A 72,089-nucleotide genomic window follows, 5' to 3' on the forward strand; every position below is an offset into this window, starting at 1 on the left:
GCTAAGCTTGTTACCTCATTTTTCAGCTCATGAATTGAGTTTTTCATCTCTGTTTGATTTGTTTTTATAGTTTCAATTTCCTTGGAGATATACTCTTTGTGTTCATCGAGTTGTTTTCTGAGCTCCCTAAGTTGCCTTTCTGTGTTTTCTTGTATATCTCTGAGTATTTTTAGAATTTCTATTTTAAATTCTCTGTCGTTTAACTCCAAGGTTTCCAATATCTTAAATTTTTTCTCCATAGATTTTTCCTCATCTCTCTGTGTTACCTCTCTATCTTTTGTATCCATGATATTAGATTTTCTCTTCTTTAATGGCATCTGAGGGTGGTTTTCTTGATAGTATTAATGAAATTTTATAAGGAATAAAAGGATAAAAAAATAAAAATAAAAATTGCGCGTTTTTTTTTAAAAATTAATCATTAAATAAAGAAAAATAAAATAAGATAAAAATTTGAGGAAAAAAAGGGAATAATTCCTTCCCCTCCTTTTTTCCTCTCCTCTCCTCTCCCCTCTTTTTTGGAAAATCTTGTGATGAACTGTGAATTATATTGTATTAAATAGAACAAACAATACCTGTAGTGGAGGGCCTGAATTGGGGAGAATATAGGGGTAAAGGAAAAAGAAAAACAAAAAGAAAAAAAATAAAAGAAAAAAATATTTATAAATAAAAAAGGGGGGAGCAGTATAGACCCACAAAAAGCAAATTAGGAAAAAATTTGGGTCAAGAATAAAATGTTTTGCTTTTAGGTGTTGTCTGACTCAGAGTTATGATGAGAGGAATAAGAGGGAAACAGGAAAAAGGGGTGGAAAATTAAAAAATTACTATTGTATTTAGTGGAACAAGAACTAGATAAAATGGAGAGCCAGGGATGGGAGCACTGCTAATGTGTTTAAAAGGTGAAGTAAAAACCCTCCAAAATGCCACAAACTTAAGTTTGAGTCCCAGATAAGATAATTTGTTCGTTATTGAAGTTTGAATGAGAGAAGACGTAAAAGAGACAGGAAGAGACTAATATAGAGGGAGAAAAGAGAGAGAGAGAGAGAGAGAGAGAGAGAAAAGATGGAACCACTTAAAGAAGAAAAAAGAAAAAGGAGGAGAGAGAAAGAGAGAGTAGGGGTTTTGGATTGCAACCCTCAAAGAGAGAAAGGAGGAGGAAAGAAAAGATAATGGGAGATATAACACTTATGGGTAGTGTAGTTCAAAGAGAGGCGAGAGTAAGACTGAGAGAGAATTAAATGACCAAATTGGAGTAGAAAAAAAAATCAAGAATGAAGAAAAGAGACACAGATGAATATAATAATATAATAAATATAATAAAATGGGATAGGTTATAAAATCTGCAGATTATTCTTGATTTTGAGAGGTTGTTGTCTTGCTTTTTCTTTTCTGTCTTTCTGGTCGGTGACTTTGTACCCCGGGTTCTGCCCCTGTGGCACGCTCTGGAAGAGGTTTGCAGTTGATAATTCTCTATGGCGATGTCATGTATTGGGCTTCAGTCTCGTTGGCAGTCGAGGTTCATTAGTGTTTATAGGCTCCAACAGTGAGAGGATCTCTCACTGTGAGAGTGTTCCTGGAGCCTCTCTCCTAGTCTTTCCTTCCACAATTAGAAGCCTGATAATCCAGCTATGGGGTTGCTGTTGCCTCTGCCTGGATAGTAAGAGTCTCAAAGAGCTGGCAACTCCCCACTCTATTCCCACTCAGCACAGGGCTCTGAGTAAGGCTCAGTCAGTCAGACCTGCCAGCATAATCAGGCATGGCTTCCTCTCACTCAAAGACCTCTGGCTCTGCCCCTCTGTGGGATAACTCGAGTGCCCACTCCTGAGGTGTTTGGAGGAATCTCTAGCCCACTCTCCGTGCGCACCCACCAGGATGTCAGACCAGACAGGTCACACTTCGAGTGAAATCCCTACCCACACGGAAAAGATCGAGCTTTGGAATTGGCTTTCGCTCTATCCTCGTGCGGCTTTCCCAAGGGGCTAGGGCTGCCTGAGATTCCACTCCTGGCCCGCTCACAGACCTGCTCCTCTGTGGGAAAAACACGGGTGCCCACCCCTGAGGAGTTCGGAGGAATCTCCTGTCCACTCTTCCTGCGTGTGCACTGACCAGATTATGAGGCTCAGGCATCCGGGACGCCTCTCATTCCAAGAAAGCCCTCTGCCCACACGGAAAAGTTACTGGGTTGGAATTGGCTTTCGCTCTGTCCCCGTGCGGCTTTCCCAGGGCGCTGGGGCTTCCGCTCCTGTCCCGCTCACAGGCCTCTGACTCTGCTCCTCTGAGGGAAAACACGGGCGCCCACCCCTGAGGAGTTCGGAGGAATCTCCTGTCCACTCTTCCTGCGTGCACACTGACCAGATTATGAGGCTCAGGCGTCCGGGATGCCTCTCACTCCGAGAAAGCCCTCTCCCCACACGGAAAAGTTACTGGGTTGGAATTGGCTTTTGCTCTGTCCCCGTGCAGCTTTCCCAGGGCACTGGGGCTTCCGCTCCTGGCCCGCTCACGGGCCTCTGACTCTGCTCCTCTGAGGGAAAACACGGGCGCCCACCCCTGAGGAGTTCGGAGGAATCTCTTGCCCACTCTGCGTGCGTGCGCACTGACCAGATTATGAGGCTCACGCGGGACGCCTCTCGCTCCGCGAAAGCCCTCCTCCCGCACAGAAAAGTTCCGCTGTTGGAGTTGGCTCCAGCTCCCTCCCCGTGCCCGGTCCCCTCAGGGCGCTGGGGCTCCTAGGAGATGCTGCTTTTTGCCCACACAGAGGCCTCTGACTTTGCTTCTCTGTGGGTTAGCACGGGCGGCGCCCACCCCTGAAGTGTTCATAGGAATCTCTTGCCCACTAACCACACCAACCAGGAGATGCGGAAAATGGCTGCCCCACTTGTCTTTCTTTGTCTGGGTTTGGCGCACGCGTGTTAGCTTGAATTGCCCAGGTTTTTCCACGGCTTGGATCTCCGTGCCACAGCCTGGTTTGGCTGTTTGTACCGCAGCCTGGAACTATTCAATCTGTATGCCCGCCTTAGTTTCTATATTCTCAGTTCTCAGTGAAAGCCATCCTGTTTGGATTAGAGAGGAAGGCGGAGCATTTCTTACTCCTTATTTCCCCCGGAGTTTGACCATATATTTAGCCAATCTTTCGCTCGATCCTACCTTCGGGTGTGTTGTGAAGCATCTGAAGACTCCAAGGATAGGTTTTTCTGTTTCTGGTTGAAGTACTTGTTGAGTTTATGGGGAGATTTTCAGTATTGCTTCCTACCGCGCCATAAATGTGATGTCATCTCCCAGTCTCACTTCTAACTAGACCTGAGTTCTGAAGCCTGCAGAGAAATGATCATTGGCCACTTCCATGAGGGGATCTTTTATCAGAGGCCACAAAATGTGAATAAGGTATTATTGTTCTTTATGATTTTGCTAAGACAAAGAAACCTCCAAGTCCAAAACAGTTGGCTCAGCGGTAGAGCATCAGCCTGACTGTGGAAGTCCAGGATGTGATTCCCTGCCAGAGCACAGAGAATCACTCATTTGCTTCTTTGTCCTTCCCCAACTCCTTTATCTCTATCTCTCTCTTGCCCTCCCACAGCCAAGGCTCTACTGAAGCAAAGTTGGCCCCAGCACTAAAAATGGCTCCATGGCTTCTGCCTCAGGCACTAGAATGGCTCTGGTTGCAGTGCAGCAACACCCCAGATGGGCAGAACATCACCCCCTGGAGGGCATGCCAGGTGGATCACCCTCGAGCGCATGGGGGAGCTTGTCTGTCTCTTCATTTCTCACTTTGGTGGTGCAGGGAGACCTCCAGTTTTATGTGGGAACTTGGGTGAGGCATCAAATGCTGCCTAAATAAAATGTGAGGAGAATGGAGAAAGGCCTCTCAAGAAAAGATTGCCTTGGGCTGAGTATTGAATGATGTGAACTAATCTAGACACAGAGTTCAACATCAAGTAGCAAGTTATGTGATATAAAACAACCTGAGTTAGTTTGGAAAAGCTAGAGGTCACTGGGGTTTACGACCAATCAGGGTGGAGGTTACATCTGGAATTAGCTTTGGAAAGTGGTATTAGAAAGGATGAGCACCATAAGCAGGACCTGTAGATAGGAAGTCATATGACATTGTGACAGGCTCAGACATTGAACAGAAGGTTCTTTGGGAGCACAGTTGGAGTGGGTGATATAGGAGTTTGAGTGTCAGCTGCAGAGATGGACATTGATCTAAGAGGTAGTAGGAACTCATTGCCTGTGGGTTGCTTCTCTTTCATCTGCCTCAATCCCAGGTATGTGAACTGTGCCCGTGATGATGAAGAGCAGAACCTGGTGGCCATTCAGTATCGCAGGCAGATTTTCTACCGAACCTGTCAGGTCATCAAGCCAGACTGTGAGCTGCTAGTCTGGTACGGTGATGAGTATGGCCAGATGCTGGGCATCAAGTGTGGCAGCAAGCGGAAGAGAGAGCTCGCAGCAGCTAAAGGTGGGCACAACTGTTCTTCAAAATGAAAAAAAAGAGAGAATTCTTCTTAGAAATTTTCATGGTACACTCTAAATAAGATTTCAAATCAGATGCTTCAGATATTCAGGATTCATTTAAAATGCCTTTAATTCTTAGAAAACATCTTTATATTTGTACTTTTGATTTAATTTTTTTCAGTGAGAGGATGGGAGATAGACATTTTCCTTCATGTGCCCCTACTAGGATCCACCCAGCAACCCAAGTCTGGGGTCCATGCTCAGATTAGCCGAGCAATCCTCAGTGCCTGAGGTCAACACTTGAACCAACTGAGCTATTGGGCTGATGCTGGAACCAATCAATCCACTGGCTGTGGGAGGGGAAGAGAGAGAGAAGGAGGAGAGGGAGGAGAACAGAAGCAGATAGTCTCTTTTCATGTGTGCCCTGACCAGGGATCAAACCTGTGTCGTGCACATGCTGGGCCAACACTTTTTCCACTGGGAAAACTGGCATGGGCCTGTTTTCTGAGGGCCACTCCTGAAAGCATATAGGGTAACAGAGGTTCAATAGATGCCCAGAAGCCTGGAATGCAGTGCTGTGATCCAAGCTGAGACACTGGGGACCTTTCTGAGTGAGGTGGGATAATGGTGCTGTTCTCGGCTATAGGGGGGCTTATTCTCTAGTTTTGCTTTGTTAATTTTTGGAGAATACAAAAATTCAGTGGGGAATCCTCTCAGAGATTACTTTATCTCCTAGTGAGAGAGGATTATGGATTAGCTGGATGGGGTGGGAGTCAGCAATGTAAGAAGTATTATTGGTGACCCTGGCTGGTTAGCTCAGTTGGTTAGAATACCATCCTGTAATACCAAGGTTGAGCCAGGTCAGAGCATATATGAGAAATGACCAATGACTGCATGTCTAGGTAGAACAATGAATAAATGCCTTTCTCTCTCTCTCTCTCTCTCTTTCTTCTTCTTTTTTCTCCTCTTCCTCCTCTTCTTCTAACTCTTCCTCTTTTTGTCTCTCTAAAATCAATCAATTTTTAAAAAGTATTGTTAGAAAAATATTGTGAAAAAGATTTCCTATTGTATATGAAATGGGCTGACACTGAATAAAATCAAGAATAAATATTTTATGTGAAGCTTGAGGAAGAACATATTTTTAGTTTGTCATCTGTGGGAAACTTTAAGGGAAGAAATTCTTAGTTGGGGCCAGTGGTCTTTCTAAATAACTGTGTTAAAAGCTACATGTATATAGGAAAGGTCAGCATTGCTCCACCCATACAAGAACTGAAACCGACCCTGGTGTTACTTGACAGTCCTTCATCTGGCAATGCATAAAAAGGACCATTGATGTGGGCTTTCTCGATTTCTAAAGAAGACACAGTACATAAAAATGAAAAGAGAAAACAGACTGTAAAGAAACACTTTGTGGGAGACAGAGATTACACTGTCAACCCCATAAGAATGACTTGTGGGACAGGTCTTAACAAAACATATGACCCAGGCAGCCTTGTCAACATCTGTCCTGACCAAAATTTTCTCTTTCAGCAGAACCACAGCCAGAGATACACCCATGTCTCTTCTGCTCTCTGGCCTTCTCCAGTCAGAAATTACTGAGCCAACATGTGGGACGCAATCACCCCTCTCATATTCTCCCAGGAACATTTGCAAGAAAATACCTCCAATCAGAGGATCCCTGCCCAGAGGATCCAAATCAGCAGCAGCAACATTCTGATACTCACAACTGGGATGACAAAGCTGAAGGTCAAATGGTCAAAGAAACATCCAAATATTTGCTTAAAAGGAACAGGCCAAGGAAGATTTCAAGGGCTTTTTTCAAACCTTCCAAAGGACACCTGGGAAGCTCTAGTGAGCAAGAGAGAATGATACAGGAAAGGCCAAGCAGAGGCCAAGAAGTGAATTCAGTAGACACAGAAAAACTGTCTATGAGAGTAAGAATGTCAAGAATTATAGCTGTCAAGTATGGAGAGTGTGGGCAAGGCTTTGATGATGGGTCACATCTCCTCAGACTCCAGAGGACACACTCAGGGGCAAAAACTTATGTTTGCAAACAGTGTGAGCAAGGCTTTACAAAAAAGTCATATGTCCTCAGACATCAGAGCACACACTCAGGGAAGAAGCCCTATGTTTGCAGAGAGTGTGAGCAATGCTTTTCACTGAAATCATCTCTCCTCACACACCAAAGAACACACTCAGGGGAGAAGCCCTATGTCTGCAGGGAGTGTCAGCGAGGCTTTTCACAGAAGTTACATCTTCTTACACACCACAGAACACACTCAGGGGAGAAGCCCTATGTTTGCAGAGAGTGTGAGCGAGGCTTTTCACAGAAGTCACATCTCCTCAGACACCAGAGAACACACTCAGGGGAGAAGCCCTATGTTTGCAGGGAGTGTGAGCGAGGCTTTTCACAGAAGTTCTATCTCCTCACACACCAGAGAACACACTCAGGGGAGAAACCCTATGTTTGCAGAGAGTGTGAGCGAGGCTTTTCACAGAAGTCAAATCTCCTCACACACCAGAGGATACATTCAGGGGAGAAGCCCTATGTTTGCAATAAGTGTGAGCGAGGCTTTTCACAAAAGTCAACTCTCCTCAGACACCAAAGAACACACTCAAAAAAAGCCCTATGTTTGCAGGGAGTGTGAGCGAGGCTTTTCACAGAAGGCAAATCTCCTCGTACACCAGAGAACACACTCAGGGAAGAAGCCCTATGTTTGCAGAAACTGTGAGCAATGCTTTTCACAGAAGTCAACTCTCCTCAGACACCAGAGAACACACTCAGGGGAGAAGCCCTATGTTTGCAGGGAGTGTGACCAAGGCTTTGCACTGAAGTCAACTCTCCTCACACACCAGAAGATACATTCAGGGGAGAAGCCCTATGTTTGCAATAAGTGTGAGCGAGGCTTTTCACAAAAGTCAACTCTCCTCAGACACCAAAGAACACACTCAAAAAAAGCCCTATGTTTGCAGGGAGTGTGAGCGAGGCTTTTCACAGAAGTCACCTCTCCTCAGACACCAGAGGACACACTCAGGGGAAAAGCCCTATGTTTGCAGGAAGTGGGAGCTAGGATTTACATGAAAATCAGTTCTCCTCAAACACTAGAGGACACACTCAGGGAGAAGCCGTCTTTTCAAGAAGGGTGAGTGAGTCATTGGATTTTACTTGCATCTCCACAGCCATAGCCACCACACAGGTCGTACCCCAGCTTTGAGGGGACATCAGATGACGTATACTGACCACTTACCCTCCTAAGACTGTAATTAGTACAGAAGTAACTAGTTAGTTAAACAAGTTCTACACTTTCATGACAAGAGATGAGCTCGACAAATACATAGTTCCTTAAGTTGTATGAAAATTTCAACACCAATATTCTCTATGGTCACTTGGCCTCCTGTTCTAACAAATCATATCTTTATAAAACTACGACACCCACTTACCTCATTACCCCCCATCCCCATCACTGGAAGCAGAGAATTCCCAGGTGACCACAGAGAACTTACACTGTCAGACACAGAAACTCAACCCTGGAAACATTGAACTCTGTAATCAATCTACTAAGGTTACTGCCCAGTGAGAGGGATTTGAGACAGTCCCACTAGGGAAAGGGATCTTTGATTCCCAAGAAGTGGAGCCTTCTCTCCGAGTAGGCTCATCACCCCCTCCCTTGGCTTTCTTTTGATCATTTCCTGGTTTTCTCTGATCTCTGTAGTCTCATTGGTGAAAATCAGGGAGAAATATGTGCATGTCCCTGTGCCTGGTTCAGTCTGGGCACCTGGTTTCCCTCACTGTCCCTTCAGGGTGAGAATCTCATGGTGTACATCACATGGATTCCAGATAATTCCACAGTGGTTTTCAATCTCAGCTCTGCTCTCACCAGCTGTGTTACCTAAGGCTAGATTCTCAACTTCTCTGTGCCTGTTTTTGGATCTATAAAATGGGAATGGTGTTTGACCAGGCAGTGGTGCAGTGCAAAGAGTATTGGAACGAGATGGAGAGGACTCACGTTTAAAACCCCAAGGTCACTGGCTTGAGCACAGGCTAACCAGCTTCAGTGCGGGGTTGTAGGCTTGAGCATGGAATCATAGACATGACCCCCTGGTCACTGGCTTGAAGCCCAAGGTTGCTGGCTTTAGCAAGGGGTCACTACTGCTGTATCCTCCTGTTCAAGGCACATATGATAGAGCAATGAATGAACAACTAAGGTACCCCAACAAAGAATTGATACTTCTCATTTCACTCCCTTCCTGTCTGTCACTATCTGTCCCTCTGTCTCTCTTACAAAAAAATTGCTTCTCTCTCTCCACACTCTAACTTGAATAAAATAAATAAACAAAAAGACTGGACTCACCTGATCAAGGAATAGGTGGAAGTTGATGCCTCCTGCTTCTCCCCCTTCTCTCATCTCTCTTTCTATCTCCACTCTCTAAAATGAATTTTATAAATAAATAAATAAAATGGAAATTGTTACACTATCAGTCTACAGGATTGGAGATCTTCACTTTAAATGTTTGGAGTCATTTTGGTTCAGATCATCTTAAAACCTCCCAGTTTTAATGTTTCTTATTTCGACAAGACCAAGTACCTAACCTCATAAAAATAAGCTTTTCCTGATATATCATTAGGAAATGGCAAATTTAGACTACTATACTATGGCACTCACACCTGTTAGAACTGCTAAACTCCAAATATGACAATATGAATGTTCTCATGCATTTATTAATCCTTAGATGTCCCCTCACAAGATTGAGCCTATGACATTGTTGTATCAAAATGACACTCTAAGTAACTAAGCTTCCCGGCCAGGGCATAACTATAAGTTTCATCCAACTCTCATTTAGAGATATAAAATACCTTTTTCAGAACCAATACATTACCCAAAAAAAATCAGTAGAGATAAAAAATTTACTTAACATAAGCAGATAAATGTATCAACTAAGGAAAGGGGCAGGCCCCCTCTTCCCTGAGGAGGAAAAAACAAGAAGCACGCGATGGAAGGGAGCCTGCAGGGGTAACTGAGTCAGAGTGTTCCAGATTAACTACTTCCTATAGTCATGATGGCGAACCTATGACACCCGTGTCAGTGCCATCTCTGATGACATGCTACCGTATACAAGAGAAGCATGGGGCCACATGCCAAGAAGGACGTTTTATCCTCGGCTCCTGAACGGCCAGGTGCAGTAGCTGGGTATAAAGCATTTGCTGTAGTGTAGACACTGTGCCGGAGGTCTGTAGGCCAAAACAATAGAACTCTGGCACATAGCGTCCAGTTCTGGGACTTCCAGGTAGGCCATTTTTCTCGAAGTGACACACCACCTGAGTTATGCTCGGTTTTTTGGCAAATTTTGACACACCAAGCTCAAAGGACTGCCCATGACTGTCCTAAAGTTTTCTGAAAGGGTGCCTGGGGCCACTTGTTACACAGAACAAAGAAGATAGAACTTATCTGAAAGCCTCTTCCCCTTTTCTTTTCTCAAAAAGCTTTTAAGAAACAATGTTTACATAACTTAATTAAAAATTCCAACACATATCCTCTGATTTCACCTAAATTCACCCTCCCATCCTGGAGTCATGGGAGTGACATGTACCTCTAGACAAAGGGATCATGAACCCCTTACAGGAAAACCTGTATTCTGCAAAAGGTATATAAGATGCAAGAAATCTAACTTTGGAAAGCATGTGTTTGGTTGCCTCTTTGGGGATCACACTGCTCCACCAGCTAAATAAGTCCTTCTTCCTTCATCTAGTTGTCTGGGCATTTTTGTCCTTTGATTCCTGCAATACAACCACTGACAGATAATGCACTGTACCCACCCCTGTTCCTCCTGACTGCCACCAAGGTGTTGTTCCCAAGATGCACACGACCAAAAAGCAGAGACACAGATGGAGGACACATTTAAAAGGGACCACATTGCACTATAAAGCAAGTGACAACAAACTTCAAAGATTTGAAATTATATAACCCGTTTTCTCCTCTCATGACAGTTGACCTTGAAATCATTAGTAACAGATAAACCAGGAAGTTCTTTAACTTACACTATTGAAATACAATTTTAAATAACCTGTAACATACATTGTAATTGAAATTCTAAAATAATTTTATCAATTGAAAAATAATAATTAAAAAAACCTATGGTGCCCTGACAAGATGACTCAGTGCATGGAGTGTCCTCCCTATGTGCTAAGGTTGTGGGTCTTGTCACAGGTCTCAGCACCTAAGAGAAGGAACCAAGAAATGATTTTGTGCTCCTCACTCTCTCTCTAAAATCAATGCAAAAAATGTAAAAATCTAACGGAAAAAATTGTGAGAGACTTGCAACATGCCTAGTGCATTACTCTCAACAGAAAGGCAGGAAAAAAAGGAAAGAAAAAAATATATAAAACCCAGATATCTCTTCGAACCATGTTTTTATTTTTCACCTAAAAAAGACTACCATTTTTAATTATCAACAATCTAATTCCGCACCTCACACTATATACCACCCATTTCTGCCTCCCAAGGTGCCTCTCTGACACTGGAACCATTTTTCTCTTGCTCCCCCTCTCACCTGGACAGCAGTGCCTTAAGGAACTGCCTTCCAATCCTGAACCAGAGAAATGAGGGAATGATGGACATCTCAGAACCCAACGGATTTCTCTAATGTGTCATAAAGCCTATGAATAGCCTGACCTGTGGTGGCACAGTGGATAAAGCATTGACCTGGAAATGCTGAGGTCGCCAGTTCAAAACCCTGGGCTTGCCTGGTCAAGGCACATATGGGAGTTAATGCTTCCAGCTTCTCCCCCCTTCTCTCCCTCCCTCTCTGTCTCTCTCTCCTCTCTAAAAATCAATAAATAAAAAAAATAAAAAAATTAAAATTAAAAAAAAAATAAAGCCTACGAATATTGCAGCCTTCTATCATATTTGATTAAATGAAAACTTGAGTCTTCTCCATAGAGCATGTATTCCAAGTTATATAGAATAGAATCTCCTATTCACTTGGCGCTCTTTCCCCATCCACATCTACCTTTCTGCCAACATGAACACAACAATCATTACTGAACAGACACCAGAGTCCTTAGACAAATCAGGGCCCCATGGACCAAAGACAACTCAAACTGAGCACTGGATCAACCCCCAAACCAAAAAGGGGACTCAACAATAAACACCAAATGGTAGTCTACAGACCAAACCGAGACTAAGAAACACCAATGTGAAAACTGACATTGCACCTTGGACACCAGAGTCCATACATCATGCCCTAGAACTGAGCTGCTCGTAGGCCCCACACTGTAAATAGGATACGAGGCTACATGCAAAGGGATCCCAGGTGCACAGCAGAATACAGATTTAACAACAAACCCTGGAAACAGACTTTTGATCTGTAACCAAGACTTCATTACTGAACTTCAGACATGAAGCCAAATGACAGATCCCACTTACTGCATGACAGATGTAGGAGCTGAACCTGATACTCACAATGCAAACACAGCCAGGACTCCATAAAGGACATCTCATGACTCCCTAAGTCCAAGCAGCGAGCTTCAAAATATATTTCACTACCAATGTAAATGTAGAATAGAGACACATCACTAGTGGCACTACCACATTCTAACAACCCCTCCCCCAAATAAACCAAGTAACTGACAGAGGAAACAGATATAAAGCTTACCCTTAGTCAACACATGTCCATGATCTCAGCTGCAGGACTTTCCAGGACTTAATGCCCCAGCTATTCATGTCACATGCCTGGCTCATCAACATTGTGGGGGATAAAATAAACATATGTCCTTATACTTTGAAAGTTCTAGCAGTTGGGCAGATAATCAAGTTAAATAATAAGACGAACAAAGGATAGTCAATGTATAATAAAGGCTCAGTGTGAACTGATATTCCCAAGAATACAAGACTGTGTAGTTATATTGGGTATATAGAGCACTTCAAAAACTGAATAACAGAATCTAAGATATTTTGGAAAAAAAAATTGATTGATTTTAGAGAAAAAACAATAGAGATAGAAAGAGAGAAGGAGCAAGAAGCATTACCTCAGAGGACTTGCCTCTCATATATGCCTTGACCCAGTAAGCCTCGAGTTTTAAACAGGCAACCTCAGCATTCCAAATCAATGCTCCATCCACTGCACCACACCACAGGTCAGACCAGAATCTTATATTTACACAGGAAACATGAATAACATGCAGCTAATTTGAGAACATGTGACACATCTGACAGATTATTTTTGTTTAGAAATCCCAAAAACTATTGGACACATGAGGGGTCAACAAGCTGCTCCTTGCAGTCTTCATGTCTCACACTAAGATGCTGGTACTTAAGTTCTCATCTGAAACTGGCATGTGCACAAGTGACAGAGAAGCGCATTCACACATATTTACAGAGACCACAAAGGAACAGAAAGCAACCTTCTACAAGCTTCATAGTTTGGAAGAATATAAAATGTGTGTCTTGCTGTCATGGCCATGAACCTAAAAAATATTAATAAGAGGGACCTACGAGCTCCTTATGTTTTAAGGTATAAATGACATTTTCTAAATAACACCCAAATGCATCACAATTGGAAATATAAAATAACTTTAATTGAATGATAATTAAAATACTACATTAAGAAAAACCCTATGGGGCACTGGCCATGTATCTAAGTGCAGCTATTTCCCAAATGACAAGGTGGCAGGTGTGAGCCCCACTGTGATGTTCGCTCTCATTCTTGTGAAGGTGAGGAGGGTCTCACATGAGAAGGTGGGGTATCCTGTCACTGCAGCTCTTAGTCCTGTGAGAGTAGGGAACGTAGGGGTCCTGTAACATCAGCACTGGACTGATATGTGGTTGACGCATTTTTGGTTCTTAGTGCTGTAATGGTTTGGTTTATTGATCAAATACCTGAACAAAACAATATGAAACATTAAGGTATTTTAACAAAACATAGTCTCTCTGCTTTATAGGAAAAAGATTTTCGTGTCTTATCTGGTGCTGCACAGCACAGGAAAACAAAGCGAAATAGACTAAACTTTGGATTCTGCCCCCCCACACCCCCCCCAGCAGCCTGGGCCCAGCCCCTCCCTCAGGGCACTTTACTTGCTGTCTCTCTTTCTCCTCAGCTCTATGGGACCCCAGGAGATGTGCAACCCGGGAACCATTGGGCAGTGAAAGCTCAACCAGGGCTGACCCCCTAAAACTGTCTCCAAGGTGCCTATTGTCTGACATACCAGTGAACCAGCTGAGTTACATGAACTCACTCTTGACTTTCTGCTTATCTGTCAGACTTCACCCTTACTGGACTATTGCCCCTGAGACAGAGGAATTCTAAAAAGCTGGTCAACCTGCCCCAAGAAGGAGTATTCCAGAAAGCTGAAATCCGAAAGCCGTAAAAGGGAACATACCAGAGCCCTTGCCTCAGTATCCCCTCAGGCTCTCCCGAACACTATAGAATTTTCCCCTACCTGTAACCGGCGCTCTTCTTTCTGGGAGAAGTTCCTGGCAGGGTTCCTTTCTTCCTTTCAACAAAGCCTGTTACTCTGGTCTTTCGAACTCCCATAGATTCCAATATTTGGTGTGGAAACCCGAAACAGGGTGCTAACTGCCTGGACGATCCCTCTTTGCCGTCCAAACTTACAACCAGAGAAGCAATGGGCAGCAGGAGCTCGTCCCAGGCATACTCCCTGACTCTGTTTGGACTTGTGATTGTAGGGCAATTGGCTGGCAGTCCAACCCTGTCCTGAACCCCTGCCGGACCAGAGAAAGGTAAGGAATTTCTCCCTCCCCTTCCCTGGTTGACCTCCAAATTTTTCTCTAAAAACACCCCTTCCTGGTCAGATGGTTTTGACTTTGGACCCCATATCTATGGGTGGTCTGCCTCTACTCCTTTACTAGACTTTTACAAAAGTCTAGGCGCACCTAGCCAGGCCCCTCTTCTACGTCCCAGGATCTCAGCCTTGGGGTCACGATCTCTTGTCTGAGACTCTCTTTCTACAGATATTTTCTCCTCTCAGAACTGTGACTGAAGGCGGGGACGCCCCCTTCTCTCACCAGTCTCCTTTACTGTGGGCTCCTCTCAGTCCAAACCATCCAGTCAGACTCCCATCGGCTGTGTCACCAAAAATCTTGCCAACTTGGCCTATCTGACCTCAAACCAAAAAATCTCATCGTCCTCTGTAATGCAGCCTGGCCTCAATATAAATTAGACAATGACTCCCCTGGCCAGAGAATAAAACCCTTGATTACAATATCCTAAGTAATCATGACAACTTTTGCCACAAGACGGGAGGGCACCAGGGATTCCTTATGTGCAGGCTTTTCTTCTCCCTTCACTCCTGTCCTTAATTTCTGTGCCTCCTGCAGATTCTGACCCTCCTTCTTTCCATCCAGTTATTCACGCTGTCCATCAGTCTGCTTTCTCTCTTCCTCCCCTCTATGCTGGCAACTCCCTGCCACCCTGAAAATCTTAAAAAGCAAAGTTGTCAGGCCCTGGCTGGTTGTCTCAGTGGTAGAGCATTGGCCTGGCATGTGGGAGTAACAGTTTTGATTCCCGGCCAGGGCACACAGGAGAAGTGCCCATCTGCATCTCCACCCCTCCCCCTGTCCTTCCTCTCTGTCTCTCTTCCCCTCCCGCAGCCAAGGCTCCATTGGAGCAAAGTTGGCCAGGGCGCTGAGGATGGCTCTGTGGCCTCTGCCTCAGACACTAGAATGGCTCTGGATGAGCAGAGCAATGCCCCAAATGGGCAGAGTATCGCCCCCTGGGGGGCATGCTAGGTGGATCCCAGTCGGGCACATGCGGGATCTGTCTGACTGTCTCCCCATTTCCAACTACAGAGAAATACAGAAAAAAGCAAAGTTGTCTATTGAGCTGTGTGAGTGAGTACTCTGTTTTGTCACTTTGTCAGAAAAAATATCTCTACTATACATAATTTGAATTGAAACAAGTAAAGCGCGCCTATTTAAATTTCTCAATTCATAATGTTTATCTGAAGTCTTTGTTTAATGTGTAACTGTGTCTATTTCTAATGCCTTAAACCAATAATACTTGCCTCTTAAGCCAGGCTTACTTTTCCCCATGGACCTTCCTTACAAAACTCCCATCCTTCCTGTTCAAAAACTTTCATGAATTTATTGCCTCGTAAAAGACTTACGCCTAATCAATAAAGCATTAGTTCCCCTCTATCCAGTAGTCCCTAAGCTTTACATGTCACTCTCACACATTCACTCAAATACCACTCACTTCAGGGTCCTAAATCTTAAGAATGCCTTCTTTAATATTCCTCTACACCCTGACCATATTTTCTGTTTGCCTTTACCCGAACACTAATGCAGCCCAGCAATTGTCTTACCCCAGGGGATCAAAAACAGCCCACACTTGTTAGGGAAGGCACTAGCTCAAGATTTAGCAGCATGCAATCTCAAAACTAGTACTTTCTTACAATATGTAGATAACCTACTACTCCAAAGCCCCTCCCTGCCTGCCTCAAGGAGACACACAACCGCCACCTTTCTTAACTTCCTCACCATGAAGGGATATTGTGTCTTCTCTGCTAAGGTTCAATTTTACTCTTAGTCAATAGTCTATCTAGGCATCACCTTAACCCCCACCACCTGAGGTCTCACCCTAGTTTGAAATCAGACCCTCGACATTCTCTAACCACCTACCACCACAGATCAAGTCTTTTCTTTCATTGGTCTAATAGGCTTCTTTATACACTGAATTCCCAATTTGCTCTCTTAGTCAAGCCCCTCAGTGGATCTTCTGAGCATGGCTTTTAAGGTCTATAATGGCCAAGGAAGTAACAGAAAAGGCAAATGAGGCCCAAAAGAAGTCAGGAAACACCAGCTTAGAGGCTCCAGCACCATAAAGAGCTTCATAGAATTTCATCAGGGCCCTGCTCCAGAGTGGAAAGAAAGGTCATTAAACTGAAGCCTGCCAGGTTTCCCAACCCCACCGGTTGACACATGTTTGCTCTGGAAAGAGGGACACGAGAAGGTAAACTGCCCCCTTGCTCCATGGAAGGAGGGTTCAGTCTCTTCTAGCCCTGCTCCAGCTACCTGTAACCTGACCAGGTCCAGCATGTTGGGAATTGCCACTGAAGGCCCAAGGACATCGTTCACAAGGCTAAGGTATTTCTTCCAAGCAGCAGATAAACTGATTTCATTTCTTGTGAACATAAGGCCATCTACTACGCCTCGCTTGAATATTTGAGTTTTATGTATTCCTCAAAAATATCTACTTTGGTTATTGACAGTCTGATTTTATTGCTTTATTTAATGTATAGTATCTCCTTTATTCCTCTTGTCTCAATGCCCTGTATCTATTGTCAGCAGGGACCTGCTGCTAATTCCAGCTAGAAGCAGTGGTCACTAGGACTTAAACTCTAGTTGCAAAGTGTAGAAATGTAACCACCCTTTCCCTAAGCACTTGTAGAATTTACAGGTTACTCAGCAAACTGTTCAAAGACTGTCCAGGTGGTGCTTTCAGCATTACGTCACCCAAGGACTGACTCACATGGACAGGTCTACACACCGTGATCCTGACACCTAACACTGCTGCTAAGGACAACTCTTTCTTCCACACTGACCATCTGGAGCTCAGAAACAGAGAAACAATATTGATCCCTCGTCCTCCTATTCTTTATTCACCTCTCAACCTGCCTCACACAATCAGGGGTGAGGGACCAACACTTATATGTGTCTCCCTACTAATTAGACAGAAACCTGTACCCTAATCTACCTCACTCCAAATATTAACCTAATCCCACCCCATGAGCCTCTTCCAGTTTCTAATACACTACCTGTCAATCTGAGGACCAAACAAGCTATACAGGTAATTCCTTTTCTTGTTGCTTAAAACTTTCTATAGAAGTAGGCTTAGGTGCAGGGGAACTGGCCACTGCCCTGTCTTATTCTTTCTCTCTCTGAAGCCCAGCGAATTTGTACACATGGAATCAGTGGTGTCACAAAAGCTGGGAGTCTTGACTATTGCCTCTCATTAGTCCACTCACTCTCCTATATATTTTTCTAACTTTTGAATCCTGCCCCTTATGTTTGTCCACTAGTTTCTTACAGAACCACATGCAGACCTTCACCAGTCAGAATATTTGAAAAATCTACCTAACCCTACACACCAACCCTGAAACCTGCCCATCATGAAGCGAAAAATATGGAACCCTATAAATTCACTCCAACTCTGAACAATGGTAGAAAAATCCCTTGTTCTCCATGATAGTGCCAATTATAGGACCACTATATTTGTACTTAATCTTAATGCTTGCCCCTTTCATTATCAAGATCCTGAAGGCTCAAATGAAAGAAATCTCCAGGATTACCTACAATCAAATGCTTTTACAACCCCTACTCCAACTACCCATGGGAGGGGTTCACAAAGGAAGCCCCTGAGAGGGATAACAGCAGGCTGTAGCTCCAGAAGATGGCCGGTCTGAGACAAACCTTTTTCCTGAACCCCCTACTCTTTCCTTCCTTCCACCTCTTTTTCTTTTCTTATCATACCAGAGTTGAAAATGATAGATTTCTCAACTGCCCTTTGTTCAGTCCACCTGACTGCCTGACCTCACCCTTACATACTAGATAATCGTCTCTGAGAAACAAAAGTTTCAGATAGCTGATCAACCAAGGAGGAGCATTCCAGAAAGCTGAAATTCTAAAGCTGTAAAAGGAAACATACCAGAACTTTTGACTCAGGATCTCCCAAGCCCTATAAAATTCGCTTCCCTAGACAGTATGAGTGCCATTCTTCCCGGAGAAGTGCCCAGCAGGGTTCCTTTTTCCTTTCTTTTCTTAAAAATTTTTATTAATTTTAACAGGGTGACATCAATAAATCAGGGTACATATGTTCAAAAAAATATATATCCAGGTTATCTTGTCATTCAACTATGTTGCATACCCATCATTCAAAGTCAGATTGTCCTCCGTCACCTTCTATCTAATTTTCTTTGGGCCCCTCCTCTCTCCCTCCTTCTCCTCTCCCTCCCCCTCTCCCTCCTTCTCCTCTCCCCGCCCCCCGTAACCACCACACTCCTGTCCATGTCTCTTAGTCTCGTTTTCATGTCCCACCTACATATGGAAGAATGCAGTTCTTAGTTTTTTCTGATTTACTTATTTCACTCTGTATAATGTTATCAAGACCCCACCATGTTGTTTTAAATGATCTGATGTCATCATTTCTTATGGCTGAGTGGCATTCCATTGTGTATATATGCCACCTCTTCTTTATCTAGTCATCTATGGAAGGGCTTTTTGGTTGTTTCCATGTCTTGGCCACTGTAACAATGCTGCAATGAACATGGGGCTGTTACGTATCATGTTTCTTTATGTATCAATGTTTCTGAGTTTTGGGGGTATATATACAGTAGAGGGTTTGCTGGGTCATAAGGTAGTTCTATTTTCAGTTTTTTGAGCAACCACCATACTTTCTTCCATAATGGTTGTACTACTTTACATTCCCACCAACAGTGAATGAGGGTTTATTTTTCTCCACAGCCTCTCCAACATTTGTTATTACCTGTCTTGTTAATAACAGCTAATCTAACAGGTGTGAGGTGGTATCTCACTGCATTTTTTATTTGCATTTCTCTAATAACTAATGAAAATGAGCATCCTTTCAAAGTCACTACCTCAGTGATGCCTTCTTTGAATGTTTTGGGCAGTCAATTGTTCAACTCTCTGTGCTTCTTTAAAATTTTTGGAGTAGCATTTCTTAAAAAAATTATAAATTATATTACAACATTAGTCATACAGGATTATGATTTATCTGGGATCATGCCCTTCTCCTCTAAGAGACTGAATATTCCTTGTAGAAAATCTAACATGCCTCACTGTAGTGTGAGGCATGTCACCATGAACACATAGTACAGAGTAGATGTCCATGGTAGCCATAAGCATTCACTAAATGTGAGGTAAATAACCTGTGTCTGTAAAGTCAAGGTGTACTTTTGACTGGTCACAGGAAAGCAAAAAAGTTGATAGAAATGTGAAATCTGCAACAAACAAAAGGAAAACTCTCCCATTTTCATACCTATTCAGTGCAGTTTGATGTGGGCTCCATTTGTTGCCCTACACATCCAAACAATAGTGAAGTTCTTGCCAGACAAGGGTAAGGATGTCTGGTGTAACAGAGTGAATAATGTCTGTGATTCCCTGTTTTACATAAGTGATTAATGTCATTGATATGTTCAATGTACACATGTTGCTTCACATAACCCCAAAATAAAAGTCTAAGGGCATCAGATCTGAAAATTGAGGTGCCTATGGCTTGACAGAACCCTTGCCTATCCACCGCCGGGAGAATGTTCTATCCAGAAACTCACAACAATGGAGGCATAGTGTGGAGGAGCACTGTCCTATTGAAAGATAACACCTTCTGGAAATTGTGGCACTGCATACAATTTCAATATGTCAAGATAGGACTTTGCCATCACAGACTGCTTCGCAAAAAAAAAAAAAAATAGGCCTATCACCTTATCATGCATCAGTCCACACCACATGTTCACTTTGTGGGTGTTATGTTCGTATTCATGCTCGTAGGGCATGAGGATGTTCAGCAGCCCATATTCGAAAGTTATGGCGATGAACATGTCCAAAGATATGGAAGGTCACATCATCGCTAAACACAATCTTCTGCAAAAATCTTGCATCATTGTCGATCTTATGAAGCATATCTGTAGCAAACAAGCATTGTGTGGGTCTATCCGCCAGTATCATAGCAAGCAAGAGCCACAATTTGTACCCCGTAAAACAGAGACATTTCTTTAACACCTTATGAACTGTAGTCTTGCTTAGGTGTAATTCTCGAGCAGATGCACGTGCAGATTTTTTAGAGCTCCTTAGGGAGCTATCCCGTATAGCCTACAGACTTGTCACTGACTGACAAACTACCAGAACGGGTTTTCTCCACCAAAATGCCAGTTTCCTTCACTTGCTTATCCCACCGAGTAATGTATTCCTATGTGGTGGCACTTCATTATAAACGTGCCAATATTCACATTGCACTTTGGTCATGGATTCGAATTTAGCGAGCCACAGAACACACTGAACTTTCCTCTCTACCGTCCACATCTGGACTGCATGGCTGTGGGCTGCTCCTCTGTATACACGGTGTTACGTCATCATCTGTGCATGTGCACATACTGCCACATCATCCTACAGAAACTGGAAGAATTTTCCTTTTATTTGGTGCAGATTTCACATTTCTATCATCTTTTGTTGCTTTCTTGTGACTGGTCAAAAGTGCACCATGACTTTATGGACACACTATAAATGAGTAAGAATAAAAAAAATGTGACAAGAATGGGAAAGCTGTGCCTATGCCCATCCATAAGAACCAACATGGGAGAGAAGGTGGAGAAAACCATTAAAAATAATTTGGAAGAGGTAAAAGTCATTCACGACAATAAGACCTACAGAGTACCTTGACTGCCGAGCAGGGCGGTAGCAGAGAACCTGGGCTGAAACAAGCCCATAGCTGGGTCTGATCTGGAAGAGAGGTGGCAAATTAGCAACATAATAATTACTGGATAGACAGAAGTGTCAGAGGATGGAAGGGTGGGTTTGAACAACAGTCAGCCCCAGAGGCAGGGAAGAGCTAATAATAGAAGAGCATGAAGAGTCCAGCACACTAAAATATTTGTGATCCACACCAGTGTGTCTTGACAAATTGGCTGGAGTGCAAAACCCCAGAATTCCAATGTCAAGGTCATTAGGGCTTAAATCCAATTGTAATGCAGAGACAGGTGGAAAACCCCACATGCAAACTTACATTCTGCAGACTGAGCTGGAGCTTTTGTCTGTGTGGGAAAAAATCCTGTGTGAGCTCCACAGTCAAGTTGTTGAATATAAAGAGGCTACAGAAAAAGGCCAAAATCTAGGAAAAATGTGCAAAAATAACTTTATCATCAGCATCTTCTCATTGATCAAATAAAAAAAAACACGCCACAGTGAGTTTTCAAAAAAAACAAACAGAAAAGAAACTCCACAGTGTGTTTTCCCAGTATACTGTAGTGTTACAAGCAGTCATGCAAACACAAACATATCTACAGAGGTTAAACATTTACACTGAACTCAGCTCCAGAAAATAAGAACTAATAACAGATTAATTCATGTGGATTCTTTTCAGATAGCATATAAAACCATTCATAATATGGACAGTATGAAGATAGACTGACTTTTCTCTCTAAATTCTCAGGACGAGCACAGAGTAAGTACTCAATAAATATTTGTTCACTAATATTTATTTTTACATTCATTCATCTCATAAACATTTACTGTGCTTCTATTGCATGCCAGGCACTGAGCTCAACACTGGTTGCCTATAATGCATGAGAAAGACTCCGTTTCTGTCTTTTTAAATACTCCTCTGTCATGGGTAGCCAGAAGGGAAGGAAAAATATACATAAATAAAATATTTCTAAGTTGTGATAAGCACTAAAACAAAGAACAGAAATGGGCAGCTACTTTAGCTCAAGCAGTCAAGGAGGTCCTCTGAAAGTGTCATTTAAACTAAGGCTCTGTACCTCTAAGAAGACTGCCATAATGCTAAAGAATCCAAGAAGCCTGAACCCAGTTTTAAGTCAGAAGTGTTTTGAGAGAGTCGCAGAAGAAGACATACAAATGACCAATACAATATTTTTCATGTCCAAAACACTCAACCCCAATAAACATCAAACATACATATATAAATGAAAACAAAATATGCCTTTTATCTACCAAATACAAACATTTTTATAATAATACTCAATGTTGGCAATAGTGAACTATATTGCTCTAATTCTAAGAAAATAAACAGGTGAGCGCAGATACATATTCACACACTCCATACATAGATGAACACATACGTATATAAAAATACAATCTATATGTATAACATACATAAACACATATAAAACTATGTATATACACACATGTACATAAAGCACTATATACTATACACATAGGTGTGTGTGTATATGTGTGTATGTGTACCACACACACAGTAGTATACACAATTTTACTGTTTTTTTCTCAAGCTTTCTCATCTTAGGAAATGCCAACAGAACCCAATCAAGTCATCAAACCAGAATGTAAATAGTCATGCCTGATTTCTCCTTCACTCATGTCTCCATCCAATCCACCAATAACTCCTGTCACTTTTGCTTCCAAATATCTACAATCCAGCCATTTTATTCCATTATTCCTCCACCATTATTACCCTAGGGTACACAACCTCTTCTCTTGACTAAACTTTTGCAGTAGCCTCCTGACTGGTTTCCACAGTCTTGGCCGCTTCCAAGCCATTCTCCCTACAACAAACTCAGCTCATATCATATCCTGCTTAATGCCTCTCAGAGGTTCCCACTGCCCTGAGACCACCTGCAGGTCTACCTGTAGAATGGCAGCAAATGTCACAAATATGCACTGTCATTCACACAAGTCAGTGATTATGGAATGAACAGAATGCTGGAGCTAGAGGAGAGTTTAGGCACCACTGAGTGATCTGATCCCTTTATTTTACAAGTAGGGGACACAAAGCCAAGAAATAAAAAGCAACTAAAACAAGACTTCCGGTTTAAGTCCTACAAGTAGGAAGCTTGGAAGTTCTTATGCCCATCCTCAAAAGAGAAAAGAGCTAAACAAGGTGAAAATGAAATACTCCTCCTGGATCCAAAACAAAGAATTGAAGTCTGAGGAAAAACCAATATCTCAAAAATGTATAGACATTTGAATAATGGGAATCTTTATTATATGCGGCTTAAGTGTCTGTTTGTCGCCGATAGCTTATTGGTTGCTTGCATAACTGTACTAGCCAATGGGGTGAAGTTGCCACGGCTGAACGCAAATTGAGCGGGTCAAGGGGAAGGTGAACATTTGTTTGCATTGGCAATCATCTGCTTTTGAAACAATTTAAGGCTGAACGCAAATTGAGCATGTCAGGGGGAAGGTGAACATTTGTTTGCATTGGCAATAATCTGTTTTACATAAAAACTACATCTTAACATAATTTCTTTTAAGACTGCCTCCTAGAAAATACAGGACTGAAGAGGAGAGAAAAGGAGCTAAAGCTGCACAAAAACGGCTTTCTCGACAAAAAGAAACCACTGAGCAGAGAAAGACAAGGCTTGCTTCAGTCGCAGAGCAAACGCGTCTTTCTTGGCAAAATGAGACTGATGAGCATAGAGAAACAAGGCTTGCCTCAGATGCAAGACAGAAAAGCCTGTCTTGACAAAATGAGTCCCTTGAACAAAGGCAGGAGAGAAATGCAAAAAAAAACGACAGAGTAATGCTGACCGAAACGCAAAAAGGATTAAAACAGTTTCAAACAGAGAAACTTTAATTTTTGAGCATTCCTCTGGTGACATGAATATTAAATGTGAACACTGTCAGTCCTTAAACTTCAAGTTAGAAACTAATCTATTTGACCGGTGGCAAGAAAGGGATTTTCTCAATGTTGCAAGTACGTAAACATTGTAGTTCCACTACTTGAGAAATATCCACCACTCTTGAATACATTATTGACTAATTAGCATCCAAATAGCAAACAGTACATGGATAGCATTCGATCCATTCATAGTTCGTTTGCTTTTGCGTCCATGAGAAACAAACCAATTGACTTGCCTGGACCAGGACTTTATTGCTTTCGACTTCATGGTCAAGTTTACCATCAAACTGGAACTTTGTATCCTTCTGACGGGAAAAGAAAGTTTGCTCAATTATATATACTTGATCCCTCAGAAGCCAGTTTGGCATGTTCAGAATGGAATAAAAGAGTTCCTGAGACCTTACTTAATGAAATGGGGAAACTATTTCAAGACATTAACCAATTTGCACGTAAAATAAAAAAATAATTGATGCAAGGCGAGCTTAAAAATGATGGAAAGATCTACACAAAAAATGTGTAAAAAGAGATCTTTGACATGTAAATTAACATTTTATTATTTAAATCATCTTTATTTATTGAGCTAGCGGTGGCTCTTAAGAAATGTATCACCAGTGGTTTCCTTCATTGCACTCTACTTTAAGCAATTAAGCAAGTAGAAGGGGGAAACCCCATGGGGCACTAAGCAAAGGGGCGTCCTCGCCACCTGCCCTGTGTAATTCAGTTTGAATTAGCAGACACCTTTGCACAAATCATTTTAATTACAATTTATAATATCTAGAACAGCGGTCATTTCATATGACCACCGAGCTCTCTAGTAAGGGCATATCAGAGCAGAAGCCTGTTGCTGCAGCCAATATCAGACTCTATTTAAGAACTCTCCAGTGGGTCCAAGATGGTGACATATGTAAACGCTGAGCTAGCACCTTCCCAAAAACCCATCCAACGTAACCCTTTACTTTGAACAATTCCTCCTGAAAGACAACTGAGAAACAATTAAAGAGCTTCGGCACAAGAAGTCAGAGAAAGAGAGACAGAGACAGAGGAAGAGGGATGCATAGAGAAACCTGAGGAACCATGACAGCTCTGCAGGGGGTGAAGGAACAGCTCAGGAACTAAGAGACCAGTGAGTTCCACTAATTTCACCACCCAAGCATGTGGATAGAAGACAGGAGCTACATCCACACTCTCTGGCCACCCACAGGATGCTGCAGCTCATCCACAGCCACCCCTCCTGGAGCAAAATACAACAGAATCATGAGAACAGCATAGCTTGTATGAAAGAGTTACTCTTCCACATATCAACCCAGCAGGTAGGTATGGCAGGGTGACACTTCACCCACTGAGCTGCATGTGCATGTGGGTCTCCCCCACCTACAAAGAGTGCAGAGCTAGCAAAACACTCTGGTACCAGCTGCAGGACTATTTGACCCAGAGAAAGTGCAGAGATAGTGGGTCACTATTGGCATTACCCCTCCTTGAAAATGGGAAGCCAGCAAGTGGGCTATGGTCTGCACACAGGATTGCCTGATCAGAGAAAGTGCAGAGAATGGGGGGTGCTGCTGCTTTCACTGGTCGGGCTGCTCTACTCAAAGAAAGCACAAAGCTAGCAAAACCTTGCAGCCCAGTGTGGAGTGAGGGGGGGCAATGCTGTGCTGTGCACAGGGCTGCCAAGCCCCAAGAAGGTGAAGAATGAACAAATTAAAACTGTGTGTTCACCCAGGCTACTTCACCAGGACAAAGGGTGGATGTAATGGGGGGTGAGATACAAGAAAGCAATCAGGTAACCCAGCACAGACCGTGCTCTGACAACAGATAATTAAAACAGGACACGCAGAGCACACACCACGCAGCCCCTTTTGCACCAGGCAGCCCTGCCCAGATTAAAAGGCAAGGAGGGCCTGACCAGGCGGTGGCGCAGTGGATAGAGCGTCGGACTGGGATGCTGAGGACCCAGGTTCGAGACCCCGAGGTTGCAAGCTTGAACACGGGCTCATTTGGTTTGAGCAAAAGCCCACCAGCTTGAACCCAAGGTCGCTGGCTCCAGCAAGGGGTTACTCAGTCTGCTGAAGGCCCGCAGTCAAGGCACATATGAGAAAGCAATCAATAAACAACTAAGGTGTTGCAACGTGCAATGAAAAACTAATGATTGATGCTTCTCATCTCTCTCCGTCCCTGTCTATCCCTCTCTCTGACTCACTCTCTGTCTCTGTAAAAAATAAATAAATAAATAAATAAATAAATAAATAAATAAAAAAAAAAAAAAAAAAAAAAAAAGGCAAGGAGGCTCACACAGCCCAGGTGGCCCATTCAGAACCCACTCCTTCAGGCCAGGTGACAGGACAGGCACTGCATGCACCTCCCCCCAATGAAAACCGGCAGGCTGAAACTACTCAACACACAATGTAACAAAGACAACCTGTTCAAGACTGGGTGAATGACTATTCCATTCAACTCAAAAAAAACAAAAACACACAGTCAAAGAAAATGGAGAGACAGAAGAATATACCCCAAAAGAAGGAACAAGAAAAAAACTCCCGAAAATTAAGCTAATGCAATAGATGTGGGTCAATGAACAGATAAAGTATTCAAAGCAAACAGTCATAACGATGTTCAATAAACTTGAGAGTAGAATGGAGGAACTCAGGAGAGCGCATGAACGACAAGAAAATGTAATGAGCTCATCCAGCTTGAGCGCAGACTCCACCAGCTTGAGTGTGAGATCATAGACATGACCTCATGATCACCAGTTGAGCCTAAAGGTCGCTTACTTAAATCCCAAACCGCAGGCTTGAGCAAGGGGGTCACTGACTTGGCTGGAGTCCACAGCCTGTCCTGTCCCTGCATCCCTAGGGCTGGCCCACCTGTCGCCTCTTAAGACACCCCATCGCAAGCGCACACACAAGCGCCCCTGGGTCAAGCCGTCAGCCTCAGCGCCATCTCCTGCGCAGGCACGTCAGGGCTGAGTGTGCGGGGTGGCCAGAGCATGGACCAAAAACTGTATCCCGTGAAGTGGCGCTGGGGGAGCGGCGGAAATGGCGCTTGGGGGCAGCCAGGACCCAGTGGGGCGAGAGGCGGTTCTGCAGAAGGCTGTGCGAGGTCACGTGGCTGCATCTTCCCCCTGGCACCCAAGGACTTCAGGGACATCCGTGCCTATTACTACTGGGAGGGCCACCTTGGGCGACTGGGCAAAGGTGCGCTGCCGCAACATGGTGAGGAACCAGGAGGCGCTGCTGCGGAAAGGTGATGGGGCCCGGGGACCAGGCGGGGACCGCGGGGTGGCACACAGGCCGGCCCAGTGTCGGCTATTCTCTGTTGGCAGATAAAATATATTATGCTCACTTTGTTAAAGATGGTGCTGCCCAGGTGGGAGCCCATCACCCAGGTGTGTTGGGGGCGGGCTGTGGGCAGGCAGGATCCTTGTAGCCTGCGGCTTGGTGTTAGGACTAAGCCTTTCCCACCCTTTTTGTTGTGGGGTGGTACAATTCCATAATGCTTCAGATAAGTGACTTTGTATTAGAGACTTTCCTATTTTGCATATTGGATTAAAGGTTCTTAATCTACACTATAAAGGGGGGCAGACCTGGAGCTTGCTCTCTAGGTTCCTGAAATTAGCATTAGAGAGGAGAGCAGAGAAAAGCTATGTGGAGGAGGCCAGGAGAAGCAGCCAAGATGGCAGAGTGCTGAAGGAAAAGCCAGTTTGGGCAGAGAGTAAATGGGAAACAGAGGTGAATAAGTCTGGTGAGCTAGAAACCTTTGATTCTAGGAAACTCGGATAAGTCAGTAGCTTTGTGAGCACTGAATGAGTGGGTTTTGGAGCCGAATGTGTGTTTTACTTGCCCGCCACGTGCAAGCTAGGATTAAAGATGATGACCCATCAGCTTTTAGCTCCATTGTTTCTTTACCAACTGTCCAAATCCAACGCGAACCAGTGGGCCAGGCAGCTGTGATGGTGGCGGTGGATCGTGGCTTTACATGCTCCTTCAAGCACTTCCCTTTGGGGACCATGATTTTGTTTCTCCCCAGACCTCAGAGCACCTCGGCCCTCTTTCAACACAGGCAGGCCACAAGACCCCCCACGGAAGACACTGAGGCCTCGCATGAAGAATGGACCCAGAGGCAGTGAGGTGGAGTCCCAGGCAGGTGGAGTCCGCAGGCACGGCACTGCCCTTTAGAAACCAACCTGGGGTGAGTGAGGTCCCCGCCTCTCAGCAGCTAACAAGGGACAGAACTTACATTTAGCAAACGTGAGATGCAAACAGTTCACTGTGCAGTAAGAGGCAATACGCTACACTGCTTCCATGTGTAAATAATTACACATATTTGTAGATGTGTTAATGAGCAGGAACAGTATAAAAGAATAAAAGCCCATAAGAAATAAAATTTTTATTTAGAGAGAGGAGTAAGAAAAAAGAGAGAGAGAGAGAGAGAGAGAGAGAGAGAGAAAGGAGGCAGACAGGAGCAGGAAGTATCAAATTGTCATAGTTGCTCCTTGTATGTGCCTTGACCAGGCAAGCCTAGGGTTACAAATTGGTGACCTCAGTGTTCTAAGTTACTGCTTTATCCACTGTGCCAACACAGGTCAGGCAAATTTTTTTAAAAAAATTAAAAAAAAACAAAAGACAGTAAGAAGAAAGTGTAATGTTAAAGAAATAGACTTTCTGTCAAGTTAAGGGAACTTTATTATATTTTTCACATGAACAGCCAATTTTTTCTTTTTTTTTATTTCAGTGGGAAATAGAGAGAGAGGGAGGGACAGACAGAGGCAGACTGGCTGAAAGTGAGAGAGATGAGAAGCATGAATTTGTCATTGCAGCTCCTTTGTTGTTCATTGATTGATTTCTCATATGTGCCTTCACTCGGGGGGCTACTGCACAGTGAGTGACCCCTTGCTAAAGCCAGCTACTTTGGACTTCAGCCAGAGAACATGGGGTCATGCCTATGATCTCATGCTCAAGCTGGCAACCCTATGCTCAAGCTGGTGAGCCAGAACTAAAGCCGGATTAGCCCAAACTAAAACCGGCAGCTTCAGGGTTTCAAACCTGGGTCCTCAGCATCACAGTCCATCCTGGAGAAGCAAGATCCTCTGGACAACACTCTAGATGAAAATTGGGTAAGAGAAAATCATTTGTAGATTTCAGCTGCTCTGAACACTGGGCCAACACTCCATCCACTGAGCCACTGGCTAGGGCTTAAGTTCAATGTAAAATAACTGACAGATACAAGTCCAATAAAAACATCTCTGATAATAGCAACCGTATACTGTTCGTGTTCTATAGCAGCCTTTCCTAAATGCCTTACATATACTGTGCCCTTAATGAATAACTAAAAGTTAGAAAGTTAAACCCCATAATGGGAAGATGTACAAACAAATATTGTATTGGCCATTGACTAAATAACTGACAGATACAAGTCCAATAAAAACATCTCTGATAATAGCAACCGTATACTGTTCGTGTTCTATAGGCAGGCCTTTCCTAAATGCCTTACATATACTGTGCCCTTAATGAATAACTAAAAGTTAGAAAGTTAAACCCCATAATGGGAAGATGTACAAACAAATATTGTATTGGCCATTGACTACAGTCAGTGTAGAGGCTTATTATAGTCCTCAAGAAAGGCTAATAAGTATGGCCTATATATGTGGAGTAGACTTTGGATAAACCTAGATTTAAGCTCTACTAAACCGAGAGTGAATGTAGCACTGGAAATTTCAGAAAATCTTACAAACTCTCTGAGCTCTTGAATGCTAATGTGTAAGGTGAAGATACATGCATATATTCTTTGACAGTATTCAATTAAATTTATTTTTTGTGTGTATTTGTTTATGTTTTAGGTAAGACGAGGGGAGATAGTGAGGCTGATTCCCATATGCACTGTTTCCAGGATCTACCCGGAAACCCCAATTTTCAAGTACTGAGCTGTTTTTTTAGCACCTCAGGATGATGTGATCTAGCTAACTGAGCCATCCTCAGTGCCCAGGGCCAATACTCAAAACAGTTGAGCCACTGGCTGCAGGAATGAAAGAGGGAGAGGGAGGGGTGGAGAAGGAGATGGTCTCTTCTTCTATGTACCCTGACTGGAATCAAATCCAGGACATACACTGGGCCAACACTCTATCCACTGAGCCACTGGCTAGGGCTTAAGTTCAATGTAAAATAACTGACAGATACAAGTCCAATAAAAACATCTCTGATAATAGCAACCGTATACTGTTCGTGTTCTATAGGCAGGCCTTTCCTAAATGCCTTACATATACTGTGCCTTAATGAATAACTAAAAGTTAGAAAGTTAAACCCCCATAATGGGAAGATGTACAAACAAATATTGTATTGGCCATTGACTACAGTCAGTGTAGAGGCTTATTATTATAGAGCCTTATTCCTTAGTTGACAAAGGAAAATATAGAGAATATAGAAGAACAGGTGATAATTTAATGGGAGGAGATTGTGAGTTTTTGGACAAAATAGAGACTAACACTCCAGACTCCACCAAACTCACTCTTCTCCAACTTAGACACTCAGGAGAAAGGAGACTGAAGTAAAGATGTACAGCCTACGAGAAAGAAAAGGCCATGTGTACCAAGAGGCCAGCGAGCCCCAGGATGATGACTACCTCTGTAAGTGACCCCTCACAAAGCATGTTATCTTTAATACAGTAATTTCATCTGGTCATATGGCCCTTAGAGAATTCTGTTCACCTAGGGGACGTGCACTACACAACTGAGGCTCAATGATATGAGTTCCTGGGCTCACTCTGATGCTCTTTGTGTCCAGGAACATGCACTATACCTTCCCTAATCCCTGTTGCTCTCACCCCCAGATTGTGAGAAGTGTCAGAACTTCTTCATTGACAGTTGTGACGTGCATGGGCCCCCAACATTTGTAAAAGACACTGCAGTGCATAAGGGGCATCCAAACCATGCAGCCCTCACTCTGCCCCCTGGGTTGAGAATCAGACCATCAGGCATCCCTGAAGCTGGGCTTGGAGTGTGGAATGAGGCATCTGCTCTTTCAGTGGGTCTGCACTTTGGCCCTTATGAGGGCCAGATCACAGAAGATGAAGAGGCAGGCAACAATGGATACTCTTGGCTGGTGAGAAGTATTACCTCTTTCTCCGTCTTGTAACTTCCCACATCACTTTCATGGGTTGGTGGGACCTGCCCTTCTACATACTAGGACATGGATGGAGACAATATGGTTAGTTTTGCATTCAGAGGACTTTGCACACTATGGAACTCCTGATAACTATCACAGGTTAAGTGAGAGCGAAGTGTACAGACACAAAAGAATGCCTCCTCCCATCCCTGAGTAGACGTCAACTCAGATGTGATGAGTAAAAAAATATCAGGTGCTCCCAAGTGGCAGTGCATGCAAGCTGAAAGACTTTAGTTGACAGTAGGGTAAAATAATTCTTTTATTACCTTCTCATCCAAAATAACTCTTATATTTTCTTCCTGAAATGCAGATCAACAAAGAGAGAAACTGTCATGAGTATGTGGATGGGAAGGATGAATCCTTGGCCAACTGGATGAGGTAAGGCCAAGAAGTTTCTGGAGATTCACGAAAAACAATTATCCCTCTCAGACGCATACATCTTTCCTTCTCATCATGCCTCCCTCAGTGGTCTCCCTCAATCCTCTGTTCCTCTTTTATCTCCATTCAGTGCTCTTTCAAGGAAAGAAGTATTTAGATGAAAATAGGAGATAAAAATATAGCATATGTCCTCAAAATATAAATCTCTACAAATCTAGACATTTAGGCACTGGAGAACAAATTTGAGGGCCTGGATTACACTTTAATTGAGCTAATCAACATTATTTAAGCAAGCCTTTACTATAACCCAGTTTGGAGGAAGGTATGCATTCCTTAAGCAGATCATATAACCCATCATCCTTATGGAGGACATATTGCAAACCAGAGTGAAACAATTGATTTTGAAAATGTTTAAGTATAATTTTTCTATTTTTGAGAAGTGCACAGTGCCAGGATACCTAACCCAGGAATAGCCTAACACTGTGAGGCCAGCCAAATGATCCCAGTCTCACTTCTTTTTTTTTTTTTTTGTATTCTTTTTTTTATTGTATTTATTTTTAATGGGGTGACATCAGTAAATCAAGATTACATATATTCAAAGGTAATATGTCCAGGTTATCTTAAAGTTCAATTATGTTGCATACCCATCACCCAAAGTCAGATTGTCCTGTCACCCTCTATTCTAGTTCTCTTTGTGCCCCTCCCCCTCCCCCTTCCCTCTCCTTCTCCACTCTCCCCCCCGTAACCACCACACTCTTGTCAATGTCTCTTGGTCTCACTTTTATGTCCCATCTACGTATGGAAAAAATGCAGTTCCTGGTTTTTTCTGATTTACTTATTTCACTCCGTATAATGTTGTCAAGATCCCACCATTTTGCTATAAATGATCCGATGTCATCATTTCTTATGGCTGAGTAGTATTCCATAGTGTATATGTGCCACATCTTCTTTATCCAGTCATCTATTGATGGGCTTTTTGGTTGTTTCCATGTCCTGGCCACTGGTGAACAATGCTGCAATGAACATGGGCTGCATGTGTCTTTACAAGTCAATGTTCTGAGTTTTGGGGGTATATACCCAGTAGAGGGATTGCTGGGTCATAAGGTAGTTCTATTTTCAGTTTTTTGAGGAACCACCATACTTTCTTCCATAATGGTTGTACTACTTTACATTCCCACCACAGTGGATGAGGGTTCCTTTTTCTCCACAGCCTCTCCAACATTAGTTATTACCTGTCTTGCTAATAATAGCTAATCGAACAGGTGTGAGGTGGTATCTCATTGCCGTTTTGATTTGCATTTCTCTAATAACTAAAGAAGATGAGCATCTTTTCATATATCTGTTGGCCATTTGTATTTCTTCCTGGGAGAAGTGTCTGTTCATGTCCTCTTCCCATTTTTTTATTGGGATTGTTTGTTTGTTTGTCGTTGAGTTTTATGAGTTCTTTGTATATTTTGGATATTAGGCCCTTATCTGAGCAGGTGTTTAAAAATATCATTTCCAATTAGTTGGCTGTCTGTTTATCTTATCAATTTCTCTTGCTGAACAAAAACTTCTTAGTCTGATGTAGTCCCATTCATTAATTTCTGTTTCACTTCTCTTGCCTGTGGAGTCAAATTCATAAAATTGCTCTTTAAAGCCCAGGTCCATGAGTTTTGGTACCTATGTCTTCTTCTATGTACTTTATTGTTTCAGGTCTTATGTTTAGATCTTTGATCCATTTTGAGTTAATTTTAGTACAGGGGGACAAACTGTAGTCCAGCTTCATTCTTTTGCATGTGGCTTTCCAGTTTTCCCAGCACCATTTGTTGAAGAGGCTTTCTTTTCTCCATTGAGTGTTGTTGGCCCCTTTATCAAAAATTATTTGACTATATATATGTGGTTTTATTTCTGGACTTTCTATTCTGTTCCATTGGTCTGAGTGTCTATTTTTCTGCCAATACATGTTGTTTTGATTGTCGTGGCCCTATAATAGAGTTTGAAGTCAGGTATTGTAATGCTCCCAGCTTCATTCCTTTTCTTTAGAATTGCTTTGGCTATTCGGGGCTTTTTATAGTTCCATATAAATCTGATTATTTTTGCTCCATTGTCTTTAAAAAATGTCATTGGAATTTTGATGGGAATTGCATTAAATTTGTATATAGCTTTGGGTAATATGGCCATCTTGATTATATTTATTCTACCTAACCAAGAACAAGGAAAATTCTTCCATCTCATAATGTCTTTTTTGATTTCCCTTAACAATGGTTTATAGTTTTCATTGTATAAGTCCTTTACATTCTTTGTTATGTTTATTCCTAGGTATTTTATTTTTTTTGTTGCAATCGTGAAGGGGATTATGCTTTTGAGCTCATTCTCAATGTTTCATTGTTCGCATATAGAAAGGCTATTGACTTCTGTATGTATAATTTTGTATCCTGCGACCTTACTGTATTGGCTTATTTTTTCTAGAAGTCTTTTTGTGGATTCTTTGGGGTTTTCAATGTATAGGATCATATCATCTGCAAAAAGTGATACCTTTACTTCTTCTTTCGATATGGATGCCTTTTATTTCTTTGTCTTGTCCTGATTGCTGTGGCAAGAACCTCTAGTACCACATTAAATAAGAGTGGAGAGAGTGGACAACCCTGTCTTGTTCCTGATTTAAGGGGGAAAGTCTTCAGTTTTGTGCCATTTAGTATGATGTTAGCTGATGGTTTATCATATATGGCCTTTATCATGTTGAGATATTTTCCTTCTATACCCATTTTGTGAGAGTCTTAAACATAAAATTGTGTTGTATTTTATCAAAAGCCTTTTCTGCATCTATTGATAATATCATGTGGTTCTTGTTCTTTGTTTGTTGATATGGTGTATTACGTTAACCGTTTTACGTATGTTGAACCATCCTTGAGATTCTGGGATGAATCCCACTTGATCATGATGTATTATTTTTTTAATATGTTGTTGTATTCGATTTGCTAGTATTTTGTTTAGTATTTTAGCATCTGTATTCATTAGAGATATTGGTCTGTAGTTTTCTTTTTTTGTGCCATCCTTGCCTGGTTTGGTATAAGGGTTATGTTTGCCTCATAAAATGTGTTTGGAAGTATTGCTTCTTCTTCAATTTTTTGGAAAAGACTTTCTGTGTAGAATAGGAACCAAGTCTTCTTGAAGGTTTGATAAAATTCGCTGGTATAGCCGTCTGGGCCTGACTTTTATTTTTGGGGAGGTTTTTAATGGTTTTTTCTGTTTCTTCTCTACTAATAGGTCTGTTTAGGCTTTCTGCTTCTCCTTGACTCAGTCTATGAAGGTTGTATTGTTCTAGGAATTTATCCATTTCTTCTAGGTTGTTGAATTTAGTGGCATAAAGTTTTTCATAGTATTCGACAATAATTCTTTGTATATCTACGATGTCCATGGTGATTTCTCCTCTTTCATTTTGGATTTTGTTTATATGAGTTCTTTCTCTTTTTTCCTTGGTAAGTTTTGCCAAGGGTTTGTCAATTTTGTTGATTTTTCAAAGAACCAGCTCCTTGTTCTATTAATTTTTCTATAGTTTTTCTGTTCTCTATTTCATTTATTTCTGCTCTGATTTTATTATCTCCTTCTTCGCCTGGTTTTGGGTTGTCTTTGTTCTTCTTTTTCTAGTTCCTTAAGGTGGGAAGTTAAGTGGTTCACTTGGGCTCTCTCTTGTTTGTTCATATATGCCTGAAATGATATGAACTTCCTCCTTATCACTGCTTTTGCTGCATCCCATAGATTCTGATATGTCGTATTGTCATTTTCATTTGTCTGTATATATCTTTTGATCTCTGCACTTATTTCTTCTTTGACCCATTCATTCTTTAAAAGTATGTTGTTTAGTTTCCACATTTTTGTGGGATTTTTTCCCTCTTTTTTGCTGTTGAATTCTAGTTTCAAGGCTTGATGATCAGAAAAATATGCTTGGTACAACTTCAATTTTTCTGAATTTGCTGATGTTGTTTTTGTGGCCCAACATATGGTCAATTCTTGAGAATGATCCATGTACACTGGAGAAAAATGTATACTCAGTCACTTTGGGATGAAATGTCCTGTAGATGTCTATCATATCCAGGTGCTCTATTGTTTTGTTTAAGGCCACTATGTCTTTGTTGATTCTCTGTTTGGATGACCGATCTAGAGCCGTCAGCGGTGTATTGAGGTCTCCAAGTATGATTGTATTTTTGTCAGTTTTTGTTTTAAGGTCAATAAGTAGCTGTCTTATATATTTTGGTGCTCCTTGGTTTGGTGCATATATATTAAGAATTGTTATGTCTTCTTGATTCAGTGTCCCCTTAGGCCATTATGAAATGGCCATTTTTGTCTCTGAGTACTTTTCCTGTCTTGTAGTCAGCATTATATGATATGAGTATTGCTACACCTGCTTTTTTTTTTGGATGTTATTTGCTTGGAGTATTGTTTTCCAGCCTTTCACTTTGAGTTGTTTTTATCCTTGTTACTTAGATGAGTTTCTTGTAGGCAGCATACAGTTGGATTTTCTTTTTTGATCCATTCGGCTACTCTGTGCCTTTTTATTGGTGAGTTTAATCTGTTTACATTTAGTGTAATTATTGACACTTGTGAGTTCCTCATTGCCATTTTATAGATTGCTTTCTGTTAGTTTTGTGCCTTGTTTGATTCTTCTCTTTTGTTTTTCTATCTTTTGTTTTTATTTGGTTGTGTTCCATACATCTTTCCTCTGTTGCTATCTTTTTTAAATCATGTGCTTCTGTGGTGGTTTTTTCAATGGTGGTTACCATTAAGTAATGAAAAGGGTTCCTACCCTGTTCATTGTAGTGCACTATTTTGTGAGTACTTTTGCCCTCCATTGCCCTTTGCTACTGTTAATCTTCATCCTCTCCCCCCCTTTCTTATTGTTGTCACAGTTTAAAGTTGGTTTTGTTATGTTCTTCTTGGAGCTTTTACTTCTGGCTTTGTTGTTGTTGTTTTTTTATTCTTTGTATCTGATTGGAGAACCCCCTTACTATTTCCCGGAGTGGGGGTTTTCTGGTGATAAATTCTCTCATCTTTTCTGTATCTGTGAATGTTTTTATTTCTCCTTCATATTTGAAGGTTAGCTTTGATGGGTATAGTATTCGTGGCTGAAAGTTCCTCTCTTTCAAGACTTTAATATTGGGGTCCACTCTCTCTAGCTTGTAGAGTTTCTGTTGAGAAATCTGATGATAATCTAATGGGCCTTCCTTTATATGTTGTATTCTTCTTTTCCCTGGCTGCCTTGAGAATTTTTTCTTTGCAGTTGGTTTGTGCCAATTTTATTACGATGTGCCTTGAAGTAGGTTTGTTGGGGTTAAGAAAACTTGGAGTTCTGTTTGCTTCTAGAATTTGAGGTGTAGTTCTTTCCAGAGGCTTGGGAAGTTCTCATCTATTATTTGCTTGAGTATGTTCTCCATTCCATTTTCTCTCTCTTCTCCCTCTGATATACCTATTATTCTTATGTTATTCTTTTTGATGGAGTCAGATAATTCCTGCAGGGCTATTTCATTTTTTTTAATTTTTGAATCTCTTTCTTCTTCTCTTTGTTGAGCCTCAAGTTGCTTGTCTTCTATTTCGCTGATCCTCTCTTCTATCTGGCCTGTTCTATTAGGCTAAGCTTGTTACCTCATTTTTCAGCTCATGAATTGAGTTTTCATCTCTGTTTGATTTGTTTTTATAGTTTCAATTTCCTTGGAGATATACTCTTTGTGTTCATCGAGTTGTTTTCTGAGCTCCCTAAGTTGCCTTTCTGTGTTTTCTTGTATATCTCTGAGTATTTTTAGAATTTCTATTTTAAATTCTCTGTCGTTTAACTCCAAGGTTTCCAATATCTTAAATTTTGTCTCCATAGATTTTTCCTCATCTCTCTGTGTTACCTCTCTATCTTTTGTATCCATGATATTAGATTTTCTCTTCTTTAATGGCATCTGAGGGTGGTTTTCTTGATAGTATTAATGAAATTTTATAAGGAATAAAAGGATAAAAAAATAAAAATAAAAATTGCGCGTTTTTTTTTAAAAATTAATCATTAAATAAAGAAAAATAAAATAAGATAAAAATTTGATGAAAAAAAGGGAATAATTCCTTCCCCTCCTTTTTTCCTCTCCTCTCCTCTCCCCTCTTTTGGAAAATCTTGTGATGAACTGTGAATTATATTGTATTATATAGAACAAACAATACCTGTAGTGGAGGGCCTGAATTGGGGAGAATATAGGGGTAAAGGAAAAGAAAAACAAAAAGAAAAAAAATAAAAGAAAAAAATATTTATAATAAAAAAGGGGGGAGCAGTATAGACCCACAAAAAGCAAATTAGGAAAAAATTTGGGTCAAGAATAAAATGTTTTGCTTTTAGGTGTTGTCTGACTCAGAGTTATGATGAGAGGAATAAGAGGGAAAACAGGAAAAAGGGGTGGAAAATTAAAAAATTACTATTGTATTTAGTGAACAAGAACTAGATAAAATGGAGAGCCAGGGATGGGAGCACTGCTAATGTGTTAAAAAGGTGAAGTAAAAACCCTCCAAAATGCCACAAACTTAAGTTTGAGTCCCAGATAAGATAATTTGTTCGTTATTGAAGTTTGAATGAGAGAAGACGTAAAGGAGACAGGAAGAGACTAATATAGAGGGAGAAAAGAGAGAGAGAGAGAGAGAGAGAGAAAAGATGGAACCACTTAAAGAAGAAAAAAAGAAAAAGGAGGAGAGAGAAAGAGAGAGTTAGGGGTTTTGGATTGCAACCCTCAAAGAGAGAAAGGAGGAGGAAAGAAAAGATAATGGGAGATGTAACACTTATGGGTAGTGTAGTTCAAAGAGAGGCGAGAGTAAGACTGAGAGAGAATTAAATGACCAAAATTGGAGTAGAAAAAAAAATCAAGAATGAAGAAAAGAGACACAGATGAACAAATATAATAAAATGGGATAGGTTATAAATCTGCAGATTATTCTTGATTTTGAGAGGTTGTTGTCTTGATTTTTCTTTCTGTCTTTCTGGTCGGTGACTTTGTACCCCGGGTTCTGCCCCTGTGGCACGCTCTGGAAGAGGTTTGCAGTTGATAATTCTCTATGGCGTTGTCATGTATTTGGGCTTCAGTCTCGTTGGCAGTTGAGGTTCATTAGTGTTTATAGGCTCCAACAGTGAGAGGATCTCTCACTGTGAGAGTGTTCCTGGAGCCTCTCTCCTAGTCTTTCCTTCCACAATTAGAAGCCTGATAATCCAGCTATGGGGTTGCTGTTGCCTCTGCCTGGATAGTAAGAGTCTCAAAGAGCTGGCAACTCCCCACTCTATTCCCACTCAGCACAGGGCTCTGAGTAAGGCTCAGTCAGTCAGACCTGCCAGCATAATCAGGCATGGCTTCCTCTCACTCAAAGACCTCTGGCTCTGCCCCTCTGTGGGATAACTCGAGTGCCCACTCCTGAGGGCGTTTGGAGGAATCTCTAGCCCACTCTCCGTGCGCACCCCACCAGGATGTCAGACCAGACAGGTCACACTTCAAGTGAAATCCCTACCCACACGGAAAGATCGAGCTTTGGAATTGGCTTTCGCTCTATCCTCGTGCGGCTTTCCCAAGGGGCTAGGGCTGCCTGAGATTCCACTCCTGGCCCGCTCACAGACCTGCTCCTCTGTGGGAAAAACACGGGTTGCCCACCCCTGAGGAGTTCGGAGGAATCTCCTGTCCACTCTTCTGCGTGTGCACTGACCAGATTATGAGGCTCAGGCATCCGGGACGCCTCTCACTCCAAGAAAGCCTCTGCCCACACGGAAAAGTTACTGGGTTGGAATTGGCTTTCGCTCTGTCCCCGTGCGGCTTCCCAGGGCGCTGGGGCTTCCGCTCCTGGCCCGCTCACAGGCCTCTGACTCTGCTCCTCTGAGGGAAAACACGGGCGCCCACCCCTGAGGAGTTCGGAGGAATCTCCTGTCCACTCTTCCTGCGTGAGCACTGACCAGATTATGAGGCTCAGGCGTCCGGATGCCTCTCACTTCCGAGAAAGCCCTCTCCCCACACGGAAAAGTTACTGGGTTGGAATTGGCTTTCGCTCTGTCCCCGTGCAGCTTTCCCAGGGTGCTGGGGCTTCCGCTCCTGGCCCGCTCATGGGCCTCTGACTCTGCTCCTCTGAGGGAAAACACGGGCGCCCACCCCTGAGGAGTTCGGAGGAATCTCCTGCCCACTTTGCGTGCGTGCGCACTGACCAGATTATGAGGCTCACGCGGGACGCCTCTCGCTCCGCGAAAGCCCTCCTCCCGCACAGAAAAGTTCCGCCGTTGGAGTTGGCTCCAGCTCCCTCCCCGTGCCCGGTCCCCTCAGGGCGCTGGGGCTCCTAGGAGATGCTGCTTTTTGCCCACACAGAGGCCTCTGACTTTGCTTCTCTGTGGGTTAGCACGGGCGGCGCCCACCCCTGAAGTGTTCGTAGGAATCTCTTGCCCACTAACCACACCAACCAGGAGATGCGGAAAATGGCTGCCCCACTTGTCTTTCTTTGTCTGGGTTTGGCGCACGCGTGTTAGCTTGAATTGCCCAGGTTTTTACATGGCTTGGATCTCCGTGCCACAGCCTGGTTTGGCTGTTTGTACCGCAGCCTGGAACTATTCAATCTGTATGCCCGCCTTAGTTTCTATATTCTCAGTTCTCAGTGAAAGCCATCCTGTTTGGATTAGAGAGGAAGGCGGAGCATTTCTTACTCCTTATTTCCCCCGGAGTTTGACCATATATTTAGCCAATCTTTCGCTCGATCCTACCTTCGGGTGTGTTGTGAAGCATCTGAAGACTCCAAGGATAGGTTTTTCTGTTTCTGGTTGAAGTACTTGTTGAGTTTATGGGGAGATTTTCAGTATTGCTTCCTACCGCGCCATAAATGTGATGTCATCTCCCAGTCTCACTTCTAACTAGACCTGAGTTCTGAAGCCTGCAGAGAAATGATCATTGGCCACTTCATGAGGGGATCTTTTATCAGAGGCCACAAAATGTGAATAAGGTATTATTGTTCTTTATGATTTTGGCTAAGACAAAGAAACCTCCAAGTCCAAAACAGTTGGCTCAGTGATAGAGCATCAGCCTGACTGTGGAAGTCCAGGATTTGATTCCTAGCCAGGGCACAGAGAATCACTCATCTGCTTCTTTGTCTTTCCCCAACTCTTTTATCTCCATCTCTTTCTTGCCCTCCCACAGCGAAGGCTCTACTGGAGCAAAGTTGGCCCCAGCACTAAAAATGGCTCCATGGCCTCTGCCTCAGGCACTAGAATGGCTCTGGTTGCAGTGCAGCAACACCCCAGATGGGCAGAACATCACCCCCTGGAGGGCATGCCAGGTGGATCACCCTCGAGCGCATGGGGGAGCTTGTCTGTCTCTTCATTTCTCACTTTGGTGGTGCAGGGAGACCTCCAGTTTTATGTGGGAAACTTGGGTGAGGCATCAAATGCTGCCTAATAAAATGTGAGGAGAATGGAGAAAGGCCTCTCAAGAAAAGATTGCCTTGGGCTGAGTATTGAATGATGTGAACTAATCTAGACACAGAGTTCAACATCAAGTAGCAAGTTATGTGATATAAAACAACCTGAGTTAGTTGGGAAAAGCTAGAGGTCACTGGGGTTTACGACCAATCAGGGTGGAGGTTACATCTGGAATTAGCTTTGGAAAGTGGTATTAGAAAGGATGAGCACCATAAGCAGGACCTGTAGATAGGAAGTCATATGACATTGTGACAGGCTCAGACATTGAACAGAAGGTTCTTTGGGAGCACAGTTGGAGTGGGTGATATAGGAGTTTGAGTGTCAGCTGCAGAGATGGACATTGATCTAAGAGGTAGTAGGAACTCATTGCCTGTGGGTTGCTTCTCTTTCATCTGCCTCAATCCCAGGTATGTGAACTGTGCCCGTGATGATGAAGAGCAGAACCCTGTGGCCATTCAGTATCGCAGGCAGATTTTCTACCGAACCTGTCAGGTCATCAAGCCAGACTGTGAGCTGCTAGTCTGGTACGGTGATGAGTATGGCCAGATGCTGGGCATCAAGTGGTGGCAGCAAGCGGAAAGAGAGAGCTCGCAAGCAGCTAAGGTGGGCACAACTGTTCTTCAAAATGAAAAAAAAGAGAGAATTCTTCTTAGAAATTTTCATGGTACACTCTAAATAAGATTTCAAATCAGATGCTTCATAAATTAAGGATTCATTTCATATGCCTTTGATTCTTAGGAAACATCTTTATATTTGTTACGTTTGATTTAATTTTTTTTAAGTGAGAGAAAGGGAGATAGACATTTTCCTTCATGTGCCCCTACCAGGATCCACCCAGCAACCCAAGTCTGGGATCCATGCTCAGACTAGCCAAGCAATCCTCAGTGCCTGATGTCAACACTTCAACCAGCTGAGTTATTGGGCTGATGCTTTAACCAATCAAGCCACTGGCTGCGGAAGGGGAAGAGAGAGAGAAGGGGGAGAGGGAGGAGAAGAGAAGCAGATAGTTGCTTTTCATGTGTGCCCTGACCAGGGGTCAAACCTGTGACGTCCACATGCTGAGCCAACACTCTATCCTCTGGGAAAACTGGCATGGGCCTGTTTTCTGAGGGCCACTCCTGTCTAGCATATAGGGTAGCAGCAGAGGTTCAGTAGATGCCCAGAAGCCTGGACTGCAGTGCTGTGATCCCAGCTGAGACACTGGGGACCTTCCTGAGTGAGGTGGGACAATGGTGGTGTTCTCGGCTATAGGGGGGCTTATTCTCTTAAGATTTGCTTTGTTAATTTTGGAGAATACACTTCAGTGAATAATACTCTCAGAAATTATTTTATCTCCTAGTGAAAAAGGATTATGGATTAGCTGGAGGGGGTGGGAGTCAGCAATGTAAGAAGTATGATTGGGGACCCTGGCTGGTTAGCACAGTTGGTTAGAGCACAATTCTGTAATACCAAGGTTGAGCCGGGTCAGACCACATACGAGAAATGACCAATGACTGCATATCTAGGTAGAACAATGAATAAATGCCTTTCTCTCTCTTCTTCTTCTTATTTTTTCTCCTCATCCTCTTCATCTTCTTCTTCTTCCTCCTCTGCTTTTTGTCTCTCTAAAATCAATCAATTTTTAAAAGTATGGTTGGAAAAATATTTTGAAAGAGGACTTCCCATTGTATATGAAATGGGCTGACACTGAATAAAATCAAGTATGAATATTTTATGTGAAGCTTGAGGAAGGACATATTTTTAGTTTGTCATCTGTGGGAAACTGTGAAGGAAGAAATTCATAGTTGGGGACAGTGGTCTTTCTAAATAACTGTGTTAAAAGCTACATGTATATAGGAAAGGTTAGCATTGCTCCACTCATACAAGGGGTGAATCAACCCCTGATGCTACTTGACAGTCCTTCATCTAGCAATGTGTAGAAAGGACCATTGATGTGGGCTTTCTCGATTTCTAAAGAAGACACAGTACATAAAAATGAAAAGAGAAAACAGACTGTAAAGAAACACTTTCTGGAAGACAGAGATTACACTGTCAACCCCATAAGAATGACTTGTGGGACAGGTCTTAGCAAAACATATGACCCAGGCAGCATGTCAACATCTGTCCTGACCAAAATTTTCTCTTTCAGCAGAACCACAGCCAGAGATACACCCATGTCTCTTCTGCTCTCTGGCCTTCTCCAGTCAGAAATCACTAAGCCAACATGTGGGACGCAATCACCCCTCTCATATTCGCCCAGGAACATTTGCAAGAAAATACATCCAATCAGAGGATCCCTGCCTAGAGGATCTAAATCAGCAGCAGCAACATACTGATACTCACAACTGGGATGACAAGCTGAAGGTCAAATGGTCAAAGAAACATCCAAATATTTGCTTAAAAGGAACAGGCCAAGGAAGATTTCAAGGGCTTTTTTCAACCTTCCAAAGGACACCTGGGAAGCTCTAGTGAGCAAGAGAGAATGCTACAGGAAAGGCCAAGCAAAGGCCAAGAAGTGAATTCAGTGGACACAGAAAAACTGTCTATGAGAGTAGGAATGTCAAGAATTGTAGCTGTCAAGTATGGAGAGTGTGGGCAAGGCTTTGATGATGGGTCACATCTCCTCAGACACCAGAGGACACACTCAGGGGCAAAAACTTATGTTTGCAAACAGTGTGAGCAAGGCTTTACACAAAAGTCAGATCTCATCACACACCAGAGAACACACTCAGGGGAGAAGCCCTATGTTTGCAGGGAGTGTGAGCAATGCTTTTCACTAAAATCAACTCTCCTCTCACACCAGGCAACACACTCAGGGGAGAAGCGCTATGTTTGCAGAGAGTGAGAGAGATGCTTTACACAAAAATTACATCTCATCACACACCAGAGAACACACTCAGGGGAGAAGCCCTATGTTTGCAGAGAGTGTAAGCGAGGCTTTTCAATGAGGTCATATCTCCTCAGACACCAAAGGACACACTCTGGAGAGAAGCCCTATGTTTGCAGGGCGTGTAAGCGAGGCTTTTCAATGAAATCATATCTCCTCAGACACCAAAGAACACACTCAGGGGAGAAGCCCTATGTTTGCAGGGAGTGTGAGCGAGGCTTTTCACAGAAGTTCTATCTCCTCACACACCAGAGAACACACTCAGGGGAGAAGCCCTATGTTTGCAGAGAGTGTGAGCAAGGCTTTTCACTGAAATCAACTCTCCTCAGACACCAGAGAACACACTCAGGGGAGAAGACCTATGTTTGCAGGAAGTGTGAGCAATGCTTTTCACAGAAGTCAACTCTCCTCACACACCAGAGAGTACACTCAGGGGAGAAGCCCTATGTTTGCAGGGAGTGTGACCAAGGCTTTGCACTGAAGTCAACTCTCCTCACACACCAGAGGATACATTCAGGGGAGAAGCCCTATGTTTGCAATAAGTGTGAGCGAGGCTTTTCACAAAAGTCAACTCTCCTCAGACACCAGAGAACACACTCAAAAAAAGCCCTATGTTTGCAGGGAGTGTGAGCGAGGCTTTTCACAGAAGTCAACTCTCCTCAGACACCAGAGGACACACTCAGGGGAGAAGCCCTATGTTTGCAGGAAGTGTGAGTGAGCGTTTACATGGAAGTCAGTTCTCCTCAGACACCAGAGGACACACTCAGGGAGAAGCCGTCTTTTCAAGAAGGGTGAGTGAGTCATTGGATTTACTTGCATCTCCACAGCCATAGCCACCGCACAGGTCATACCCCAGCTCTGAGGGGACATCAGATGACGTATACTGACCACTTACCCTCCTAAGACTGTAATTAGTACAGAAGTAAATAGTTAGTTAAACAAGTTCTACACTTTCATGACAAGAGATGAGCTCGACAAATACATAGTTCCTTAAGTTGTATGAAAATTTCAACACCAATATTCTCTATGGTCACTTGGCCTCCTGTTTCTAACAAATCATATCTTTATAAAACTACTGACACCCACTTACCTCATTACCCCCCATCCCCATCACTGGAAGCAGAGAATTCCCAGAGGGCCACAGAGAACTTACACTGTCAGACACAGAAACTCAACCCTGGAAACATTGAACTCTGTAGTCAATCTACTTAGGTTACTGCCCAGTGAGAGGGATTTGAGATAGTCTCACTAGGGAAAGTGATTTCTTTGACTCCCAAGAAGTGGAGCCTTCTCTCCTAGTAGGCTCATCACCCCCTCCCTTGGCTTTCTTTTGATCATTTCCTGGTTTTCTCTGACCTCTGTAGTCTCAGTGGTAAAAACCAGGGAGAAATATGTGCATGTCCCTGTGCCTGGTTCAGTCTGGGCACCTGGTTTTCCTCACTGTCCCTTCAGGGTGAGAATCTCATGGTGTACATCACATGGACTCCAGATCATTCCACAGTGGGTTTCAATGTCAGCTCTGCTCTCACCAGATGTGTGACCTAAGGCTAGATTCTCAACTTCTCTGTGCCTGTTTTTTGATTTATAAAATGGGAATGGGTGGTTTGACCAGGCAGTGGTGCAGTGCAAAGAGTATTGGAACGAGATGGAGAGGACTCACTGTTTAAAACCCCAAGGTCACTGGCTTGAGCACAGGCTAACCAGCTTCAGTGCGGGGTTGTAGGCTTGAGCATGGAATCATAGACATGACCCCACTGGTCACTGGCTTGAAGCCCAAGGTTGCTGGCTTTAGCAAGGGGTCACTACTGCTGTATCCTCCTGTTTCAGGCACATATGATAGAGCAATGAATGAACAACTAAGGTACCCCAACAAAGAATTGATACTTCTCATTTCACTCCCTTCCTGTCTGTCACTATCTGTCCCTCTGTCTCTCTTACAAAAAAATTGCTTTCTCTCTCTCCACACTCTAACTTGAATAAAATAAATAAACAAAAAGACTGGACTCACCTGATCAAGGAATAGGTGGAAGTTGATGCCTCCTGCTTCTCCCCTTCTCTCATCTCTCTTTCTATCTCCACTCTCTAAAATGAATTTTATAAATAATAAATAAAATGGAAATTGTTTACACTATCAGTCTACAGGATTGGAGATCTTCACTTTAAAATGTTTGGAGTCATTTTGGTTCAGATAATCTTAAAAACTACCAGTTTTAATGTTTCTTATTTCAACAAGACCAAGTACCTAACCTCGTAAAAATAAGCTCTTCCTGATATATCATTAGGAAATGGCAAATTCAGACTACTATAGTATGGCACTCATCTCTTAGAACTGCTAAACTCCAAATATGACAGTATGAATGTTCTCATGCATTTATTAATTCTTAGATGTCCCCTGAGAAGATTGAGCCTATGACCTTAGTGTATCAGAATGGACACTCTAAGTAACTAAGCTTCCCGGCCAGGGCATACTATAAGTTTCATCCAACTCTCATTAGAGATATAAAATACCTTTTCAGAACCAATACATTACCCAAAAAAAAATCAGTAGTAGATAAAAAATTTACTTAACATAAGCAGATAAATGTATCAACTAAGGAAAGGGGCAGGCCCCCTCTTCCCTGAGGAGGAAACAAACAAGAAGCACGCGATGGAAGGGAGCCTGCAGGGGTAACTGAGTCAGAGTGTTCCAGATTAACTACTTCCTATAGTCATGATGGCGAACCTATGACACCCGTGTCAGTGCCATCTCTGATGACATGCTACCGTATACAAGAGAAGCATGGGGCCACATGCCAAGAAGGACGTTTTATCCTCGGCTCCTGAACGGCCAGGTGCAGTAGCTGGGTATAAAGCATTTGCTGTAGTGTAGACACTGTGCCGGAGGTCTGTAGGCCAAAACAATAGAACTCTGGCACATAGCGTCCAGTTCTGGGACTTCCAGGTAGGCCATTTTTCTCGAAGTGACACACCACCTGAGTTATGCTCGGTTTTTGGCAAATTTTGACACACCAAGCTCAAAGGACTGCCCATGACTGTCCTAAAGTTTTCTGAAAGGGTGCCTGGGCCACTTGTTACACAGAACAAAGAAGATAGAACTTATCTGAAAGCCTCTTCCCCTTTTCTTTTCTCAAAAAGCTTCTAAGAAACAATGTTTACATAACTTAATTAAAAATTCCAACACTTATCCTCTGATTCCATCTAAATTCACCCTCCCATCCTGGAGTCATGAGAGTGACGTATACCTCCAGAGACAAAGGGATCATGAACCCTTACAGAAAAACTGTATTCTGTAAAAGGTATATAAGATGTAAGAAATCTAACTTTGGAAAGCATGTGTTTGGTTGCCTCTTTGGGGGGTCATGCTGCTCCACCAGCTAAATAAATCCTACTTCCTTCATCAAGTTGTCTGGGCATTTTTGTCCTCCTTTGATTCCTGCAATACAACCACTGACAGATAATGCACTGTACCCACCCCTGTTCCTCCTGTCCGCCACCAAGGTGTTGTTCCCAAGATGCACACGACCAAAAAGCAGAGACACAGATTGAGGACACATTTAAAAGGAACCACATTGCACTATAAAGCAAGTGACAACAAACTTCAAAGATTTAAAATTATATAACCTGTTTCCTCCTCTCATGACAGTTGACCTTGAAACCATTACTAACAGATAAACCAGGAAGTTCTTTAACTTACACTATTGAAATACAATTTTAAATAACCTGTAACATACATTGTAATTGAAATTCTAAAATAATTTTATCAATTGAAAAATAATAATTAAAAAAACCTATGGTGCACTGACAAGATGACTCAGTGCATGGAGTGTCCTCCCTATGTGCCAAGGTTGTGGGTCTTGTCACAGGTCTCAGCACCTAAGAGAAGGGACCAAGAAATGATTTTGTGCTCCTCACTCTCTCTCTAAAATCAATGCAAAAAATGTAAAATCTAACGGAAAAAATTGTGAGAGACTTGCAACATGCTAGTGCATTACTCTCAACAGAAAGGCAGGGAAAAAAAGGAAAGAAAAAATATATAAAAACCCATGATATCTCTTCGAACCATGTTTTTATTTTTTACCTAAAAAAGACTACCATTATTAATTATCAACAATCTAATTCCGCACCTCACACTATATACCACCCATTTCTGCCTGCCCAAGGTGCCTCTCTGACACTGGAACCATGTTTCTCTTGCTCCCCCTCTCACCTGGACAGCAGTGCCTTAAGGAACTGCCTTCCAATCCTGAACCAGAGAAATGAGGGAAGGATGGACATCTCAGAACCCAACGGATTTCTCTAATGTGTCATAAAGCCTATGAAGTAGCCTGACCTTGGTGGCACAGTGGATAAAGCATTGACCTGGAAATGCTGATGTCGCCAGTCAAAACCTGGGCTTGCCTGGTCAAGGCACATATGGGAGTTAATGCTTCCAGCTTCTCCCCCCTTCTCTCCCTCCCTCTCTGTCTCTCTCTCCTCTCTAAAAAATCAATAAATAAAAAAAATAAAAAATTAAAATTAAAAAAAAATAAAGCCTACGAATATTGCAGCCTTCTATCATATTTGATTAAATGAAAACTTGAGTCTTCTCCATAGAGCATGTATTCCAAGTTATATAGAATAGAATCTCCTATTCACTTGGCGCTCTTCCCCCATCCACATCTACCTTTCTGCCAACATGAACACAACAATCATTACTGAACAGACACCAGAGTCCTTAGACAAATCAAGGGCCCCATGGACCCAAAGACAACTCAAACTGAGCACTGGATCAACCCCCAAACCAAAAAGGGGACTCAACAATAAACACCAAATGGTAGTCTACAGACCAAACCGAGACTAAGAAACACCAATGTGAAAACTGACATTGCACCTTGGACACCAGAGTCCATACATCATGCCCTAGAACTGAGCTGCTCGTAGGCCCCACACTGTAAATAGGATACGAGGCTACATGCAAAGGGATCCCAGGTGCACAGCAGAATACAGATTTAACAACAAACCCCTGGAAACAGACTTTTGATCTGTAACCAAGACTTCATTACTGAACTTCAGACATGAAGCCAAATGACAGATCCCACTTACTGCATGACAGATGTAGGAGCTGAACCTGATACTCACAATGCAAACACAGCCAGGACTCCATAAGGACATCTCATGACTCCCTAAGTCCAAGCAGCGAGCTTCAAATATATTTCACTACCATGTAAATGTAGAATAGAGACACATCACTAGTGGCACTACCACATTCTAACAACCCCCTCCCCCAAATAAACCAAGTAACTGACAGAGGGAACAGAAATAAAGCTTACCCTTAGCCAACACATGTCCATGATCTCAGCTGCAGGACTCTTCAGGACTTAATGCCCCAGCTATTCATGTCACATGCCTGGCTCATCAACATTGTGGGGGATAAAATAAACATATGTCCTTATACTTTGAAAGTTCTAGCAGTTGGGCAGATAATCAAGTTAAATAATAAGACGAACAAAGGATAGTCAATGTATAATAAAGGCTCAGTGTGAACTGATATTCCCAAGAACACAAGACTGTGTAGTTATATTGGGTATATAGAGCACTTCAAAAACTGAATAACAGAATCTAAGATATTTTGGAAAAAAAAATTGATTGATTTAGAGAGAAAAAACAATAGAGATAGAAAGAGAGAAGGAGCAAGAAGCATTACCTCAGAGGACTTGCCTCTCATATATGCCTTGACCCAGTAAGCCTCGAGTTTTAAACAGGCAACCTCAGCATTCCAAATCAATGCTCCATCCACTGCACCACCACAGGTCAGACCAGAATCTTATATTTACACAGGAGACATGAATAACATGCAGCTAATCTGAGAACATGTGACACATCTGACAGATTATTTTTGTTTAGAAATCCCAAAAACTATTGGACACATGAGGGGTCAACAAGCTGCTCCTTGCAGTCTTCATGTCTCACACTAAGATGCTGGTACTTAAGTTCTCATCTGAAACTGGCATGTGCACAAGTGACAGAGAAGCGCATTCACACATATTTACAGAGACCACAAAGGAACAGAAAGCAACCTTCTACAAGCTTCATAGTTTGAAGAATATAAAATGTGTGTCTTGCTGTCATGGCCATGAACCTAAAAAATATTAATAAGAGGACCTACGAGCTCCTTATGTTTTAAGGTATAAATGACATTTTCTAAATAACACCCAAATGCATCACAATTGGAAATATAAAATAACTTTAATTGAATGATAATTAAAATACTACATTAAGAAAAACCCTATGGGGCACTGGCCATGTATCTAAGTGCAGCTATTTCCCAAATGACAAGGTGGCAGGTGTGAGCCCCACTGTGATGTTCGCTCTCATTCTTGTGAAGGTGAGGAGGGTCCCACATGAGAAGGTGGGGTGTCCTGACACTACAGCTCTTAGTCCTATGAGAGTAGGGAACATAGGGGTCCTCAACATCAGCACTGGACCAATAAGTGGTTGACAGCATTTTTGGTTCTTAGGGCTGAAATGGTTTGGTTTATTGATCAAATACCTGAACAAAACAATATGAAACATTAAGGTATTTTAACAAAACATAGTCTCTCTGCTTTATAGGAAAAAGATTTTCGTGTCTTATCTGGTGCTGCACAGCACAGGAAAACAAAGCGAAATAGACTAAACTTTGGATTCTGCCCCCCCCCCCCCCCCCCAGCAGCCTGGGCCCAGCCCCTCCCTCAGGGCACTTTACTTGCTGTCTCTCTTTCTCCTCAGCTCTATGGGACCCCAGGAGATGTGCAACCCGGGAACCATTGGGCAGTGAAAGCTCAACCAGGGCTGACCCCCTAAAACTGTCTCCAAGGTGCCTATTGTCTGACATACCAGTGAACCAGCTGAGTTACATGAACTCACTCTTGACTTTCTGCTTATCTGTCAGACTTCACCCTTACTGGACTATTGCCCCTGAGACAGAGGAATTCTAAAAAGCTGGTCAACCTGCCCCAAGAAGGAGTATTCCAGAAAGCTGAAATCCGAAAGCCGTAAAAGGGAACATACCAGAGCCCTTGCCTCAGTATCCCCTCAGGCTCTCCCGAACACTATAGAATTTTCCCCTACCTGTAACCGGCGCTCTTCTTTCTGGGAGAAGTTCCTGGCAGGGTTCCTTTCTTCCTTTCAACAAAGCCTGTTACTCTGGTCTTTCGAACTCCCATAGATTCCAATATTTGGTGTGGAAACCCGAAACAGGGTGCTAACTGCCTGGACGATCCCTCTTTGCCGTCCAAACTTACAACCAGAGAAGCAATGGGCAGCAGGAGCTCGTCCCAGGCATACTCCCTGACTCTGTTTGGACTTGTGATTGTAGGGCAATTGGCTGGCAGTCCAACCCTGTCCTGAACCCCTACTGGACCAGAGAAAGGTAAGGAATTTCTCCCTCCCCTTCCCTGGTTGACCTCCAAATTTCTCTCTAAAAACACCCCTTCCTGGTCAGATGGTTTTTGACTTTGGACCCCATATCTATGGGTGGTCTGCCTCTACTCCTTTACTAGACTTTTACAAAAGTCTAGGCGCACCTAGCCAGGCCCCTCTTCTACGTCCCAGGATCTCAGCCTTGGGGTCACGATCTCTTGTCTGAGACTCTCTTTCTACAGATATTTTCTCCTCTCAGAACTGTGACTGAAGGCGGGGACGCCCCCTTCTCTCACCAGTCTCCTTTACTGTGGGCTCCTCTCAGTCCAAACCATCCAGTCAGACTCCCATCGGCTGTGTCACCAAAAATCTTGCCAACTTGGCCTATCTGACCTCAAACCAAAAAATCTCATCGTCCTCTGTAATGCAGCCTGGCCTCAATATAAATTAGACAATGACTCCCCTGGCCAGAGAATAAAACCCTTGATTACAATATCCTAAGTAATCATGACAACTTTTGCCACAAGACGGGAGGGCACCAGGGATTCCTTATGTGCAGGCTTTTCTTCTCCCTTCACTCCTGTCCTTAATTTCTGTGCCTCCTGCAGATTCTGACCCTCCTTCTTTCCATCCAGTTATTCACGCTGTCCATCAGTCTGCTTTCTCTCTTCCTCCCCTCTATGCTGGCAACTCCCTGCCACCCTGAAAATCTTAAAAAGCAAAGTTGTCAGGCCCTGGCTGGTTGTCTCAGTGGTAGAGCATTGGCCTGGCATGTGGGAGTAACAGTTTTGATTCCCGGCCAGGGCACACAGGAGAAGTGTCCATCTGCATCTCCACCCCTCGCCCTGTCCTTCCTCTCTGTCTCTCTTCCCCTCCCGCAGCCAAGGCTCCATTGGAGCAAAGTTGGCCAGGGCGCTGAGGATGGCTCTGTGGCCTCTGCCTCAGGCACTAGAATGGCTCTGGATGAGCAGAGCAATGCCCCAAATGGGCAGAGTATCGCCCCCTGGGGGGCATGCTAGGTGGATCCCAGTCGGGCACATGCGGGATCTGTCTGACTGTCTCCCCATTTCCAACTACAGAGAAATACAGAAAAAAGCAAAGTTGTCTATTGAGCTGTGTGAGTGAGTACTCTGTTTTGTCACTTTGTCAGAAAAAATATCTCTACTATACATAATTTGAATTGAAACAAGTAAAGCGCGCCTATTTAAATTTCTCAATTCATAATGTTTATCTGAAGTCTTTGTTTAATGTGTAACTGTGTCTATTTCTAATGCCTTAAACCAATAATACTTGCCTCTTAAGCCAGGCTTACTTTTCTCCATGGACCTTCCTTACAAAACTCCCATCCTTCCTGTTCAAAAACTTTCATGAATTTATTGCCTCGTAAAAGACTTACGCCTAATCAATAAAGCATTAGTTCCCCTCTATCCAGTAGTCCCTAAGCTTTACATGTCACTCTCACACATTCACTCAAATACCACTCACTTCAGGGTCCTAAATCTTAAGAATGCCTTCTTTAATATTCCTCTACACCCTGACCATATTTTCTGTTTGCCTTTACCCGAACACTAATGCAGCCCAGCAATTGTCTTACCCCAGGGGATCAAAAACAGCCCACACTTGTTAGGGAAGGCACTAGCTCAAGATTTAGCAGCATGCAATCTCAAAACTAGTACTTTCTTACAATATGTAGATAACCTACTACTCCAAAGCCCCTCCCTGCCTGCCTCAAGGAGACACACAACCGCCACCTTTCTTAACTTCCTCACCATGAAGGGATATTGTGTCTTCTCTGCTAAGGTTCAATTTTACTCTTAGTCAATAGTCTATCTAGGCATCACCTTAACCCCCACCACCTGAGGTCTCACCCTAGTTTGAAATCAGACCCTCGACATTCTCTAACCACCTACCACCACAGATCAAGTCTTTTCTTTCATTGGTCTAATAGGCTTCTTTATACACTGAATTCCCAATTTGCTCTCTTAGTCAAGCCCCTCAGTGGATCTTCTGAGCATGGCTTTTAAGGTCTATAATGGCCAAGGAAGTAACAGAAAAGGCAAATGAGGCCCAAAAGAAGTCAGGAAATACCAGCTTAGAGGCTCCAGCACCATAAAGGGCTTCATAGAATTTCATCAGGGCCCTGCTCCAGAGTGGAAAGAAAGGTCATTAAACTGAAGCCTGCCAGGTTTCCCAACCCCACCGGTTGACACATGTTTGCTCTGGAAAGAGGGACACGAGAAGGTAAACTGCCCCCTTGCTCCATGGAAGGAGGGTTCAGTCTCTTCTAGCCCTGCTCCAGCTACCTGTAACCTGACCAGGCCCAGCATGTTGGGAATTGCCACTGAAGGCCCAAGGACATCGTTCACAAGGCTAAGGTATTTCTTCCAAGCAGCAGATAAACTGATTTCATTTCTTGTGAACATAAGGCCATCTACTACGCCTCGCTTGAATATTTGAGTTTTATGTATTCCTCAAAAATATCTACTTTGGTTATTGACAGTCTGATTTTATTGCTTTATTTAATATATAGTATCTCCTTTATTCCTCTTCTCTCAATGCCCTGTATCTATTGTCAGCAGGGACCTGCTACTAATTCCAGCTAGAAGCAGTGTTTACTAGGACTTAAACTCTAGTTGCAAAGTGTAGAAATGTAACCACCCTTTCCCTAAATACTTGTAGGATTTACAGTTTACTCAGTAAACTTTTAAGACTGTCCAAGAGGCCCTTCCAGCAGTACATCACCCAAGGCCTGACTTTCACATGGACAGGTCCACACACTGTAATCCTAACAACTCCACTGCTGCTATGGGTGACTCTTTCCTCCACACTGACCATCTGGAGCTCAGAAACAGAAAAACAAAACTGACTCCTTGTCCTTCTATTCTCTATTCACCTCTTAGCCTGCCTCACCCAATCAGGGGTGAGGGACCAACACCTTTATGTGTCTCCCTAGTAATTAGACAGAAACCTGTACCCTAATATATCTCAGCCTAAATATCAACCTAATCCCACCCCATGAGTCTCTTCCAGTTTCTAATACACTACCTGTAAATCTGAGGACCAAACAAGCTGTAGAGGTAATTCCTCTTCTTGTTGCTTAAAACTTTCTATAGAAGTAGGCTTAGGTGCAGGGGAACTGGCCACTGCCCTGTCTTATTCTTTCTCTCTCTGAAGTCCAGCAAATTTGTAAACATGGAATCAGTGGTTGTCACAAAAAGCTGGTGTCTCGACTATTGCCTTTCATTAGTCCACTCACTCTCCTATATATTTTTCTAACTTTTGAATCCTGCCCCTTATGTTTGTTCACTAGTTTCTTACAGAACCACATGCAGACCATCGCCAATCAGAATATTTGAAAAATCTACCTAACCCTACTCACGAACCCTGAAACCTGCCCATCACGAAGCTAAAAATATGAAACCCTATAAATTCACCCCTTATCTGAACAATGGTGGAAAAATTTCTGTTCTTCATGCTAGTACCAATTATAGGACTACTAATTTTGTGCCTAATATTAATGCTTGCCTTTTTCTTTCTTTTCTTTTCTTTTTTTTTTTTTTTTTTTTTTTTTTTGTATTTTTCTGAAGCTGGAAACGGGGAGAGACAGTCAGACAGACTCCCACATGCGCCCGACCGGGATCCACCCGGCATGCCCACCAGGGGCGATGCTCTGCCCACCAGGGGGCGATGCTCTGCCCCTCTGGGGCATCGCTCTGCCACAAGCAACCAAAGCCACTCTAGCGCCTGGGGCAGAGGCCAAGGAGCCATCCCCAGCGCCCGGGCCATCTTTGCTCCAATGGAACCTTGGCTGCGGGAGGGGAAAAGAGAGACAGAGAGGAAGGGGGGGGTGGAGAAGAAAATGGGCGCTTCTCCTGTGTGTCCTGGCCAGGAATCGAACCCGGGTCCCCCACACGCCAGGCCGACGCTCTACCGTTGAGCCAACCGGCCAGGGCGACCTTTTTCTTTTTCAAGGTCCTGAAGGCTCAAATGAAAGAAATCTCCAGGATTACCTACAATCAAATGCTTTTACAACCCCTACTCCAACTACCCATGGGAGGGGTTCACAAAGGAAGCCCCTGAGAGGGATAACAGCAGGCTGTAGCTCCAGAAGATGGCCGGTCTGAGACAAACCTTTTTCCTGAACCCCCTACTCTTTCCTTCCTTCCACCTCTTTTTCTTTTCTTATCATACCAGAGTTGAAAAATGATAGATTTCTCAACTGCCCTTTGTTCAGTCCACCTGACTGCCTGACCTCACCCTTACATACTAGATAATCGTCTCTGAGAAACAAAAGTTTCAGATAGCTGATCAACCAAGGAGGAGCATTCCAGAAAGCTGAAATTCTAAAGCTGTAAAAGGAAACATACCAGAACTTTTGACTCAGGATCTCCCAAGCCCTATAAAATTCGCTTCCCTAGACAGTATGAGTGCCATTCTTCCCGGAGAAGTGCCCAGCAGGGTTCCTTTTTCCTTTCTTTTCTTAAAAATTTTTATTAATTTTAACAGGGTGACATCAATAAATCAGGGTACATATGTTCAAAAAAATATATATCCAGGTTATCTTGTCATTCAACTATGTTGCATACCCATCATTCAAAGTCAGATTGTCCTCCGTCACCTTCTATCTAATTTTCTTTGGGCCCCTCCTCTCTCCCTCCTTCTCCTCTCCCTCCCCCTCTCCCTCCTTCTCCTCTCCCCCCCCCCCGTAACCACCACACTCCTGTCCATGTCTCTTAGTCTCGTTTTCATGTCCCACCTACATATGGAATAATGCAGTTCTTAGTTTTTTCTGATTTACTTATTTCACTCTGTATAATGTTATCAAGACCCCACCATGTTGTTTTAAATGATCTGATGTCATCATTTCTTATGGCTGAGTGGCATTCCATTGTGTATATATGCCACCTCTTCTTTATCTAGTCATCTATGGAAGGGCTTTTTGGTTGTTTCCATGTCTTGGCCACTGTAACAATGCTGCAATGAACATGGGGCTGTTACGTATCATGTTTCTTTATGTATCAATGTTTCTGAGTTTTGGGGGTATATATACAGTAGAGGGTTTGCTGGGTCATAAGGTAGTTCTATTTTCAGTTTTTTGAGCAACCACCATACTTTCTCCATAATGGTTGTACTACTTTACATTCCCACCAACAGTGAATGAGGGTTTATTTTTCTCCACAGCCTCTCCAACATTTGTTATTACCTGTCTTGTTAATAACAGCTAATCTAACAGGTGTGAGGTGGTATCTCACTGCATTTTTTATTTGCATTTCTCTAATAACTAATGAAAATGAGCATCCTTTCAAAGTCACTACCTCAGTGATGCCTTCTTTGAATGTTTTGGGCAGTCAATTGTTCAACTCTCTGTGCTTCTTTAAAATTTTTGGAGTAGCATTTCTTAAAAAAATTATAAATTATATTACAACATTAGTCATACAGGATTATGATTTATCTGGGATCATGCCCTTCTCCTCTAAGAGACTGAATATTCCTTGTAGAAAATCTAACATGCCTCACTGTAGTGTGAGGCATGTCACCATGAACACATAGTACAGAGTAGATGTCCATGGTAGCCATAAGCATTCACTAAATGTGAGGTAAATAACCTGTGTCTGTAAAGTCAAGGTGTACTTTTGACTGGTCACAGGAAAGCAAAAAAGTTGATAGAAATGTGAAATCTGCAACAAACAAAAGGAAAACTCTCCCATTTTCATACCTATTCAGTGCAGTTTGATGTGGGCTCCATTTGTTGCCCTACACATCCAAACAATAGTGAAGTTCTTGCCAGACAAGGGTAAGGATGTCTGGTGTAACAGAGTGAATAATGTCTGTGATTCCCTGTTTTACATAAGTGATTAATGTCATTGATATGTTCAATGTACACATGTTGCTTCACATAACCCCAAAATAAAAGTCTAAGGGCATCAGATCTGAAAATTGAGGTGCCTATGGCTTGACAGAACCCTTGCCTATCCACCGCCGGGAGAATGTTCTATCCAGAAACTCACAACAATGGAGGCATAGTGTGGAGGAGCACTGTCCTATTGAAAGATAACACCTTCTGGAAATTGTGGCACTGCATACAATTTCAATATGTCAAGATAGGACTTTGCCATCACAGACTGCTCCGCAAAAAAAAAAAAAAAAAAAAAAAAAATAGGCCTATCACCTTATCATGCATCAGTCCACACCACATGTTCACTTTGTGGGTGTTATGTTCGTATTCATGCTCGTAGGGCATGAGGATGTTCAGCAGCCCATATTCGAAAGTTATGGCGATGAACATGTCCAAAGATATGGAAGGTCACATCATCGCTAAACACAATCTTCTGCAAAAATCTTGCATCACTGTCGATCTTATGAAGCATATCTGTAGCAAACAAGCATTGTGTGGGTCTATCCGCCAGTATCATAGCAAGCAAGAGCCACAATTTGTACCCCGTAAAACAGAGACATTTCTTTAACACCTTATGAACTGTAGTCTTGCTTAGGTGTAATTCTCGAGCAGATGCACGTGCAGATTTTTTAGAGCTCCTTAGGGAGCTATCCCGTATAGCCTACAGACTTGTCACTGACTGACAAACTACCAGAACGGGTTTTCTCCACCAAAATGCCAGTTTCCTTCACTTGCTTATCCCACCGAGTAATGTATTCCTATGTGGTGGCACTTCATTATAAACGTGCCAATATTCACATTGCACTTTGGTCATGGATTCGAATTTAGCGAGCCACAGAACACACTGAACTTTCCTCTCTACCGTCCACATCTGGACTGCATGGCTGTGGGCTGCTCCTCTGTATACACGGTGTTACGTCATCATCTGTGCATGTGCACATGCTGCCACATCATCCTACAGAAACTGGAAGAATTTTCCTTTTATTTGGTGCAGATTTCACATTTCTATCATCTTTTGTTGCTTTCTTGTGACTGGTCAAAAGTGCACCATGACTTTATGGACACACTGTAAATGAGTAAGAATAAAAAAAATGTGACAAGAATGGGAAAGCTGTGCCTATGCCCATCCATAAGAACCAACATGGGAGAGAAGGTGGAGAAAACCTTTAAAAATAATTTGGAAGAGGTAAAAGGCATTCACAACAAACAAAAAGACCTACAGAGTACCTTGTCTGCCAAACAGGGCGGTAGCAGAGAACCTGGGCTGAAACAAGGCCATAGCTGGGTCTGATCTGGGAGAGAGGTGGCAAATTAGCAACACAGTAACTACTGGATAGACAGAAGTGTCAGAGGATGGAAGGGTGGGTTTGAACAACAGTCAGCCCCAGAGGCAGGGAAGAGCTAATAATAGAAGAGCATGAAGAGTCCAGCACACTAAAATATTTGTGATCCACACCAGTGTGTCTTGACAAATTGGCTGGGGTGCAAAACCCTAGAATTCCAATGTCAAGGTCATTAGGGCTTAAATCCAATTGTAATGCAGAGACAGGTGGAAAAACCCACATGAAAACTTATATTCTACAAACTCAGCTGGAGCTTTTGTCTGTGTGGGAAGAAATCCTGTGTGAGCTCCACAGTCAAGTATTTGGAAATGAAGAGGTAACAGAGAAAGGCCAAGACCCAGGAAAAATGTGCAAAAATAACTTTATCATCAGCATCTTCTCATTGATCAAATAAAAAATATGCCACAGTGAGTTTTCAAACAAACAAACAAAAAAAAAAACAGAAAAGAAACTCCATGGTGTGTTTTCCAAGTATACTGTAGTGTTAAAAGCAGTCATGCAAACACAAACATATCTTCACAGGTTAAACATTTACACTGAACTCAGCTCCAGAAAATAAGAACTACTAACAGATTAATTCATGTGGATTCTTTTCAGATAGCATATAAAACCATTCATAATATGGACAGTATGAAGATAGACTGACTTTTCTCTCTAAATTCTCAGGACGAGCACAGAGTAAGTACTCAATAAATATTTGTTCACTAATATTTATTTTTACATTCATTCATCCCATAAACATTTACTGTGCTTCTATTATATGCCAGGCACTGAGCTCAACACTGGTTGACTATAATGCGTGAGACAGACTCGGTTTCTGTCTTTATAAATACTCCTCTGTCATGGGGAAGACAGAAGGGAAGGAAAAATACACATAAATAAAATAATTGTAAGTTGTGATAAGCACTAAAACAAAGAACAGAAATGGGCAGCTACTATAGCTCAAGCAGTCAAGGAGGTCCTCTGAAAGTTTCATTTAAACTAATGCTCTGTACCTCTAAGAAGACCATGATAATGCTAAAGAATCCAAGAAGCCTGAACCCAGTTTTAAGTTAGAAGTGTTTTGAGGGAGTCGCAGAAGAAGACATACAAATGACCAATTCAATATTTTTCATGTCCAAAACACTCAACCCCATTAAACATCAAATATACACAAATGAAAACAAAATATGCCTTTATCTATCAAATACAAACATTTTAAAAATAATACTCAATGTTGGCAATAGTGAACTATATTGCTCTAATTCTAAGAAAATAAACAGGTGAGCGCAGATACATATTCACACACTCCATACATAGATGAACACATACGTATATAAAAATACAATCTATATGTATAACATACATAAACACATATAAAACTATGTATATACACACATGTACATAAAGCACTATATACTATACACATAGGTGTGTGTGTATATGTGTGTATGTGTACCACACACACAGTAGTATACACAATTTTACTGTTTTTTTCTCAAGCTTTCTCATCTTAGGAAATGCCAACAGAACCCAATCAAGTCATCAAACCAGAATGTAAATAGTCATGCCTGATTTCTCTTTCACTCATGTCTCCATCCAATCCACCAATAACTCCTGTCACTTTTGCTTCCAAATATCTACAATCCAGCCATTTTATTCCATTATTCCTCCACCATTATTACCCTAGGGTACACAACCTCTTCTCTTGACTAAACTTTTGCAGTAGCCTCCTGACTGGTTTCCACAGTCTTGGCCGCTTCCAAGCCATTCTCCCTACAACAAACTCAGCTCATATCATATCCTGCTTAATGCCTCTCAGAGGTTCCCACTGCCCTGAGACCACCTGCAGGTCTACCTGTAGAATGGCAGCAAATGTCACAAATATGCACTGTCATTCACACAAGTCAGTGATTATGGAATGAACAGAATGCTGGAGCTAGAGGAGAGTTTAGGCACCACTGAGTGATCTGATCCCTTTATTTTACAAGTAGGGGACACAAAGCCAAGAAATAAAAAGCAACTAAAACAAGACTTCCGGTTTAAGTCCTACAAGTAGGAAGCTTGGAAGTTCTTATGCCCATCCTCAAAAGAGAAAAGAGCTAAACAAGGTGAAAATGAAATACTCCTCCTGGATCCAAAACAAAGAATTGAAGTCTGAGGAAAAACCAATATCTCAAAAATGTATAGACATTTGAATAATGGGAATCTTTATTATATGCGGCTTAAGTGTCTGTTTGTCGCCGATAGCTTATTGGTTGCTTGCATAACTGTACTAGCCAATGGGGTGAAGTTGCCACGGCTGAACGCAAATTGAGCGGGTCAAGGGGAAGGTGAACATTTGTTTGCATTGGCAATCATCTGCTTTTGAAACAATTTAAGGCTGAACGCAAATTGAGCATGTCAGGGGGAAGGTGAACATTTGTTTGCATTGGCAATAATCTGTTTTACATAAAAACTACATCTTAACATAATTTCTTTTAAGACTGCCTCCTAGAAAATACAGGACTGAAGAGGAGAGAAAAGGAGCTAAAGCTGCACAAAAACGGCTTTCTCGACAAAAAGAAACCACTGAGCAGAGAAAGACAAGGCTTGCTTCAGTCGCAGAGCAAACGCGTCTTTCTTGGCAAAATGAGACTGATGAGCATAGAGAAACAAGGCTTGCCTCAGATGCAAGACAGAAAAGCCTGTCTCGACAAAATGAGTCCCTTGAACAAAGGCAGGAGAGAAATGCAAAAAAAACGACAGAGTAATGCTGACCGAAACGCAAAAAGGATTAAAACAGTTTCAAACAGAGAAACTTTAATTTTTGAGCATTCCTCTGGTGACATGAATATTAAATGTGAACACTGTCAGTCCTTAAACTTCAAGTTAGAAACTAATCTATTTGACCGGTGGCAAGAAAGGGTTTTCTCAATGTTGCAAGTACGTAAACATTGTAGTTCCACTACTTGAGAAATATCCACCACTCTTGAATACATTATTGACTAATTAGCATCCAAATAGCAAACAGTACATGGATAGCATTCGATCCATTCATAGTTCGTTTGCTTTTGCGTCCATGAGAAACAAACCAATTGACTTGCCTGGACCAGGACTTTATTGCTTTCGACTTCATGGTCAAGTTTACCATCAAACTGGAACTTTGTATCCTTCTGACGGGAAAAGAAAGTTTGCTCAATTATATATACTTGATCCCTCAGAAGCCAGTTTGGCATGTTCAGAATGGAATAAAAGAGTTCCTGAGACCTTACTTAATGAAATGGGGAAACTATTTCAAGACATTAACCAATTTGCACGTAAAATAAAAAAATAATTGATGCAAGGCGAGCTTAAAAATGATGGAAAGATCTACACAAAAAATGTGTAAAAAGAGATCTTTGACATGTAAATTAACATTTTATTATTTAAATCATCTTTATTTATTGAGCTAGCGGTGGCTCTTAAGAAATGTATCACCAGTGGTTTCCTTCATTGCACTCTACTTTAAGCAATTAAGCAAGTAGAAGGGGGAAACCCCATGGGGCACTAAGCAAAGGGGCGTCCTCGCCACCTGCCCTGTGTAATTCAGTTTGAATTAGCAGACACCTTTGCACAAATCATTTTAATTACAATTTATAATATCTAGAACAGCGGTCATTTCATATGACCACCGAGCTCTCTAGTAAGGGCATATCAGAGCAGAAGCCTGTTGCTGCAGCCAATATCAGACTCTATTTAAGAACTCTCCAGTGGGTCCAAGATGGTGACATATGTAAACGCTGAGCTAGCACCTTCCCAAAAACCCATCGAACGTAACCCTTTACTTTGAACAATTCCTCCTGAAAGACAACTGAGAAACAATTAAAGAGCTTCGGCACAAGAAGTCAGAGAAAGAGAGACAGAGACAGAGGAAGAGGGATTTATAGAGAAACCTGAGGAACCATGACAGCTCTGCAGGGGGTGAAGGAACAGCTCAGGAACTAAGAGACCAGTGAGTTCCACTAATTTCACCACCCAAGCATGTGGATAGAAGACAGGAGCTACATCCACACTCTCTGGCCACCCACAGGATGCTGCAGCTCATCCACAGCCACCCCTCCTGGAGCAAAATACAACAGAATCATGAGAACAGCATAGCTTGTATGAAAGAGTTACTCTTCCACATATCAACCCAGCAGGTAGGTATGGCAGGGTGACACTTTGCCCACTGAGCTGCATGTGCATGTGGGGCTCCCCAACCTAAAGAGAGTGCAGAGCTAGCAGACACTCTGGTACCAGCTGCAGGACTATTTGACCCAGAGAAAGTGCAGAGATAGTGGGTCACTACTGGCATTACCCCTCCTGCAAAATGTGGAGCCAGCAAATGCGCTATGGTCTGCAGAGAGGACTGCCTGATCAGAGAAAGTGCAGAGAATGGGGGGTGCTGCTGCATGCCCTGGTCGGGCTGCTCTACTCAAAGAAAGCACAAACCTAGCAAAACCTTGCAGCCCAGTGTGCAGTGAGGGGGCAATGCTGTGCATGTGCACAGGGCTGCCAAGCCCCAAGACCGTGAAGAATGTACAAATTAAAACTGTGTCACCCAGGCTGCCCCACCAGGACAAAGGGTGGATGTAATGGGGGGTGAGATTCAAGAAAGCAATCAGGTAACCCAACGCAGTCCGTGCTCTGACAACACATAATTAAAACAGGACACGCAGAGCACACACCACGCAGCCCCTTTTGCACCAGGCAGCCCTGCCCAGATTAAAAGGCAAGGAGGCTCACACACCCCAGGTGGCCCATTCAGAACCCACTCCTTCAGGCCAGGTGACAGGACAGGCACTGCATGCACCTCCCCCCAATGAAAACCGGCAGGCTGAAACTACTCAACACACAATGTAACAAAGACAACCTGTTCAAGACTGGGTGAATGACTATTCCATTCAACTCAAAAAAACAAAAACACACAGTCAAAGAAAATGGAGAGACAGAAGAATATACCCCAAAAGAAGGAACAAGAAAAAAACTCCCGAAAATTAAGCTAATGCAATAGATGTGGGTCAATGAACAGATAAAGTATTCAAAGCAAACAGTCATAACGATGTTCAATAAACTTGAGAGTAGAATGGAGGAACTCAGGAGAGCGCATGAACGACAAGAAAATGTAATGAGCTCATCCAGCTTGAGCGCAGACTCACCAGCTTGAGTGTGAGATCATAGACATGACCTCATGATCACCAGTTGAGCCTAAAGGTCGCTTACTTAAATCCCAAACCGCAGGCTTCAGCAAGGGGGTCACTGACTTAGCTGGAATCCACGACCTGGCCTGTCCCTGCATCCCTGGGGCTGGCCCACCTGTCGCCTCTTAAGACACCCAATCGCGAGCGCACACACATGCGCCCCTGGGCCAAGCAGTCAGCCTCAGCTCCATCTCCCGCGCAGGCACGTCAGGGCTGATCGTGCAGGGTGGCCGGAACATGGACCAAAACTGTATCCCGTGAAGTGGCGCTGGGGGAGCGGCGGAAATGGCGCTTGGGGGCAGCCAGGACCCAGTGGGGTGAGGGGCGGTTCTGCGGAGGCTTTACGAGGTCACGTGGCTGCATCTTCCCCCAGGCACCCACGACTTCAGGGACATCTGTGCCTATTACTACTGGGAGGGCCACCTTGGGCGACTGGGCAAAGGTGCGCTGCCGCAACATGGTGAGGAACCAGGAGGCGCTGCTGCAGAAAGGTGATGGGGCCCGGGGACCAGGCGGGGACCGCGGGGTGGCACACAGGCCGGCCCAGTGTCGGCTATTCTCTGTTGGCAGATAAAATATATTATGCTCACTTTGTTAAAGATGGCGCTGCCCACGTGGGCGCCCATCACCCAGGTGTGTTGGGGGCGGTCTGTGGCCAGGCAGGATCCTTGTAGCCTGGGGCTTGTTTGTAGGACTAAGCCTTTCCCACCCTTTTTGTTGTGGGGTGGTACAATTCCATAATGCTTCAGATAAGTGACTTTGTATTAGAGACTTTCCTATTTTGCATATTGGATTAAAGGTTTTGAATCTACACTCTAAAGGGGGGCAGGCTGGGAGCTTGCTCTCTTGGTTACTGAGATTAGCATTAGAGAGGAGAGCAGAGAAAGGCCACATGGAGGAGGCCAAGAGAAGCAGCCATGATGGCAGAGTGCTGAAGGAAAAGCCAGTTTGGGCAGAGAGTAAATGGGGAACAGAGATGAATAAGTCTGTTGAGCTAGAAACCTTTGATTCTAGGAAACTCGGATAAGTCAGTAGCTACGTGAGCACTGAAGAAGTGGTTTTTGGAGCCCAATGTGTGTTTTACTTGCCTGCCAAGTGCAAGCTAGAATTAAAGATGATGGCCCATCAGCTTTTGGCTCCACTGTTTCTTTAACAACTGTACGAATCCAACATGAACCAGCATGGGCCAGGCAGCTGTGATGGTGGCTGTGGCTACTGGCTTTACATGCTCCTTCAAGCGCTTCCCTTTGGGGACCATAATTGTTTCTCCCCAAGGCCTCAGAGTCCCTCAGCCCTCTTTCAACATAGGCAGGCCGCCAGACCCCCTGCGGAAGACACTGAGGCCTCGCATGAAGAATGAACTCAGAGGCAGTGAGGTGGAGTCCCAGGCAGGTGGAGTCCGCAGGCACGGCACTGCCCTTTAGAAACCAACCCAGGGTGAGGTCCCTGCCTCTCAGCAGCTAACAAGGGACAGAGCTTACATTTAGCAAACAGTGAGATGCAAACAGTTCATTGTGCAGTACGAGGTGATTTGCTACACTGCTTCCATGTGTAAATATTTACACATATTTGTAGATGTGTTAATGAGCAGGAACAGTATAAAAGAATAAAAGCCCATAAGAAATAAAATTTTTATTTAGAGAGAGGAGTAAGAAAAAAGAGAGAGAGAGAGAGAGAGAGAGAGAGAAAGGAGGCAGACAGGAGCAGGAAGTATCAAATTGTCATAGTTGCTCCTTGTATGTGCCTTGACCAGGCAAGCCTAGGGTTACAAATTGGTGACCTCAGTGTTCTAAGTTACTGCTTTATCCACTGTGCCAACACAGGTCAGGCAAATTTTTTTAAAAAATTAAAAAAAAACAAAAGACAGTAAGAAGAAAGTGTAATGTTAAAGAAATAGACTTTCTGTCAAGTTAAGGGAACTTTATTATATTTTTCACATGAACAGCCAATTTTTTTCTTTTTCTTTTTATTTCAGTGGGAAATAGAGAGAGAGGGAGGGACAGACAGAGGCAGACTGGCTGAAAGTGAGAGAGATGAGAAGCATGAATTTGTCATTGCAGCTCCTTTGTTGTTCATTGATTGATTTCTCATATGTGCCTTCACTCGGGGGGCTACTGCACAGTGAGTGACCCCTTGCTAAAGCCAGCTACTTTGGACTTCAGCCAGAGACAATGGGGTCATGCCTATGATCTCATGCTCAAGCTGGCAACCCTATGCTCAAGCTGGTGAGCCAGAACTAAAGCCGGATTAGCCCAAACTAAAACCGGCAGCTTCAGGGTTTCAAACCTGGGTCCTCAGCATCACAGTCCATCCTGGAGAAGCAAGATCCTCTGGACAACACTCTAGATGAAAATTGGGTAAGAGAAAATCATTTGTAGATTTCAGCTGCTCTGAACACTGGGCCAACACTCTATCCACTGAGCCACTGGCTAGGGCTTAAGTTCAATGTAAAATAACTGACAGATACAAGTCCAATAAAAACATCTCTGATAATAGCAACCGTATACTGTTCGTGTTCTATAGGCAGGCCTTTCCTAAATGCCTTACATATACTGTGCCCTTAATGAATAACTAAAAGTTAGAAAGTTAAACCCCATAATGGGAAGATGTACAAACAAATATTGTATTGGCCATTGACTAAATAACTGACAGATACAAGTCCAATAAAAACATCTCTGATAATAGCAACCGTATACTGTTCGTGTTCTATAGGCAGGCCTTTCCTAAATGCCTTACATATACTGTGCCCTTAATGAATAACTAAAAGTTAGAAAGTTAAACCCCATAATGGGAAGATGTACAAACAAATATTGTATTGGCCATTGACTACAGTCAGTGTAGAGGCTTATTATAGTCCTCTAGAAAGGCTAATAAGTATGGCCTATATATGTGGAGTAGACTTTGGATAAACCTAGATTTAAGCTCTACTAAACCGAGAGTGAATGTAGCACTGGAAATTTCAGAAAATCTTACAAACTCTCTGAGCTCTTGAATGCTAATGTGTAAGGTGAAGATACGTGCATATATTCTTTGACAGTATTCAATTAAATTTATTTTTTTGTGTGTATTTGTTTATGTTTTAGGTACGAAGAAGGGAGATAGTGAGGCTGACTACCATATGCACTCTTGCCAGGATCTACCTGGGAACTCCAATTCTTGAGTACTGAGCTGTTCTTTAGCACCTCAGGATGATGTGCTCTAGCTAACCAAGCCATCCTCAGCGCCCAAGGCCAATACTCAAAACAGTTGAGCCACTGGCTGCAGGAATGAAAGAGGGAGAGGGAGAAGTGGAGAAGGAGATGGTCACTTCTCTTATGTACCCTGACCAGAATCACACCTGGGACATACACTGGGCCAACACTCTATCCACTGAGCCACTGGCTAGGGCTTAAATTCAATGTAAAATAACTGACAGATACAAGTCCAATAAAAACATCTCTGATAATAGCAACCGTATACTGTTCGTGTTCTATAGGCAGGCCTTTCCTAAATGCCTTACATATACTGTGCCCTTAATGAATAACTAAAAGTTAGAAAGTTAAACCCCATAATGGGAAGATGTACAAACAAATATTGTATTGGCCATTGACTACAGTCAGTGTAGAGGCTTATTATTATAGAGCCTTATTCCTTAGTTGACAAAGGAAAATATAGAGAATATAGAAGAACAGGTGATAATTTAATGGGAGGAGATTGTGAGTTTTTGGACAAAATAGAGACTAACACTCCAGACTCCACCAAACTCACTCTTCTCCAACTTAGAACTCAGGAGAAAGGAGACTGAAGTAAAGATGTATAGCCTACGAGAAAGAAAAGGCCATGTGTACCAAGAGGTCAGCGAGCCCCAGGATGATGACTACCTCTGTAAGTGACCCTCACAAAGCATGTTATCTTTTAATACAATAATTTCATCTGGTCATATGGCCCTTAGAGAATTCTGTTCACCTAGGGACGTGCACTACACAACTGAGGCTCAATGATATGAGTTCCTGGGCTCACTCTGATGCTCTTTGTGTCCAGGAACATGCACTACACCTTCCCTAATCCCTGTTGCTCTCACCCCCAGATTGTGAGAAGTGTCAGAACTTCTTCATTGACAGTTGTGACGTGCATGGGCCCCTAATATTTGTAAAAGACAGTGCAGTGGATAAGGGGCATCCGAACACTGCAGCCCTCACTCTGCCTCCTGGGTTGAGAATCAGACCATTGGGCATCCATGAAGCTGTGCTTGGAGTGTGGAATGAGGCATGTGCCCTGCCAGTGGGTCTGCACTTTGGCCCTTATGTGGGCCAGATCACAGAAGATGAAGAGGCAGGCAAAAATGGATACTCTTGGCTGGTGAGAAGTATTTACCTCTTTCTCCGTCTTGTAACTTCCCACATCACTTTCATGGGTTGGTGGGACCTGCCCTTCTACATACTAGGACATGGATGGAGACAATATGGTTAGTTTTGCATTCAGAGGACTTTGCACACTATGGAACTCCTGATAACTATCACAGGTTAAGTGAGAGCGAAGTGGTACAGACACAAAAGAATGCCTCCTCCCATCCCTGAGTAGACGTCAACTCAGATGTGATGAGTAAAAAAAATATCAGGTGCTCCCAAGTGGCAGTGCATGCAAGCTGAAAGACTTTAGTTGACAGTAGGGTAAAATAATTCTTTTATTACCTTCTCATCCAAAATAACTCTTTATATTTTCTTCCTGAAATGCAGATCAACAAAGAGAGAAACTGCCATGAGTATGTGGATGGGAAGGATGAATCCTTGGCCAACTGGATGAGGTAAGGCCAAGAAGTTTCTGAGATTCACGAAAAACAATTATCCCTCTCAGACGCATACATCTTTCCTTCTCATCATGCCTCCCTCAGTGGTCTCCCTCAATCCTCTGTTCCTCTTTTATCTCCATTCAGTGCTCTTTCAAGGAAAGAAGTATTTAGATGAAAATAGGAGATAAAAATATAGCATATGTCCTCAAAATATAAATCTCTACAAATCTAGACATTTAGGCACTGGAGAACAAATTTTGAGGGCCTGGATTACACTTTAATTGAGCTAATCAACATTATTTAAGCAAGCCTTTACTATAACCCAGTTTGGAGGAAGGTATGCATTCCTTAAGCAGATCATATAACCCATCATCTTATGGAGGACATATTGCAAACAGAGTGAAACAATTGATTTTGAAAATGTTTAAGTATAATTTTTCTATTTTTGAGAAGTGCACAGTGCCAGGATACCTAACCCAGAATAGCCTAACACTGTGAGGCCAGCAAATGATCCCAGTCTCACTTCTTTTTTTTTTTTTTTGTATTTCTTTTTTTTTATTGTATTTATTTTTAATGGGGTGACATCAGTAAATCAAGATACATATATTCAAAGGTAATATGTCCAGGTTATCTTAAAGTTCAATTATGTTGCATACCCATCACCCAAAGTCAGATTGTCCTGTCACCCTCTATCTAGTTCTCTTTGTGCCCCTCCCCCTCCCCCTTCCCTCTCCTTCTCCACTCTCCCCCCGTAACCACCACACTCTTGTCAATGTCTCTTGGTCTCACTTTTATGTCCCATCTACGTATGGAAAAATGCAGTTCCTGGTTTTTTCTGATTTACTTATTTCACTCCATATAATGTTGTCAAGATCCCACCATTTTGCTATAAATGATCCGATGTCATCATTTCCTATGGCTGAGTAGTATTCCATAGTGTATATGTGCCACATCTTCTTTATCCAGTCATCTATTGATGGGCTTTTTGGTTGTTTCCATGTCCTGGCCACTGTGAACAATGCTGCAATGAACATGGGGCTGCATGTGTCTTTACAAGTCAATGTTTCTGAGTTTTGGGGGTATATACACAGTAGAGGGATTGCTGGGTCATAAGGTAGTTCTATTTTCAGTTTTTTGAGGAACCACCATACTTTCTTCCATAATGGTTGTACTACTTTACATTCCCACCAACAGTGGATGAGGGTTCCTTTTTCTCCACAGCCTCTCCAACATTTGTTATTACCTGTCTTGCTAATAATAGCTAATCGAACAGGTGTGAGGTGGTATCTCATTGCCGTTTTGATTTGCATTTCTCTAATAACTAAAGAAGATGAGCATCTTTTCATATATCTGTTGGCCATTTGTATTTCTTCCTGGGAGAAGTGTCTGTTCATGTCCTCTTCCCATTTTTTTATTGGATTGTTTGTTTGTTTGTCGTTGAGTTTTATGAGTTCTTTGTATATTTTGGATATTAGGCCCTTATCTGAGCAGGTGTTTAAAAATATCATTTCCCAATTAGTTGGCTGTCTGTTTATCTTATCAATTTCTCTTGCTGAACAAAAACTTCTTAGTCTGATGTAGTCCCATTCATTAATTTCTGTTTCACTTCTCTTGCCTGTGGAGTCAAATTCATAAAATGCTCTTTAAAGCCCAGGTCCATGAGTTTGGTACCTATGTCTTCTTCTATGTACTTTATTGTTTCAGGTCTTATGTTTAGATCTTTGATCCATTTTGAGTTAATTTTAGTACAGGGGGACAAACTGTAGTCCAGCTTCATTCTTTTGCATGTGGCTTTCCAGTTTTCCCAGCACCATTTGTTGAAGAGGCTTTCTTTTCTCCATTGAGTGTTGTTGGCCCCTTTATCAAAAATTATTTGACTATATATATGTGGTTTTATTTCTGGACTTTCTATTCTGTTCCATTGGTCTGAGTGTCTATTTTTCTGCCAATACCATGTTGTTTTGATTGTCGTGGCCCTATAATAGAGTTTGAAGTCAGGTATTGTAATGCTCCCAGCTTCATTCCTTTTCTTTAGAATTGCTTTGGCTATTCGGGGCTTTTTATAGTTCCATATAAATCTGATTATTTTTTGCTCCATTTCTTTAAAAAATGTCATTGGAATTTTGATGGGAATTGCATTAAATTTGTATATAGCTTTGGGTAATATGGCCATCTTGATTATATTTATTCTACCTAACCAAGAACAAGGAAAATTCTTCCATCTCATAATGTCTTTTTTGATTTCCCTTAACAATGGTTTATAGTTTTCATTGTATAAGTCCTTTACATTCTTTGTTATGTTTATTCCTAGGTATTTTATTTTTTTTGTTGCAATCGTGAAGGGGATTATGCTTTTGAGCTCATTCTCAAATGTTTCATTGTTCGCATATAGAAAGGCTATTGACTTCTGTATGTTAATTTTGTATCCTGCGACCTTACTGTATTGGCTTATTTTTTCTAGAAGTCTTTTTGTGGATTCTTTGGGGTTTTCAATGTATAGGATCATATCATCTGCAAAAAGTGATACCTTTACTTCTTCTTTTCCGATATGGATGCCTTTTATTTCTTTGTCTTGTCTGATTGCTGTGGCAAGAACCTCTAGTACCACATTAAATAAGAGTGGAGAGAGTGGACAACCCTGTCTTGTTCCTGATTTAAGGGGGAAAGCCTTCAGTTTTGTGCCATTTAGTATGATGTTAGCTGATGGTTTATCATATATGGCCTTTATCATGTTGAGATATTTTCCTTCTATACCCATTTTGTTGAGAGTCTTAAACATAAAATTGTGTTGTATTTTATCAAAAGCCTTTTCTGCATCTATTGATAATATCATGTGGTTCTTGTTCTTTGTTTTGTTGATATGGTGTATTACGTTAACCGTTTTACGTATGTTGAACCATCCTTGAGATTCTGGGATGAATCCCACTTGATCATGATGTATTATTTTTTTAATATGTTGTTGTATTCGATTTGCTAGTATTTTGTTTAGTATTTTAGCATCTGTATTCATTAGAGATATTGGTCTGTAGTTTTCTTTTTTTGTGCCATCCTTGCCTGGTTTTGGTATAAGGGTTATGTTTGCCTCATAAAATGTGTTTGGAAGTATTGCTTCTTCTTCAATTTTTTGGAAGACTTTCTGTAGAATAGGAACCAAGTCTTCTTTGAAGGTTTGATAAAATTCGCTGGTATAGCCGTCTGGGCCTGGACTTTTATTTTTGGGGAGGTTTTTAATGGTTTTTTCTGTTTCTTCTCTACTAATAGGTCTGTTTAGGCTTTCTGCTTCTCCTTGACTCAGTCTAGGAAGGTTGTATTGTTCTAGGAATTTATCCATTTCTTCTAGGTTGTTGAATTTAGTGGCATAAAGTTTTTCATAGTATTCGACAATAATTCTTTGTATATCTACGATGTCCATGGTGATTTCTCCTCTTTCATTTTGGATTTTGTTTATATGAGTTCTTTCTCTTTTTTCCTTGGTAAGTCTTGCCAAGGGTTTGTCAATTTTGTTGATTTTTTCAAAGAACCAGCTCCTTGTTCTATTAATTTTTTCTATAGTTTTTCTGTTCTCTATTTCATTTATTTCTGCTCTGATTTTTATTATCTCCTTTCTTCGCCTGGTTTTGGGTTGTCTTTGTTCTTCTTTTTCTAGTTCCTTAAGGTGGGAAGTTAAGTGGTTCACTTGGGCTCTCTCTTGTTTGTTCATATATGCCTGAAATGATATGAACTTCCCTCTTATCACTGCTTTTGCTGCATCCCATAGATTCTGATATGTCGTATTGTCATTTTCATTTGTCTGTATATATCTTTTGATCTCTGCACTTATTTCTTCTTTGACCCATTCATTCTTTAAAAGTATGTTGTTTAGTTTCCACATTTTTGTGGGATTTTTTCC

At 42.5% G+C, this 72,089-nt stretch overlaps 1 protein-coding gene and 3 pseudogenes across 1 annotated transcript; all 4 read left to right on the forward strand.

Annotated features, from left to right (window-relative positions):
• The window catches only part of LOC136318303 (histone-lysine N-methyltransferase PRDM7-like), a 14,257-nt pseudogene extending 9,482 nt beyond the window's left edge, over positions 1-4,775 (forward strand).
• A 1,614-nt stretch (positions 4,776-6,389) lies between these two features.
• On the forward strand, positions 6,390-7,531 carry LOC136318304 (histone-lysine N-methyltransferase PRDM9-like; annotated as a pseudogene).
• A 19,297-nt stretch (positions 7,532-26,828) lies between these two features.
• On the forward strand, positions 26,829-43,082 carry LOC136318305 (histone-lysine N-methyltransferase PRDM7-like). The gene is made up of 6 exons (XM_066250679.1): positions 26,829-27,036; positions 28,848-28,906; positions 30,310-30,412; positions 30,616-30,887; positions 31,261-31,328; positions 42,899-43,082. Exons 1-6 carry the CDS (start codon positions 26,829-26,831, stop codon positions 43,080-43,082), a joined length of 894 nt encoding a protein of 297 aa, XP_066106776.1.
• A 24,112-nt stretch (positions 43,083-67,194) lies between these two features.
• The window catches only part of LOC136318306 (histone-lysine N-methyltransferase PRDM9-like), a 14,070-nt pseudogene continuing 9,175 nt past the window's right edge, over positions 67,195-72,089 (forward strand).

The sequence above is a fragment of the Saccopteryx bilineata genome, unplaced genomic scaffold, assembly GCF_036850765.1.
Source record: "Saccopteryx bilineata isolate mSacBil1 unplaced genomic scaffold, mSacBil1_pri_phased_curated manual_scaffold_29, whole genome shotgun sequence".
Taxonomy (NCBI): Eukaryota; Metazoa; Chordata; class Mammalia; order Chiroptera; family Emballonuridae; genus Saccopteryx; species Saccopteryx bilineata.

Excerpts from the sequence above, each read along its gene's own strand:
- LOC136318305 (XM_066250679.1), top strand. The coding sequence starts at position 26,829 with ATGGCGCTTGGGGGCAGCCAGGACCCAGTGGGGCGAGAGGCGGTTCTG. Across the intron at positions 27,037-28,847 it reads GGAGGCGCTGCTGCGGAAAG|CATCACAGTCCATCCTGGAG; the intron begins GTGATGGGGCCC and ends CTGGGTCCTCAG. Across the intron at positions 31,329-42,898 it reads TCCTTGGCCAACTGGATGAG|AACCACAGCCAGAGATACAC; the intron begins GTAAGGCCAAGA and ends CTCTTTCAGCAG.